This window comes from Phacochoerus africanus, chromosome 11 (genome assembly GCF_016906955.1).
Source record: "Phacochoerus africanus isolate WHEZ1 chromosome 11, ROS_Pafr_v1, whole genome shotgun sequence".
NCBI lineage: Eukaryota > Metazoa > Chordata > Mammalia > Artiodactyla > Suidae > Phacochoerus > Phacochoerus africanus.
Genome location: NC_062554.1, coordinates 132,351,579 through 132,416,366, shown reverse-complemented (window position 1 = coordinate 132,416,366; position 64,788 = coordinate 132,351,579). Strand labels below are relative to the sequence as shown.

The 64,788-nt window shown below is 48.5% G+C and overlaps 1 protein-coding gene and 1 long non-coding RNA gene across 2 annotated transcripts; one reads left to right on the top strand and one right to left on the bottom strand.

Moving 5' to 3' along the window:
- Positions 1-18,990: 18,990 nt before the first annotated feature.
- Positions 18,991-22,708, bottom strand: LOC125110709 (uncharacterized). The gene is made up of 3 exons (XR_007130696.1): positions 21,830-22,708; positions 20,106-20,173; positions 18,991-19,452 (listed from the first exon to the last, which is right to left on the bottom strand). It is a non-coding gene; the product is annotated as an uncharacterized LOC125110709 (long non-coding RNA).
- UTP25 (UTP25 small subunit processome component) lies at positions 22,610-48,972 on the top strand. Its single transcript, XM_047752185.1, has 12 exons — positions 22,610-22,827; positions 23,607-23,646; positions 24,333-24,567; positions 26,357-26,527; positions 28,515-28,603; positions 31,048-31,458; positions 33,247-33,466; positions 36,640-36,842; positions 38,158-38,340; positions 38,473-38,585; positions 39,615-39,860; positions 48,408-48,972. The coding sequence occupies exons 1-12, from the start codon at positions 22,721-22,723 to the stop codon at positions 48,649-48,651; spliced, it is 2,262 nt and encodes a 753-aa protein (XP_047608141.1). The 5' UTR covers positions 22,610-22,720; the 3' UTR covers positions 48,652-48,972.
- The last annotated feature ends 15,816 nt before the right edge of the window (positions 48,973-64,788 follow it).

The following is a 64,788-nucleotide window of genomic DNA, read 5'->3' as shown; positions in this document are numbered from 1 at the left end:
CCCGGCCTTGCCCAGTGGGTTGGAGATCTGACGTTGCCGTGAGCTGTGGGTGTTGCTGTGGCTCTGACGTAGGCCAGTGGCTACAGCGCCCATTCGACCCTAGCCTGGGAACCCCCATATAATGCGAGAGTGGCCCTGGAAATGGTAAAAAGACAAAAAAAAAAAAAAGAGAGAGAGAGAGAGAGAAAGAAAGAAAAAAGAAAAGAAGTAAAGAAAGTTCCCTTACATTTCCCCCTGAAGTGAACCCCAGTCCATATAGAGCAAGATGCTGTTAAGCAGTGACCTGTCGCAGGTGAGAAGGGGTATAGGCGAGGTGCTTAGGTTTTGGAGTTGAAAGCAATGAGTGAGAGGCCGTAAGGGAGTAATGCTATAGACTGAATCGTTCCCTTCTCCCCCATTCAGATGCTGAAGTCCTGTAACCCCCAGTATCTCGAAATGTGATCTTGGAGAGAGAGACTTTTCAGAGGTAATCAAGTTAAAACGAGGTCATTGGGATGGGCCCTATAAGTCCTCAAAAGGAACCAGCCTTACAGATATCTTGATTTTGGACTTCTAGCCTCCAGAACTGTGAGACAGTAAATTTCTATTGTTTAAACCACCCGGTCTGTGTGCTCCTTTGTTCCAGTAGCCCTTGCAAACGAATGTAAATGGGTTGGAAAACTCCGGATTGGTAACCATGTGGATTTGATTCCTCGTCCCAGTTCAGCTTAGGGACATAGCCAGCAAAGACCTGAGCAGGCAGCCAGGCCCAGAGCCTGACCCACCAGCCTCTGTCTCAGCCACTGCTTATGGCCACTCTTCCCTGCAATTCACAGAGGGGAAGGGACAAGCTGTCCCATCAGCACAGCCAGCCTATTGCTGCTGATGAGCTCATCGGACAAGCAGCATCTTCCATCTGGCCCAGGGCTGGGCTCCTGAGACCAAGCGAACCATCCATCCACTGCAGGTGTATATGAGGTGGCGGGGGGCGGGGAGACCATCAGGAGAGTGTCACTGGAGAGGAGCCGAAGACCCAACGGCATTCATGTATGAGCCCCCACACATTCACTTTTGCACTAGCTGAAATCCCCATAACTAAAGTGATTTCTTAAGCATCTTCTTTGGAAGACATATATGTTAGAACCAGAAAATCTGAGATGCAAGAGCCCTTCAAATCCTCTAGTCTGGGGTGAAACTGGCTTAGAGATGTTTGTTTAACCCACACAGTTTTTGACACACCAGTAGATTCCACATAAACATCCAGATTCCCTTGAAGAGTCAAACGCTCTGAACAGTCTGGGTCAGCAGTTCCATCAGGCCACAGCTGCCCATTGAGAGGGGGTCTGCGCTCAACAGGACAACCCCACCCTCTTGGATTCACTCATTCACTTTAACTGCCTGATCCTGTAGGCATATGAGTTTGCAACCTCAAATCCAAATACCTCTTTTTTAAAGGTGAGAAAACTGAAGCTCAGGGAGGTCAAATAATTTGCTCAGGGTCACATAGCAAATTAGCCACAAAGCCAAGGCTAGAACCCAAGCCCAGGGCTCTTGCCACTTTGGACCCCGTTCAGCGCCCCAGCCAGAGTCTCTTCTGACTGTGCCACTCTGGTTGTCATTCTTTTTTTTAAGTCACCCATGTATGGAGACACTTCCGACACTATGGTGAACAAAGTCCCAACTCGCCAGCCACTCTCCTGAAGAATCAACGAGAGAGGATAAAGTGGGAGGAATTAGGGTTAAACAACAAGAGAAACTCCCCGCCTCTTCAAATGAGGAGAGCTGGCACCAGGCCACCCTGATGTTTTGAGACACACCTCATCAGCTTGGTCTGAGAACTAAGAACATCATCCTGTGAGCCCCTGCAGTGGCTCCAAAGGAATTAGTTCTGTGTTCTCAAAAGAGCTGTCTCGGGATGCAGACATCCCCAGTGCGGCTTGAGCCTGCAATAATTCCCAGTGTTTCGCTCAGGTGGGGCATTGCTGACTCACTTGTGAGTCCAAGTTTCAGGCAGTGGGATGTAGGTTTCAGCACAGGAGCCCTGATTCACAACCACGGGGCATCAGGGAATTCCCTCTCTGGTTCTGTGGCCACTGACTTGGTGAGGAGGGGTCCCTCTCACCACCCTGAGGCTTTAGCCTCTAGTATCAGACACATTTGGGTCACATAACAATAAATCCCGCTCTCTTTCTGGCAGAGTAGAGGGCATGGCAGCTGGAACCTTGCCCATGGCTTGATACTGTGGAGAGTTTAGTGCCCCTGTTACCAGTGACAGCACATAACCTCTGAGAAGGGGCTGCATGTCGGAGGGGCTGCTAAAGAAGGGTGGGGACGTCAAGCTAAACAATTCAGTTCTGTGCTTTGTCAGAGGAACTCAGACCCCAGCCAGCCTCTGGAAGACCATTCCGGCGCTCATCAGGGCAACCCCTGGTCCCTCCTGCGCTCTGCTTTATCTCTGGATCCATCAAGTGTTTCAAGGTACTAGGACTGCAGATGAGCCTAACACGCTGCCTTAACCACAGTCTAAATTTTTTTTTTCTTTTTATGGTTGTACCTATGGCATATGGAAGTTCTCAGGCCAGGGGTCCAATCAGAGCCGCAGCTGCAGCCCATGCCACAGCCATGGCAACACCAGATCAGAGTCACATCTGCGACCTACACTGCAGCTTGCAGCAATGCCAGATCCCTAACCCACTGAGGGAGATCAGGGATCGAACCCACATCCTCATAAAGACAATGTTGGGTCCTTAACTGGAGGAACCACGACAGGAACTTGGACAGTCTGAATTGTGATGCATACTGGTTGTTGCCTTTGCTGCTGTGGGGTCATCATCCTGATTTCAAATACATTGCCCTGTTGGGACAGAGCAGTGCCCTGATTTGACTTCATGGTCGGACAGCCTAGCCTGCGACCATCTGCAGCTGTGAAATGAGACCGCGGGCATGAAAGCGCTCTGAAATGGGACGGGGCTGTCCGGATGGGAGGGCTCGTCACTGCTGTCATCTGCCCTTTGTGTCCTCCTGGAAATCATTCTCTTCAGGCCCTAGCCAGTCCTTGAGGGCAGCCAGGCACAGGCCAGAGGGGATCTCTTATAAGCCGGGAGCCCCCGGCACACGGCTGGGTGCAGGGTGAGCTCCACGAGCCCCGCACAATGTGTTGACTTCAGAAAAATGACTTATCTGGGGAAACAGAATCTTTGGGGAGCAGCGTGGGGAGAAACTGGACTTGTGTTCAATGAGAGCGATTGACCAAATGTGTTTTGTCTCTTCTCTCCCCCCAGTAAAATGACAATGAAGGGGAAAAAAGATATTAACACGCAAGGTTAAGAAAGGACAAAAGCATACGGGCAGGGAGATAAGAAGAGATGAGAGATTTCAACAGACAATATGAGGAGATGAAATATTATTTCAACACAAATAAGGAGTGGGGAGGGCTTATGTTTTGATTACAAAGCTTTCAATACTGGAGCTCGTGCTATGGTACAGGGGACTAAGAATCTGGCTGCAGTGGCTCCAGGCTGCTGCGGAGACACAGGTTCGATCCCCAGCCTGATGCAGTGGGTTAAAGGATCCCGTGTTGCTGTAGCTACAGCGCAGGTTGCAGCTGTGGTTTGGATTTGATCCCTGGCCTGGAAACTTCCATATACTGTGCTGCGGCCATAAAATAAATCAAAACGAAACAAAACAAAAAGCCTTTAGTACTATTTGGTTTTCAAAGCAGATATGCATACTATTTAAGAAAAATATTATCATAGGAGTTCCCGTCGTGGCTCAGTGGTTAACGAATCCAACGAGGAATCCATGAGGTTGTGGATTCTATCCCTGCCCTTGCTCAGTGGATTAAGGATCTGGCATTGCTGTGGCTGTGGTGTAGGCCTGCAGCTACAGCTCTGATTAGACCCCTAGCTTGGGAACCTCCATATGCCGCAGGAGTGGCCCTAGAAAAGGCAAAAAGACAAAAAAAGAAAAAAGAAAGAAAGAAAAATATTATCATGACCTGGGGGGGGGGGGGGGGAAACAGGGCCATGCCCTTCGCATGTGGAAGTTCCCAGGCCAGGGATCAAAACCCTTGCCACAGCAGTGACAGCACTGGATCCTTAACCCAATAGGCCATCAGGGAACTCCCTGTTTTTTTTAAAGAAGAGGTGCTGGGGAGTCAGGAGAGAGCTGGGTGTCAGGGTGTTCTTTGGTATTCAGTGATAGCGGAACTTGTCACTGTCACTGTCTGAGCCTGAGCTCGTTCATCTGAAAGAGCTGAACAAATTCCACAATCACCTTCTCATTCTAACAGTTCCGAGTTCTTTGAGCAAATTCTAGAGGCAGCACTGATGTCCTCAGAAAAACAACCCATGCTTTGGAATTAGTCCAAACTTGTCCCAAGTGTCCCCTCTCTGAGTTCCTAGCTCTGTGAGCTGGCTGGGCTTCGCGTGCCCATCTCATGCATGAGGACACTCCCTATTTCTCGGGACTGACCAAAGGATGAAATGAAATACGTAAAGCAAGCGAGTAAAGCTGAAAATGTTCTTTTTTTCTCCACGGCAGCACTCTCCCGGCCCCTTTACACAAAGATCTGGCACAGTTCTGGGCACCGGGCATTCACGTCCTAAAGACCTGAAGGAAACAGAAGTGAGGTGCTGTGTATTTATTCCTGGGGCAGCGAGGATATGACATGCCTCATTTCTCTTGATGGGATCCAGGGCAAGTTCCAAGCAGCGGCCTCAGCGCCTGGTGAAGAATTCCTCTGAGCAGATGTTGCTGACCTAAGGACAGACAAGGGAGGGCACAAACGAGGGATTCTTTGACCAAGCACCAGCCCCACCTCCACCTCCATCCCCCACTGTGGGCCCTTTCTCGTCACCTGGGCCGCACACCAAGCCTCGGCCTGGATTAGGCTCCTATTCAGTAACCGGTGGCTCCGCAGGAGGTAAAGATGGTGTCCACGGGGACGGCCATGCCTCTGAGGGCTCTGGACTGGCCTCTAGTTTCCATGCTGAGTTCTCCACACCCCTTCACCCGCTAGCTGAACAGCATTCAAAAAGCTCATCCAAGCTGGACCCCGTCCCTAGGCATCTATCGCCTGACCCTCACCTCTGTCCCCACGGCCTGAATCCCCATTTGTCTGGGATGCGAGGCCTACAAGCTGACTAAGTGCCATGGAGGGTTAGCCCAGCCCAGGAAGGAAGGGAAGGTGTACGTGCAGATATGAAGGTTCAGGGTTGATGGCCTGAAACCCCTGGCCGGGAGCGCATCAGAATCAAGAGCAGAAAAGGTTCAGATCTTCTCTAAGGAGGAACCAAACCAGAGCCCTGGGTCCACATCCCACACGAGACCCAAGCATCATTCCTTCACTCATCCTTCCAGAAATATTTATTCAGCGCCTCCTATATGCCAGACAAGATCCCTGCCCTCAGGAACTTACTGCCTCCTAGCATGGTCTTCTATTCCTCCTGAAGCCCGCTGTTTAAACTTCCACGTGGGTATCCTTCTGCTCTCGTGATGGTCCTGCCCCCCAGCTTCCACCCCCACCCGAAGCTATCCTATAGCCTTTTGCGAGCCCTGAGAGGTTAACTCTCCTACTGTGATTTCAAAAACATTCTGTGAGAGTTCAGCGGGTTAAGAACCTGACATAGGATCTGTGAGGATGCGAGTTCAATCCCTGGCCTCACTCAGGGGTTAAGGATCCAGCGTTGCCGCAAGCTTCAGTGTAGATCGCAGATGTGGCTCAGCTCTGGTGTTGCCATGGCTGTGGCTGTGGTGTAGGCCGGCAGCTGCAGTTCTGATTTGACCCTTAGCCTGGGAACTTCCATATGCCACAGGTGTAGCCATAAAAAGAAAAAACAAGAAGTATGGCGAGAAGGGGGAAAAGGGCCAAGCAGGGAGACGAGTTGGAAGGCTCCTTGCTGGTCCTCAACTCTCTGTCTAATCACCCCTCTTACTATTCCACTACCCAGCATCCCTAAAAGACTCCTCATCCCTGAACACACGGGGCAGCTGCTAACCTATCATCTTGATGGAGTGCCGCCACTTGAAATAATAACTGGAATAATAGCAGATACTTATCCAGCACCAATAATTCCATTCAAATAGCTTTTTAAAAGTATTGTCTAATTTCACTGCTTTTTTTAGTCGTCTTTTATTTTTCATGATTTTTCAATTTTTTACTAAAGTACAGTTGATTTAGTGTTGTGCCAATTTGTACAGCAAAGTGATTCAGTCATATATATGCATACGTACGCATGTACATACACACATATACACATTCTTTTTTAAAAGTACCATTTTCCATCACGGTCTGTCCCAGGAGATGGGATCTAGTTCCCTGTGCTCTCTAGTCGGACCTTATCGTCCATCCATGCTAAACCTAATTGCTTGCTTCCTCTGACCCCAGAGTCCCAGTCCATCCGCGACATTCCCTCCCTACCCCCTTGGCAAACACAGGTCTGTTCTCCATGCACTTCGACATTATTTCACTTAATGTTGATAGTTTGTCCCCATTTGTAGGGAAAGCTGAGGTTCTTTACAAGTTGTCACTGAGTCACAATAAGATGGAGAACAATCCCAAGTGGTCCCTTTGGTCTCTAGTGAAGCATTTGCCGCTCTGAGGGTCTCCAGCCTATGTGGAGCATAGGCTGGGCATTTCTTTACAGGAAATCTGCACAATGCGGGAGGAAGGTGTTTAAGATGAGCTTTAAAGGTCAATATCAATTATCTGGATAGAAAAACAGAACGAAAAGTCATTTTGGGTAAAGAGACTAGCATTGCAAGTGTTCATAGGTGCCACATGGGGTGGGCGGGAAACTAGTTTCCTGGAGGGTAGAATTTATAGGATGAATTAGGCAGGAGACAGATCCGGAAGGCCCTGAATGTTATATTCAGCTGGACTTTCTTGGAGTTCCCATCCTGGCTCGCGGAAATGAATCTGATTAGCATCCATAAGGACACAGGTTCAATCCCTGGCCTTGCTCAGTGGGTTGAGGGTCTGGAATTGCTGTGGCTGTGGTGTAGGCCAGCAGCTACAGCTCCGATTTAACCCCTAGCCTGGGAACCCCCATATGCCACAGGTGTGGCCCTAAAAAGACAAAAAAAAAAAAAAAAGCTGGACTTTCTCCTATTTGAGGAGGAAGTGAGGGAGCATTGAAGGGTTTTAGGTGAACAAACAAATACACAAAAATACTGTTTAGGTTCGAGCAGGGTAAGAGTGTCTGGGAATGCTGAGGCTACCTGGGGAGCATGCTCTCCTTTGAAAGGAAGCAGTCAGCAGGCTGATGGCTGCTGTGCAGAAACAGGCCCAGTTTTGCCACTAGGAATTCTAGATTTTTATGTAAAAATCTTCCAACTTTTTATATGTTTGCAACAAGTTTGTTTTAGTTTTAGTTGCATGAGCCATATAAAACCTCCCATAGGAATTGCCCTTTGGGGGCTTCTGCCTAGAATGAAAATAAGCTCCAGGAGGACAGCGAATTTCTCTTCTTTCCACTGTGTTCTCAGCACTCGCTACAAGGCCTGGCACACCGTAGACACGTTTGCCAAATGAATATGTGTGGGTTAGTTATTAGCATTCCTATGTTACTCTTGAGGAAACTGAGGTTCACAGAGAATAATAGATGACATTGGGAAATGGCCATACTCAGGTTCAAGTTCAAATCTCTGAACTTGGAAATAGACAAAATGTCTTGCAAGAGAGATGGACTAAGATGGAATAAGAGTAGACAAGTAAAGAAGGGCCTTCATTAGCCCCTCACACGACCTCCTGTCTGCTATCCACACCCTACGGACAGCCCCAAGGCCCTGTGTGGGGCTCACCTACCTGATTTTAACTCCCCTGGGAAGCTTCTGATCCCACACGCCGGGACTGTTTTCTCTTTCTTATCTTGTTCAGACCTAGGAATCAGGGAAGAGGTGCCCCACTCACCACCTGTTCCTCCCCAGCACAGTGACACCTGTAAAACGTTGAGCTGCTAGAAGTGGCGGTTTCTCCTGGAACTTTCAAGTCCAAAGAAGGACCCATCAGATCTTGCAGGCCAGGGGCCTAGCTGATTAAATCCCTAGGGATACCAGGTAGCTTCAAAGCGTTTTCTGCTCTAGTTCACCATTTACAAACATTATCAGCAGAGCAGGGCATGGCTGCCGCATAAGTAGTAGAAATGAAAGGAGGTGGGAAAATAGTAGAGCCAGGGAAAGGGGATTTGGGGAAATAGAATATCAGTGTTTGCCGTTTCTCAGATAAGAGTCAGGGGAGTTCCTGTTGCAGCTCATCAAGTTATGAACCCAACTAGTACCCACGAGGATGCAGGTTTGATCCCTGGCCTTGATCAGTGGGTTAAGGATCTGGTGTTGCCATGGGCTGAGTGCAGGTCACTGATGCAGCTCGGATCCGAGTTGCTGTGGCTGTGATGTAGGCTGGCAGCTGCAACTCCAGTTCGACCCCTAGCCTGGGAAATTCCATATGCCACAGGTGCAGCCCTAAAAAGCAAAATAACATAACATAACATAACACAACATAAATAAAAGTCAGGATTTGTGCTAAGATCTACTGACGACATAAATTCAATGCTTCCTTCCTTCCTCCCTTCCTCAAATCAGACAGTAGGTTTGTTAGTCAGTCAAGAAACATCTATTGTTCAGTGCTCAACACACTCCCAAATGGCAGGTTATGATTTGAATGATGCCCATGAATGGTCATGTTTTATTCATATACTCACATACTTTTAACTTATTAAGAAAGGACTAGAAAGGAAGGAAACACTTGCATGTTTGTACCAACTCCTACGATTCACAGGGGATAGTTGTTCTTCTGCCATACGATTCTAAGAGTAGTTGACCAATTTCTGGACTTTTTCCCGAACCTCGTATTTCAAGGAGCAGTTGTGGCTCAACACTCTGCCTTCTGTACCGGCGCCCCCTGTGCTGGCATCGCAGGTCAGCCAATTCATCCCACACACATCCATTGTCCTTAAATGGATTTATTTTCAAAATCTTCAGGGGATTTTTTTTCAATTTAATTTTTTAGAAAGTCTTATCCAAGGTCACTCAGCTGGTAAATGGTGAGTAGGCAGCTGGCCTGGCTGATCTGCCTGACTCTGTGCCCTTTCCGTCATGCAGGGAACCCAGCCTTGGAATGTTGATCTTGCCCGCAGGCCTGAAGTATGTGAATGTGTGTGACCATCTGTCTGTCCTGGGGGCGTGCAGAAGGCAATGCACTCTGTCCTTGACCCTGACCAACTGAGCCCAGGGGCTGGATCTGGAGCTTTGGGGTCCTGGGAATCTCTGTCTGAGGGCGTCAATGTCTGGAGGCCCTGAGAGTTTCGCTGTTTCGGAGCTGGAGCCGGCATGGCCACCTCCCAGTTGCTATTCTGCGCCTGGCAAGTGGCAGCTTGTCTCCTCTTCCTGCCCAGCCTGGGAAACCGGCGGCATTTCTAGCTCAGGCCCAGACTCGCCCTGGCGGCCTGGATTCCTCTGCCCAGGCAGGGAGCTCCTCTCAGCCCAGTGACCACTTCCCTCTGTTTTTTTGTCACGGAGGAGTTTCTATTCCAGCAGTTCAGGGGGATGGGGGCGGGTGGGTGGCCCGGGCTTCTCCCTGAAGCTCCAGGGTGGTGGGGTGGCTCTCAGGGTGTAAAGAAAGGAAGACAGGAGGGGAAGGAAGGGGAGCTTAAGACATGCCATCCCTGAGGCTGTCACCCTCAAATCCAAGGCAGACATAGGAGTTGGGAAGGCTGGCCTGCCTGCCCAGCAGCCCGGCCGAGTCCCCGCCCTGGAGAGCTGACGGGGGACTCTCTCGCATTCCCACAGGAGGGGGGGAGAGAGGCTGGGTCTGGGCAGGTCTGGAGAGTGCTGGTTCCCTATGGCCCTGGGGGAACACGCCCCAACTTGCTGAGCTCTCAGTAGGAGCCTATTGGTAGGAAGCCCAGCCTCTGATGGCTCATGGGGCTGTGTGTGTGCGCGCACCTGCACACCTGTGTGTAGGCAACAAACAATTGAGTAGTGCATCCACACACTTTCTGCTTATCTGAAATTCAGATTTAACTGTGTGTCCTGTATTTATCGGGCAACCCCAGTACAGGGGGCAGGGCTGGGGAGAACTAGACTGAAGCCAACACTGCATCCCCCTGCCTCTCCAACTGCAGGGAGGCAAGCCCCAGTTTCTGGACACACACACACACCGTTTCCCTGACCTGCTCCCCACTCTGAAGCAGGAGAATTCCTGGGGCATTGCCTTTCCCACATGGTGAGGGGCCCTCTGACTTTGGACTTCAATTCTGAAACTCCCAAGGCTTTCATGTCAACCGGTAAGGCTCTCTCCTGGAGTCCCTTTGAAGATGAAAAGCTCCTGAGAAGCGCTCTGTTGTTGTAATTAACACAATTAAAAGCCATTTTGCTTGTAGCGCCATAGGAAACTGGGAGACTTCCCTTCTTATAGGAAACACCTACCTCCTCCTGCCAGGACATGGGCAGCTTCTCCGAATCTAACACCAGGGTAGACGTCCCTGGCAGCCCAGCCGTGACTTAGATTTGGTGTTTTTTGTTTGTTTGGTTGTTTGTCTTTTTGCATTTCTTGGGCCGCTCCCGTGGCATATGGAGGTTCCCAGGCTAGGGGTCCAATCGGAGCTGCAGCCGCCGGCCTATGTCAGAGCCACAGTAACGTGGGATCTGAGCAGCATCTGCAACCTACACCACAGCTCACGGCAACGCCAGATCCTTAACCCACTGAGCAAGGGCAGGGATCGAACCTGCAACCTCATGGTTCCTAGTCGGATTCGTTAACCACTGCTCCACGACGGGAACTCCCCTTGTTCTGTTTTGTTTTTTTTTTTTCCGCTTGTCCAGATGACTTTCACCACAGCAAGGCTCCCAGCTCTCCGGGCACAGTGGCCACCCTCTGCTGGAAGGTACCTGTCTGTGCCCTTTTTCCTAGGTGGAAAACTCCTGATGAACATTCAAAGCTGGGGCTGGCGACCCGAGCTCCAGCCCAGACGGAAGAGATGCCAGCTGCTGCCCTCTCACCTGTCAACCCAAATGCCCTGACCACTAGCAGCAAACTCGTCCTCGATTCCAAGAATCGGGCTGTCGTGGTGCAGAGCGCCTGGCGGGAGGTGTGTTTGCATTTTCCCCGAAGGAAGCCGGTCCCACGGGTAACAAGGGCAGCTAAAGTTCACGCCCAGAGGCCCCCTCCAGAGGTCTGCTGTCCTCATGATTTCTTTCCAGGAGTGCATCGTTCTGCTTTCCCCAGGGGGTGAGCAGCTCCTGCACAGGAAGATCCACTCTGTTTCCTTCCCTGAAGGTGGCGCACGGCGGGGAGCGTCAGCATTACTCACTGGCTTGTGCCAAGCGAATGTCTGTGACAGGCCAGAGAAGCACGTCTGCCTCCCTCTGGGTCCCCAGGGCACTCAGCAGCCAGCTCTGGGGCTCCTGGCATGCCCACTGTAAGATTTTTATCTGGCCTGTTAACGCGATTGTCAAAACTTACCGAAATGTTCTCTGTAGTTACTGTGGCAGGACAAGACCTCCCAAGCTGGCTGAAGTTTCGAGAGTTTTAGACAGGAGACTCTAATGATGGCACGTCAGCTAGAGGTTATAAAATATCCCTGTCACCCCAATTCTGTCTTCAGTAGCTTTATGTTGGTCCTGCCGTAGACTCTTCGGAAATCATGAGAGAAAAGAAGAGCCTTGGACCTCAGAACCTCGGGGCCTGACCTGTCAGCCTGCTCTTCTCCCTGCAGCGCACCCCCCCCACCACTCATCTGGGAGCAGCAGAGCCTTCTCCTCCCCCCTTGCTGGTTTGTTCAATTTCATAGGAACTTTGGCTTGGACAGCGCCACGGTAACAGCTCCTACTGAGCATCACAGATCTAGTCTCTGAGATTCAGTCACCAGAACCTGTCAGATGAACTAGATGAACGAGAGGCTCAGTGACAGATGGTTGTGACAAGGCCACTGATATGTCCTGCACCATAAGGCATAACCAGGTCTGACCCTTTGGACTGAGTCAGCATCACTGAGGGATTTGGCCAAATCAGAGGAAAGACCAGACTTCTTGCCAATCTACTCACTGGTGTCTTAGTCTGTTTTGGCTGCTAGAACAAAATCCCATAGCCTGGGTAGCTTACAAACAATGGACAATTGGAGTTCCCGTCATGGCTTAGTGGTTAACGAACCTGACTAGGAACCATGAGGTTGCGGGTTTGATCCCTGGCCTTGCTCAGTGGGTTAAGCATCCGGCGTTGCCGTGAGATGTGGTGCAGGTTGCAGACGAGGCTCGGATCCTGAATTGCTATGGCTGTGGTGTAGGCCGGCGGCTACAGCTCTGATTCGACCCCTAGCCTGGGAAGCTCCACATGCAGCAGGTGAAGCCCTAGAAAAGGCAAAGAGACAAAAAAAAAAAAAAAGACATTTATTTCTGAGCTACGGAGGCTGGGAAGTCCATGAAGGTTTGGTGCCTGGTGAAGACTCACTTCTGAGTTCTTAGAAGGCCATTTCTTGCTGTGTCCTCCCATGGTGCAGGAGATGATCTTGCTCCCTGGAGTCCCTTTTATACGGGCACTAATCCGATTTATGAGAGCTCCACTGTCATGATCTAATCCCTTTCCACTGGTGCCAGCTCCAGATACCATCGCCTTGGGGGTCACAGTTTCCACATAGGAATTTGTCAGGAGGGAGGGTGGACACAAATATTCAGTCCATTGTACTCGGTGTCCTTGGGATTCCTACATTAAAGGAGATTCAGTCTTGGACGTTCCTTGGGGAGCAGCAGGTTAAGGATCTGGTGTTGCTGCAGCTGCGGTACAGGCTGCAACTACAACTTGGGTTCAATCCCTGGCCCAGGAAATTCCACATGCTGCAGGAACTGTGCCTGCCCCCTACCCCCAAAAAAGAATCTGTCTTTTTAGTTAAAGGCTGAAGCACAGGGACAGCTTTGAAGAATAATTATTCTTCAAATAACATATATACGCTTCATAGAAAATAAACCTTCATAGAAAATAAAACTTGAAACCTCTTTCTTCCTTCCTTCCTTTCTTTTTCTTTCTTTCCCTTTTTTTTTTTTTTTTTTTTTTTTGGTCATGCCCACAGCATGGAGAATTTCCCAGGGCCAGGGATCAAACCCACACCACAGCAGTGACACAAGCCACATCATTCACAATGCCAGATCCTTAACCTGCTGAGCCACCAGGGAACTCCTTAACTTTCTTTTCTGAAAGAAAGTGTTAGACCTTTTTTGTTTTGTTTTTGTTATTCATTTCTGGCCGTCCCTCGGCATATAGAGTTCCTGGGCCAGGGATCAGATCCTACTAGCCACAGTTGCAACCTATGCTGCCGCTGCAGCCTCACCGGATCCTTTAACCCACTGTGCCAGGCTGGGGATCAAACCTGTGTCCTGGGGCTGCAGAGACGCCCATAATCCGATTATGCCACAGCAGGAACTCAAAGGACTAGAGTTTTCTTCCTTTTAAAATCGGGGCTACATAATCCCCTGCCTTTTTTTTTTTTCTTTGAATGATTTTTAATGTCTTTTTGTTTTCTGAAAAACAGACACCTATTCCCCCGGGGTCTGTTCCTGGGTGGTTGGATAGAAGGTCCTCCTTGTATCCAAGCTGACGAGGCTCAACACTCAGGCCAGCTGCCCTCATCTCCTTTCCTGCCTTGTCCCAAATACCTTCGCTGTCATCCGCCCGCCATCAAGGGGGCCGCGGTTACAGTGACTTTTGGATTGGAGGACACAACGATCCAGACAGTCATCTGGTTCCAAATCCCGTCATGTCTTCAGGCGGAGCTGGAGGTGAGCTGCCGAGTGAGGGTAATTCTCCGCCCTGCCCAACGTCTGCTCACACGTGGCTTTGCCGTCTGCCTCTGTGGGATCAGCGCGAGAGTTCACGGGGACATCTTTAGTTACAAATCTGATTTCCAAAATGTTTGGTTCTAGGAGTTCCCATCATGGCTGGGCAGCTAACGTACCCGACTAGCATCCGTCAGGACACAAGTTCGATCCCTGGCCTCGCTCAGTGGGTTAAGGATCTGGCGTTGCTGTGAGCTGTGGGGTAGGCCGGCAGCCGTAGCGCCGATTGCACCCCTAGCCTGGAACATACACATGCCGCGGGTGTGGCCCTAAAAGCAAAAATAAATAAATAAATAAATAAATAAATAAATAAATACATACATAAATAAAATGTTTGGTTCTAACCAGAATAAATGCACAGAGGGGGAAACAAGGAGAAATAAAAAGCACGGGAAGATGCTAGAAAATCTTCCTGAGAAATGCATGGTTGTTAAATATGAGAAAGGCTGACATTCTTGGGGTTTCACTACATGAAGAAGAAAAGCTCTCCCCCAGATGGAAGGTAAATCATCACCTAAGGAAAAAGATTAAGGTCACAGGCGACTCCCACGCTTGGTGTAACAGGCTCAGTGGTTAAGCCTGTGATGTGATCTGCTAACAGTCAAAGGTGGGAGAACACAGCAGCTGCTGTGGACCTGGGCTGAGGCAACTCTAGATGGAATTTCATTCAAGACGATAATTCTGAACTTCATTTCTTAAAAAGTAGGGCCATGGTCTACATCCTGCGGATTTTTCCCTTTTAGTTAGTTAGTTAGTTAGTTGCATCCATGCCACGGGGAAGTTCCCAGGCCAGGGAGCAAACCCGAGCCACAGCAGTGACCTGAGCCACAGCAGTGATGGGGCTGGGTCCTTAGCCTGCTGAGCCACCAGGGAACCCACCCCCCCCTACTTCTCTTCTCCTAAAGAAAAAGCATTCTCATAAACTGTCACAAAGGTTGATTGGTGGTGCTCAGAAGAGTCATGAATTTATTTCATGGGCAAAATGGCCTGTAAAGATGACTGAGAAAGAAAAACACCGCATTTAAATCAGGACACCGCAGGTGGGACTAACTCCCCCTCCTCTCTGTCCTCTCGGTGTATGGCTCATACTTTCATTCAACAATACATCACCTCGTGATGTCATGGAGAATCATCGGCTTCTAGGACTGCTCCTTCCCTCTGGACTCTGAGCTCCCTGAGGCCTGGGCCTTTATTTCACTCTTTCTCATAAACTCCCTTAGCACTCGACACACGCCCAGTGTGCTGCAGTGCAGTCAGTGACGACTCAACAAATACCCTCCTGGTCTTGTACTAGCCCCACTGGCATATATGAAGTGTCAACCATTTAGTACTTAGTACACGACTGAGATTTAATCCAGACCCAACAGAGTCTAGTACCCTCAGTCTTTTTTTGGGGGGGGGGGCACACCCAAGGCATGTGGAAGTTCCCAGGCCAGGGATCGAACCTCCACCACAGCAGCAACCAGAGCCGCAGCAGTGACATGGCTGGATCCCTAACCTGCAGCACCAGAGGGAGGTCCCAGCACCCTTTCCTGAGAAAGATGGGTCAGTGAATGGGGGACAGCACCAGCTTTCCTACTCCCCAAGTGGCTGTTCCCTCTCCGTCGCCTTGCTGGTTCACCCTCATCCCCGTGGCCTCTGAAATTTACAAAGCCCCAGGGCTCAGGGCTCAGGCTCCGCCGGGATATTTACACGACCGGATCTCATTCAGTCTGAGTCACATGCTGACCACGCCCACCGGGTTTCCCGTGAACCCCGGATGGGCCCACGTGTCTCACCACTTCCCGAGCCTCTCCCCTCAGACGTCTGATAGGAAGCTCAAGCTTAACGTGTGACTTGAAGATGGTGACATTGGCTGGGCAGATGGACACAGGGGCTCTGAGCCACGGGAACAAGGGGAGAGCGGAGCAGTTAACGGCGATGGGGTGCGGGACCCATTAGGCCGGCCCATGTCATCCGCTCAGGTTGCCTCCAGGCCCACACAGGAACCCGCTTGGGTGGCGCTGGTGGTGTGCACTTCATAAACTGTATTCACCTCTGTCTCCACTTGCGATGATTCTATCAGGAGAGACTTGCAATGCTAGTTCCAAGAAATGTTGACAAGTAGGAGGAAGCATTTGATAAAAACATGAAAAAGAGTTCTTGTGGTTCAGCAGGTTTAGAACCCAACTAGTATCCATGAGGACACAGGTTCGATCCCTGGCCTCCCTCAGGGGGTTAAGGATCTGGCATTGCCGTGAGCTGTGGCATAGGTTGCAGATGTGGCTTGGATCCTGCGTTGCTACGGCTGTGGCTGTGACCAGCAGCTGCAGCTCCAATTCGACCCCTAGCCTGGGAACTACCATATGCTGCAGGTGCGGCCCTAAAAAGAAAAAAAACGAGAGAAAGGGAGGAAGGAAGGAAGGAAGAAAGGGAGGAAGAAAGAAAAAGTCTCCAAAGTCTTTGTGGGCAGCATCAATAGCAAACTGACCGTTGCAGAGAGGTGTCCGAAAGGAAGACGTCATATCCTTGTCACCCACACAGACACCACTGTGACTTCTCTAAAGGTGTAATCTGTTCATATGGCCTCCTTGCTGGAAATCCTTTAATGGCTCCTCTCCTGTGGGGGACTGGGCCTCAACTTCCCAGCACGGCAGGACCGACGCCTCACCTGCCTGATTCTCCAAACTTCCCCTCTCCCCCACCCCTCCCCAACCTCAGCAACATGGACCACAGGCACATCTCCAAACACATCTTTCCACACCGCTCTTGCTCCCCCACTCTCCCTGGAAGTTCCCAGAAGACCCTGACTCAGTGCATCCTGCACGTATCTCCCATGACTCCTCATCTCTCTTCCATAGCAGGATGGGTTTATCCTTGCGGTTCCAAAAGCCCTCTGCACATCCTTCCAAGACAGCGTTTATTTAGCCCATGGCAGTGCGCTTATTTGTTCACTGCTTTGTCTCCCCAACTAGACTATGAGGTCTTCAAGGGGAAAGCCTGAGGTCTAAGCTTTTGAGATCCTTAATGCCCAGCGTTATGACCCGAACACAGGTACTGTTTAGAAAATGTTTGATGAATGAATGTTTGCCTGCAGAGACATGGCCAGAACACGTGAAAGACAGTGTGGTTGTACCAACATCCCACTAGAGAGAGTGATGGGGGCGAACTTTATCCCCTCCAGCTCAGCATTTTAGGCTTGTTCTCAGTCAGATGAAGACAGTCTGATAAAATATGGCAGTTTTGGGCCAGGTCTAGTATAAATCAACCTCTGATGAGGAAGCGTACTTATTAAAGGCTCTGGGTACCATGCCAGGCTCTGGGTTGGACTATGAGTAGTTCTTACGGGTACAGATGAATAGAATGGGTAGGACCGTGTGTAATATTTTACCATTTTTAAGTTACAGAGAGGGCACTGAAGTGCATTGCAAAGCTTTTCTTTTCTCAGACACAATCTCTTCCGAAATTACTCTGCCCAGGGGGCTCGTCGCCTCCTCCACAGTAAACACCATGGAATCCAAGGACCACCCAGCTTTCTCCTTCCTGTTGCCCTGTATCCCTCACAGCCCATCTTGAGCACTCACACACGCTGTTCGTGAAGCCAGCTGAAGCAACGCGCGCAGCCCAAGATCTAGACCCAAGATTAATTTTTTTTGAGTTGGGTGCTGATGTTCGATGGACGTGACAGATGCTCAAGGGCAGCAGATCCCCTCTCCCCACCCCCACACACCTCCCTGCTGGTTCCTCAGCATCCAGTGTCTATCGCAGGGCACCGTAAGAGCCTGCATACTTATCTATACCTGGACGAGGCTGAGAATGCCTTGAAGAAGTCGGCATGGATGTGACTCTTTCTCCTAGCCTCAGGTGTTAGTATGTGGGCACGTGGCGTTTAGCACAAAAATTCTTTTAAGTGAATAAACAGGCTCATTTCTTTTTTTAATGATTTTTATTTTTTTCCATTATAGCTGGTTTACAGTGTTCTGTCAATTTTCTACTGTACAGCAAGGTGACCCAGTTGCACATACATATATATTCTTTTTTCTCACATTATCATGCTCCATCATAAGTGACTAGATATACAGGCTCATTTCATGATAAGGATAGCAAGAGACTTATTTCGGCCAGCACTCTCAGGGAGAAGCTGGCTTGCTTTGGGGGTGCAGAGACACATGTGTCTTCATGTGGTGGAGGAGCTAGTCTTACACATAGGAGGCTGGCTGATTTAAGGCCTCTGGGAGGAACCAGATGCACCAGTGCACACATGCCTTCACCAGAACCTTCCCAGTCAGTAGCTGAGGTGGCGAGCTTTCATCATTAGAGAGTCATACCTTTGGATGACTGTATGGCTCCCTGTCAACACATTTTGAACCCACATGCCCTTGTTATCACTTAAGTTTCAAAACGCAAACATCTCCAGTATCTGACCTCTGTCCTCAAACTGTGCTCCCCTCCCCCCACCTTTTCTTACCTGCCCTGCTGAAAATCTTAAGAGTCCTGCTTACTTAATTTCTTTCTTCTTTTCTTGTTCTTCTTCTTCTTTTTTTTTTTTTTTTTTGGTCTTTTTAGGGCCACAGCTGTGGCATACGGAAGTTCCCAGGCTAGGAGTCAAATCAGAGTTGCAGTTGCCAGCCTACACCACAGCCACAGCAACGCCTGATAGGAGCTGCATCTGCGACCTACACCACAGCTCACAGCAACTCAGGATCCTTAACCCACTGAGCGAGGCTAGGGATGGAACTCGAATCCTCATGGATCCTAGTTGGGTTCTTAACCCAATGAAACACAACGGGAACTCTCAGTCCTGCTTACTTTCTGTCTTTTGCATTGGAAAGTAGTTTATCATCTTGAATACATTGCTATATATCAAACAAGCTCTTTCAAACCACATACACCATAATACTTGCAAGGGATGAAAATGTGCATAACTCCATGAATTCACAATGATACTATACTTAAAAAAAAAAAAAAAAAAAACTCTTGGGAGTTCCCATCGTGGCGCAGTGGTTAACGAATCCGACTAGGAACCATGAGGTTGGGGGTTCGGTCCCTGGCCTCCCTCAGTAGGTTAAGGATCTGGTGTTGCCGTGAGCTGTGGTGTAGGTTGAAGACGTGGCTCGGATCCTGTGTTGCTGTGGCTCTAGCGCAGGCCAGCAGCTACAGCTCCAATTTGGGAACCTCCATATGCCGCAGGTGCGGCCCCAGAAAAGACAAAAAAACAAAACAAAACAAACAAACAAAAAAAACCAAAACAAAACGCTTGATCAATCAGCATTAGAAGATCTACTGAATTGACTCCTTATGTTGGAAGTTAGTAACTGAAGGGAGAGAATCAAGCATTTCTTCTGCCTTCCTATACAAACAGTACCATTGGGTAAACAAAATTTAGAGGAAGTCTGTCTTCACAGAAAGAGTCCAGCAAGTAAGTGAAGAAAAAAATGATAGTGTTAGAATATCTTCCCTTATGACAGAATAACAACGTGACCTCTAATGAATGAATAAATTTAGACACTAATTATCAATCACTGGAAATATCACAAAATGAAAGGCAACTAGATGAGCTACACCTCCTGATGGAGGCTAAAACAGCAACTACAGTGAAGTGTGATCGAAGTTCTAGATCCAACGATGTATTCAGGAGAAATGCAGTGAACAGCAGAACACGTTAAACTAACAGTGTAAAAAAAAAAAAGATGGCATTTAAAAGGCAATTAGAAATTTGAACACTGACAGGTTATATGATGATATTAAACAATTAGTATCACCTATTTGGGGTGAAATAGGGCCACTGAGGTTATGTTGAAGAAAATGCTTATCTTTTAGATATTAAAAATTATTTACAGATGAAATAGGATGTCTGGGATTTGCTCCAAAATAATAAAATACAGAAGTGGGTCAGGGGTAAAGGGCAGGAGTACATACGAAGCAAGATGTCCTTGGGGTGATGCTGAGGGATCGGCATGTGGGGGGCCTGGTACCCTTTTGTCTACTTTGGTGTATACTTGAAATTTTCCAAAGAAAAGGTTATTTAACAAAGACATCCTAACACCCTTCCGAATAGTCTGACAATCTCGTCGAAGAGACAGCCGTCCTCCCACCCCTTGAGACCATTATCCCAGGGGGTCTCCCCGAATGGAAAATACCCAGGGGAAAGCAACATCAGCATCTCTTTACAAACTAGTATAAAAGATTATTTCCTGAACTGCTTTTCCCCGTGAAAATACTGAGCGCCTGAAGGTAAGGGAAAAGGAAAAGCTCGGAGGAGGGAAAAGGAAGGGCTGAGTGTGGGCAGAAGAAAGGGAAGAACAATGCTGCCTTCTTACCATCTTCCTAAGGACTCTACTAATTGGCACAGGCATCTTCTTCGCGTGGGTTTTACCAAGAACTTTCCCTGGAGGCGGGAACAAAAAGGTTTACATTCTGAACGCACGCACGGGTTAAAATTGCACAAGCGGCCCCTTTTCCATTGTCAAAGGCTAATAGAAACAGTTTCAGAGGCGGGCTCCTTCTCCATGGCTCAGTGTGCCAAGAAGGAGACCTCGTGGGTGGAGTCAGGGCCCAGTTGTGTCCGAAACCTGGGAACAGTCTAGACCTTTCCACAGGACAACGACGTGCAAACCAGGAGAGAGTAAGGTGTTACCTCGAGCCCTCAAGAGCATAGCTCTTTCATAGAAGATCTCTGGAAGAATACCAAGACGCTGGTTGCCTCTGGGGAGGGAAGCTGGGGCACTTGGAATAGAGGGAGGGCAGAAAAAAAGGATGGCTTTATTATTACCGCCAGGTTATGTTGTGGTGAGTGCCTTCAAATATATGATGACATTTTGCAAACAGCCTTTTGTTGACATAAGTGACTGTACTTTTTATCTTGAAATAGACAGAAGACAGATGTCTGTTTGTTTAAGGGCTCCTTGGCTGGGCCAGCGGCTGGCACTACCTGCTGTTTGCATACTTTCTTGATTCTTCCTCCCTCCCCTCCCTACCCCACCCCGGTCTCCCTGAATCTAATTAGGAGGAGGAGACGGTGACTAAAACCACCAAGAATAGGATTGGAATAGTTCTATCGTAACTTCTAGAGGCATGACGTGGTATTGGACAGAGCTCCAATGCTCCCACAGGCGCTCCTCTAACAGCAAGGGGAGGGAACGCTATCTTTGAAAGCTCTTGTTCTACCTTAAACATTAGAGTGAATTCTGCAGTCTATGAAGAAGCACTTTGTTTTTACAGGACATGACACCGTAAGTTACTCTCAGCAATAGTGTCTCTCTGTGTGGATACTGCGGTCTTTAAGGAGGGCAGCACACTCTCCACCTTTCTGGAGTATTAAGTCCAGTTGGTGTTTGCTTTTTTCTCTTTGTTTCTTGAGGTTATTATTTGCTTACATTAAAATGTACCTGTTTTATTTTATTATTTTATTTTATTTTGCTTTTTAGGCCCAAACCTGCAGCATATGGAGGTTCCCAGGCTAGGTGGAGCTGCAGCCACTGGCCTAGCCACAGCCAAAATGTACCAATTTCAAACGTACTGTTTTCTTAATTTGGTAATTATAGGGAGTTCCCGTCGTGGCACAGTGGTTAACGAATCCGACTAGGAACCATGAGGTTGCGGGTTCGATCCCTGGCCTTGCTCAGTGGGTTAAGGATCCAGCGTTGCCGTGAGCTGTGGTGTGGGTCGCAGACGCGGCTCGGATTGCACGTTGCTGTGGCTGTGGCGTTAGCGGCTACAGCTCGATTTGACCCCTAGCCTGGGAACCTCCATATGCCGCGGGAGCCGCCCAAGAAATGACAAAAAAAAAAAAAATTTGGTAATTGTATACAAGGTGTAACCATCACCATGATCAAGATATAGAACAGTTACTACCCCCCACCCCACCCCTGCCCTTTCTTTTTCTTTTTAAGGGTTGCACCTGCCATGGAAGTTCCCAGGCTAGGGGTCAAATTAGAGCTGTAACTGCCGGCCTCCACCACAGCCACAGACAGACCGGATCAGAGCTGCACCTGTGAACTACATGGCAAATCTTTAACCCACTGAAGGAAGCCAGTGATCAAACCTGCATCCTCACGGAGACCATGTTAGGTCCTTAATCCGCTGGGCCGCAGTGGAAGCTCCAGTTACTTCCCCTTTGAAAGTGCTCCGTCCGGCTTCGAGTTCGGTCTTGAGACACCTGATTGGGCTTTACTGCTTTCTCTAACTCCGTCTCTCTGGGTGACTTAGGAAATCACTTTACCTCTCCGGATGGAGTTCTGCTCTAGTACCATGAAAAATGTCGGAATAGATGAATTACCAGGGACCCTGCGATACTTCAGTAAAATGAGGGGAAGGGGAAGGGCGCGAATCTCAGCCTTGCCTCCCCACACCTGTGGCACATCCTAGGGGAAAAAACCTGTGGTCGTAGCAGACTTAGGTTTCCAGCTCCTTTTTCGCTCGTGTGCACGTAACCCTTTCTAAGCATCCCTTTTCTCATTTAAAATAGCAGGCTTTTGAACAAGACCTATTTGTCAACTGCTGTGAGGAGTCTTGAGATCTCCCGCACCCTTAACGGCTGGTTGCGTTTTTATTGTGGCATAATATAAAGGCACTGCATTCAACCACCTCCACTACTACACGTTTACGCAGGCCGATTCTCACAACCGAAAGTGACGAGCAAAGCACCACGCACCTTTGTACCCACCTGGGGAAGCCGAAGCCTGTCCGCCTTCCTTCTAGGGCTCAGAGAAAAGATGGGCGTGCGTACATGTGCTTCCAAAGAGCGTCGCCAGGGGGCGGAATGGAAACCAGGAAGTTTTAACGCCTGTCGTACAAGCGCGACGTAAAGCGGGCCTGCTTTATGGCACGCTGCTTCTGCCGTAAAGCGCTGCCGGCGAGCCCGCGTGGGTCGGTTGGCAAGATTACTTCCAGGTGAAAAGCGAGCCCCTTGGAAGGGGGCGAACTTGTGATCGCCATGGGCAAACGCGGGAGCCGGAGCCAGAGCCAGCTGATCAACACTCTGACTAAGAAGCAGAAGAAGCATCTTCGCGATTTCGGCGAGGAGCATCCCTTCTACGACAGGTGGGAGGGGCGCGGCTGGGGCCAGGGCAGCCGGCGTCTTCTCCCGCTGGGAACCCGCGTGGTTTTCGGCGCTCGGTCCGCGGGTCCCCGGGACGGGGACGGGGACAGGGCAGCTCCCGCCGCTTCCTGCGCGCCCCGGCGCCGGCCTTGCTCGGCTGGGAAGACTGGCGGCTTCCGCCTGAGATGCGGTTCTTCACGGGTCTAACTTATTTTTTGAGCTGATAACTCTGTGCTAGACCGCACGCCTCCTTATGGGGCTGGTTTTTGTACTCTTAGAGGTTTTCTGAATTTGTGTGTGTGCGTGCTTTCCAAGGATTGCGTGGGACCTTCGTCATCACCGATCAATTCAGTGACAGTGACGAAACTGATGTCTCGGTAGTTGTGGGTTCCTCTGTAAGTGTCCAGACTCTCAGTCATGATCCTAGTTTAGTGCTCATCCCACCACTTTAGGCCGCTTTATCAACAATGAGAGGGACTTGCTAGAAGTGGTGAACCCCGAAGACTTTTATTTGACAGTTTTCCCATTTTTTGGATGAGAGCCAGGTATTGTGTGACTGCTCTTTGTCATGTGACCTTGTTAAACTTTTTTTTTTATCGATTATTTTCCATTTGGCACATTCGTACAATCCCCGTCCCAGTACCTACGGAGTTTTTAGGTGACTGTAGTTATGATGTGTTTATAATGTCTGCCATGTTCACTTAAAGTCTTACCTTTAGACATTTTTATTAATTGCCGAATACTAGTAGTTAAGAGTTTAACATTGCCTGTTTCTTCTCAGGGTTTCCAGAAAGGAAGCAAAACCACAGATTTGTCACCTGGTAATGCTTTATGCCTTCTTTATGATAACTGATTCTGGGTTGTTACTTTTAAGGTTCTATATAATAGTACAGTTTGCCTACACTTGCGTTCTTTTCGATTTTAGATGTAAGCTTTTATTTTGGTAATGTTGCTTAGCTTTGAATGCAGATGTTGGTTAAAATGCCATTGTGATAAGTAATACAGTACCCAAAGTTTGACGTTGTCGTAAGAGATTAGCTTGTTAGGACCTATTAAGCAGAGGGCTCTTGGTGAGTCTTAAGAGGGAATGCCTTGTTTGCTAAACATACAATACTGTGCGAAGTCATCAAAGGCCATATTACCACAAATGCAGAAAAAAACTACTGCATTTTCTTGTTGTGTTGTAATTTTTCCTGTTGCTCCTTTAAATGTGCCAAATATCTGACACATAGGTTAATACAGATAACCTAAGCTCTGTTTTTAGTCTTTCTCCATGTGCAAGATTAGCAATTCAAAGATGAAGAGCTTCTAGAATCATAGCTAGATTAGCTATTTTAAATAAATTTGGTGCTAGGCTTGGTTGAATAGATAAGATTGCATATTTGCAGAGAAGCTAATTTTTATTTAGAAAAGTCTCAGCCTCTTGCACTGTGGGCCTGATGGTCGTCATGGAATAGCAACGAGAACTATATAAATTTTGTTTTTAAAATCCCCACTTTCCTTTTAGTCAGAGAGTTCAGATTCTTCGAGTTCTGAAAGTGAAGCGGAGAGTGAACCAGAACAAGTTTCTGGTTATCACAGACTTCTCGCTACATTAAAGAGTGTTTCCAAGGAGGAGGAGGAGGAGGAAGAGGAGGAAGAGGAGGAAGAGGAAGAAGAGGCAGAAATGGATCTTGAAGATGGTGATGGCGACGTGAGTTCGGAGGAAGACCCGGCAGCAGAGTCTGCAGACACGCGCAAGAGTGAGTGTCTTTGCTGGGCTCCTCTTTGCCGGGACCACAGACAGCTGGCCCCGTGGACGTGGCACCCTGTCCTGCGTGAGCCGGGTGAAAACACACGGACCCAAAGCAGAGATTCTTAACCCTGCTGGGCTCAGTGATACCTTTGAGACTCTGATGAAAACCTAGGGCTCTCTGGCCAGAAAAATGCAGAAATGACGTTTTTGCTTATGATTTCCAGGACGTCATCAATCCTAGTTCAAGTTCCCCTGATTGAGAGGAAAGGGAACATAATTCTGTTTTTGTGATGGTCTCAAATTTTTTAAAGAGATTATTGTTCCTCCCATAGGGAAACCAAGTTTAAGGTAAGAGAGATACAATATACAAAACTTTTTTAAGCAGCAGAGTTGAATGGAATGGCTAGGTCTAAGGTGTTGAAGGGCATGAAGTGATCCCACTATGCTGCTGGGATACCTGAGGGAGACCCCAGGGAAGCGCTGGGACTGAAAAGCTTAAAGGACCATGTCACACCCAGACTTTTAAGTGACTTTTTACCTTTAGATCAACTTTATTGAGGTGTGATTTGCATACAGTAAAGTGTGACCATCTCAAGTATGTAATTTGATGAGTTTTGACAAATGTGTGTATATTACCAGCACCAGAACAAAGCGAAGAACCTTTCCAACACCTACAGAAATCTCTTCTGGTGCTTTTACAGCCGGTTTCCCAGGCCTGGCATCAGGCGAGCACTGACCTGCTTTTTCCACTGTCGATTAGTTTTGCCTGTTCTGTCCAATTCATGTGAGTGGAAGTGTACGGGAAGCACTCTTGTATCTGGCTTCTTGGCTCCTCATCCAGTGTGGTTCCTGTATTAGGGGTTTATTTCTTTTTATTATTGGAGTAGCACTCTGTTGTCTGATTATACCCTGGTGACTTTTTATATTCTATTATCTAAATGCTGCTTTGCCTTTCTGAAATATAGAAAGTATTTTTTTTTTTCTATGCTTTAAGGTGTTATACACCGTTCTTAGTATTTTAATTCATCAGTTGCACTGGGATGAAAAAAAATCATAGCTTTAGACTTCGGGGGTTTTTGGTTTAATTTTGTTGGTTTTCCATTTTTCTTTCGTATTTTAGATTTTTAAAGATGAAAGTTTGTTTTTTAGTTTTAATAGTATATTTTGTAAAAATTTAAGAGGCTAGTGTAGTGTTCCTGTATCTGTCACCCTGAGATGAACACTTTAACATTTGATACAACCTTCTGAAGTACTTTTTATGACTCTGTGATTGACTGTGCGTGTGTGCATGCATTCGTGTGTATGTGTCTAATGGTCTCATACATTCCTGTAACTTACGTTCTCTGTCTTTTTGTTTTTGTTCCCCACCCTCTTTTTTTTTTTTTTTTTGATCACACCCGGGGTATTTGGAAGTTCCTTGGATCGAATCTGAGCCACAGTTGCAATCTCAGCTGCAGCAATGCCAGATCCTTAACCCACTGCCACAGTGGGAACGCCTACTTTTTTGTCTTTAATAATATACGTGGACCTTTTTTCATGTAACTGGATTCACATTAGCTTAATCATGTAATATTCCACTGTAAATGATACATGATAATAATTAATGCTGTTTCGAACATCCTTACATATATTAAATCAACAATCAGGCTTCATTTTGAAATGTAAGCCTTCCACCTGAATTTGCTTAAAAGTAAAGATGGCACTGTGCTAAGGAATTGCATTTTACTTGTCAACAGCAGTGTAATTATATAGAGCGAGTAGTAAATTATTTTATCAAATGTTTCTCGAAATTGCAGGGGGGCCCTTACCTGCTGACCCAGAAGGAAAAGATGGGCACGGGCTACCTAGCACATCACAGGAATCCCCCGAGGAGTTTACAGATGTGAAACACGAGTCACTCTTCAGCTTAGAAACCAATTTTCTTGAAGAGGAAAGTGGAGGCCACACTTCTCTGAAAGCATCACAAGGTCAGAGCACAGTGTGCGTCGTTTGAATTCACCAGGGGCTCCGTGTGGGTGGCTGTGGGCTAGTACACCTTAAATCTCTTGTTACTGGAGTGAGCAGCAACAAAAACAGACAGATGATCAGCTAGATCTAGAGCTGGAAAGAAATATTTCTCCAGGTGTTTTGTGTTTTCCAGTGGCTAGGGTGGGGTTGGGAGTGGCCGACTGTTGAGAACAGAGTTTCTGAGTGACAGCGGGGAAGGCCAGTTCCCCAGGTCTCATGTGTTGACACTTGGGGCCCGGGGAGGACTTCTGGTTTTCCTGCCCAAGCCGGGAAGGAAGGGAAGCGGAGGAGAGGACCGCGCCCTTTTCTCTCCACCCTTCGCTTGTTCTTGCTGAGCGGAGCGGTCATTTCCCATATATGTGGGACCCAGGCCTGGCCGCTCTGATCGATTCTTATTACCAGGGAGCACCTCAGAAGCCACAAAGCTCCACCCTGTCTCCCCCGTCTCTCTCGGCTTCTTGGCCATGCCCCTGGCCCCGTGGCCGTCACTTGGACAAGGCCTGCCCGTGGTAGGCTCAGGCAGGGCTCTGCTCTCTCTCGGGTGCCATTTCTCAGCCTGGGCCTGGGTGGGCAAGTCCCGTTGGTCACATCCTGTGTCCTGACTGCCTTTTGTGGGCTCAGTGCCATTCTTCAACCAGCTCTGCCACTGGAGCTGAAATTTTAATCCACGTGGGGTTCTGTTGGCTATTCTGGAGAAGGAGAGGTGGAATTTGAGCATAAATCCCATTCTGAACCATGAAAACTTAAAAAACTCTGGAGGAATCACTAAGAAGCTTGACTCTCCTAAAGTTTCTCCGGTTGGTTCGCCTGGACCGATATTTTAGCACCCACAGTTCTTGTCTCCTCCGTGCACCCTTATCTTAGGTGTTGGAAGACGCAGTGGAATTTTACTGCTTGGACCCTTGAATGGGTTGTTTAACTTTGCTCTGCTTCTTAATGGGTGGGGCTGGGAGAGAGGATTGGGCGGCCAGCGCAGACCCCGGAGGGTAATCCTGAGTGCGTGTGCTGCTGTTCTGACCATGTGTTCACCTCCGTCCGAGCACGTCTGTGTCTCTCAGTGCAAGTTAAAGTAGACTCGAGAGCGGCCCTCGGGGTCCTCGGTCTGGTTAGATGAGGTAGGACACGCGCATGGACGTGTCGGGGTAGGTGGGGGGGGCGAGTGGGAGGTTGAGAGGACGGTGATGACTGTGTGGAGGGGACCAGGGATGGCCTCTTAGTGGAGCCACCACTGCGTTTGACACAGGCTCCTGGAAAATAATTGTGTATTGTGAGTCAAAGAGTAGCATTCAGCTGATACTGTTTGGACATACAGAAATGAGGTGAAGGAGAGGACAGAATTTTTAAAGGAAACCCCCAGTGGCAGAAGTTCAAAAATTGCATTGGAGAGGTAGGTTAGAGCTGTATGCCGTAGTGCCCTGAATTGCACACTGAGAAGGTTCTCCAGAGGTTTTTTTTTTGTTTTTTTTTCGGTCTTTTTGCTATTTCTTTGGGCCACTCCCACGGTATATGGAGGTTCCCAGGCTAGGGGTCCAATCGGAGCTGTAGCCGCCGGCCTACACCAGAGCCACAGCAATGCGGGATCCGGGATCCGAGCCGCGTCTGCAACCTACACCACAGCTCACGGCAACGCCGGATCGTTAACCCACTGAGCAAGGGCAGGGACCGAACCCGCAACCTCATGGTTCCTAGTCGGGTTCATTAACCACTGCGCCACGACGGGAACTCCTTCCAGAGGTTTTGATCTGGGAAGTCATGTGATTAAAGAATTACGTAGGGAGATGAACCTGTCAGAAACTTGGAAGTGCTGGACTGGGATAAATGGTGGGTAAAATGGATGGGAAGAAGGATAATTTATCATCATGAAGAATAGCATGTCATCCACGGGGAGAGACTGAAAATCTGTGCCATTTGCTCTAAGGGTTATAATAGTCTTTGTTTCTCAATTAGATCCATTTGTACAGCATGTGCACAAAGAACTGAAAGAAAAAGAAATCCAGGCTGTTGCCACAAATCCCAAAACTACCCATGAGCTAAAAGTAAGTGTTGTTTGGTCATCCCAGTCACAAATGGAGAAGAGCGGCGGTCTTGGATTTTAGTGGTCTGCTTGAATGTTTGATGTCCGCCAGTGGCAGATGGCCTGATGGGGAGCAGGACGGAGGGAGGCTGGAAGAGCCTGGGAGGGCGCAGGTGTGGTTAGAAAAGGCACTGAGAAGCCAGAGGGCGGGGCTGATAAGATCCTAGTGCTTTGGAGACGGTGGCACCAGGGTGAGACCCGCGTTGGCAAGGGGCTGTCTCATGACCTAAGGCAAGCCATCTGCCTTTTCGATCTGCGCTGTTCTCATCTGTTCGAGGGGGACGGTAACGCCTACATCAAAGTAATTCAGTTTACTGGTGTTCGCAGAAAGTGTTCAGTGAAACGGGAGCTACTGCTGTTGATTTGTTTGAAATATCTGAGATGGGTTCACAGCTAAGTTACTCGGGTGTGGAGCAGTTTTTGCGGGTGCTTGTTTTGCATCACTACTGATTTTTTTTTTTTTTTTTGGTCTTTTCTGGGGCCACAGCCACGGCATATGGACGTTCCCAGGCTAGGGGTCGAATCGGAGCTGTAGCCGCCGGCCTACACCACAGCTCACGGCAACGCTGGATCCTTAGCCCACTGAGCAAGGCCAGGGACGGAACCCGCACCCTCATGGTTCCTAGTCGGATTTGATAACCACGGCGCCACGACGGGAACTCCGCATCACTGATGTTGTGAAGAGTTGCCATCCTTGTCTCACTGAAATTCTTGAGGTAATTATTACAGATGGAATCGTAGGAAATAATACAGAAATAGCCCATGTGCCCTTTGTCCAGCTGCCTCCAGTGGTAACATCTTGCAAAATATGGTACAGTATTGTAGCTCGGGAATTTCCCTTGATGGAACCCACCTGTCCTATTCAGAGTTCCTCAGGTTTGCTCCTGCTCTTTTGGCTGTGTTATTTCTAGTTGTCCCGTTGTATCATATCTGCAGGTGCCCCTGTCCAGCACAGTCACCACACAGAGCATTCCCAGCGCCGTGGAGGTCCCCGCCGCTCCCTGGCGCTGCTTTATAGCCACACCACCTCTGTCCCTCATGCCAGCCCCTGATACCACTGCTGTCTTCTCCATTTCTGCAACTTTGTTTCAACAATAACGTATAGGAGCTCCCACTGTGGTGCAGTAGATTCAGAATCTGACTGTAGCAGCTTGGGTTGCTGCAGAGGCGTGGGTTCAATCCTGGCCCAGTGCAGTGGCTCTAAGGATCCAGTGTTGCCACAGCTGTGGCTCAGAATTGATTGTTGGCCTGGGAACTTTCATATGCCACAGGTGAGGCTATAAAAAAAGTGTTATATTAAAGGTAGGCTGTAAAAAAAGTGTTATACAAATAAGATCATACAGATTTGACTCTTTTCACTCAGCATGACTCCCTGGAGATTCATCTCAGCTGTCGGCATATATCCAATAGTTAATTCTTTCTTAATGCTGAAGTCATCCTTTCTTTATTGCTGAATTAGGCAGTTTTGTTACAGTACAACAACTCCCAAACTGGTATTTTACAAAATATTACTCTTTAGGAGCCTCATAGGTGTGTCTCAAAAACAAACACCCCCACCAACCAAAAACCCCTCGTTGCATGCCCAAGTAAAGTTTTGGAAGACTCTGGGTTAAGTGGAGTAGAACAGAGTTCTCATTACAGGACTCAGCAGGACCCTTAGGGTCTAATGTGCACGTGACTCTCTCTGAGCAGGACCAGGTTTTGTGGTGTTGACCAAAGTTATTTGACCACTGAGCCCCCTTTCTTTGTCTGGAGTAAATTTGACTCCCTACAGCGTGGTCCACAGCTCACTTGGTGACCCACTGATAGTGAAAAGCACACACGGTTTTTAAAGGCAGAAACCTTGGGCTCTAGCAAGTCCCTGTGTGGCACAGTGGGTGAGGGACCTGGCATTGCTGCAGCTGTAGCCCAGGTCACAACTGAGGCAAGGGTGCAGTCCCTGGCCCGGGAACTTCCACATGCCATGGATGCAGCCAAAACAAGAAACAAGAAACCTTGGGCTCTAGCTTAATTCTCTCCTAATTCGTCTGCATCTCAGCATTTCCTAAACGGCAAGAAAAGCATTACAGAGTTTACCTGGTAAGGTTGTTGTGAGCACTAAGTGGGAGGATGGTGAAAGGCCTTTGGTACAAACCATACAGTAGTTCGTGACTGTGAGGTACTACGATTCTTTTCTTTTCGGGCCGCACCCAAGCCATGTGGAAGTTCGCAGGCTAGGGGTGAAATTGGAGCTGCAGCTGCCAGCCGACACCACAGCCCAGCCACACCGGATCCTTAACCCACTGAGCAAGACCAGGAATTGAACTCACGTCCTCATGGATACTAGTCGGGCTCATTAGCACTGAGCCACAACCGGAACTCTCTGTAATTCGTTTCTAACCTGGCTCTTGATTATCTCTCCCCCAGTGGCCCATCCTGGGCCAGCTTGTCTTTTCATCCAAGTTTCAGAAGTTGGAAACCTTTAAACCTCCAAAGGACATTGACTTAAAGTCGCTCCATCTCCAGAAGCCTCTGGAATCCACCTGGATCAAGACCAACAGCCAGTTCCTCTCAGGTTCCCAAAAATCAGGCAGCCCTTTCACACCCCTCCAGAAAGAGCTCTTCTTAATTATGAATTCTTACCGGGACCTGTTCTACCCCGAAAGGACCGCCCTGAAGAACGGGGAAGAGATCCGCCACGTGTACTGCCTGCATGCGATAAATCACGTCCTCAAAGCCAATGCCCAGGTGCTTGGCAACAACAGCAGACGCCGAAGCCAGAAACTTGGGGTGGGAGACGATGATGACTTCAGGGACCAGGGGCTGACAAGGCCCAAGGTGAGTGGTAGCAAGAGAACTTTGCCCTCAGGGAGGCTCTAAGGTGATACCAGGTAGGTCCTGGCCCTTAGCAGGCACTCAGGGGTTTTAGTGGCTGGAATAATGAATGAGTCCCCAGGAGCATGTTACGTGGGCCAGGTAATATCAGAGCAGGGCCGCCTGCAGTTCAGTGGACTGTTTGTAACAGTGGATCTAACTGGAAACTTGCAGAGGAGATACCCCCAGTGATAGCTCTCCTTAAAGATAAATCCTGACCCTGCATGAGCAACACTCCACTATAACGCTGCCTTCCCCCCAGGGTGAGACCCGAAGGAGCCTTTTACTCAATCCCTACACGTTACACCTGTGGACAGAGACCCAGATGGGTAGAGGGCCTTGCTCAGGAGAACCAGGGAGAGAGTAGCAGAGACAGGCCTAAACCAAGGATTCCCTTCACTAAGCCGCATGAATATATACACCTTGGAAAATAAAAATCCCTGTTTTTCAGTTGTATGATTAAAGTGATGCTTAAAGTGATGATTGCATTTCTGTGGGCTTATAAGCCAAAGCTCCAGTGGACTGGGGGCTTGGATTAAAAATGTCTTTTTCGTGATGTCGCAGGGCTGGATCCTGAGCCTTCCATCCCCACCCCCAGCCTGCAGCCCTTAGCCCGTGTCTTTCTATATTGAAGAAGCCTCTCGTCTTAGATTGTTCTCATGGGGCGTCATAGCATTTGAAGGTTTGGCCTCTGATGTGCCTCTTAGAGGTTTCTAGGTCCAACCCTTTTGTTTGGTAGTTGGGGAAACTGAAGCCTGGACACGTACTCAGTGTCACAGCTGGGACAGTAACTGGCCCGCTTCAGAATCAGTCCATTGCACTGCACTTAGCCGGACTCAGTCACGGCACCCCTCGGCCTCTGCTGGATGCCTTTCTGGAAACTACCTGAGAATCTCGAACGTGAGGATAACGAGCTTAGCCGTTTCCATTTAGAATTGCCAAACAGAGGAAGAGGCACGTTGCCCGCGAAGCACGTTTAGGCTGTGGTGAATTGCCTGATCTGACTCGGGTGATTGCCATTGATTCAGTTCTTTACGAACAGGTAGCCATTAATCATTTACAAAGTAGCTTCGGGGGGGCCTTTTGTTTGTATCTTTCCTCAACAGTTTTACAACATGAAGCATTTTTGGAGATGTTTAGGAAACTGAGTCCTCCATGTCCTATGAAATGACCTTATTTCAGAAGTGCTTTAGCATCATTTCTGAAAAATGTCCTAGAAAAGTAATGATGCATCAGTCCTTGTCCTCTCTGGCTTTATTTGTTCTCTGCTTATCGCATCTAATTCATTTCTTTATTCAGCATATTCCTTGGGTCTTATGGATCAAAATACTGTACTGAGTTCTCTGGGAGACGGAAATGAGTAATATTTTTGGTCCTCAAAGAGCTTTGTGCGTTTATGTCCTTGAGTTCTTGGTAGGGGACGCCTCTGGCAGAGGCATTGGCTTATCTTAAAAGGTATTTCCACCTCTGCATGAGAACTGCCTCCAGAGGAGCCATGAGACTGAGGCCCGTAGGACATGGTGCTGTGGGCGGCATGAAAGGAGCTCAGTCTTCGGTGCTGAGCCACATGCTGTGTAGAAGGGTGAGGTGGACGTGGCCCTGGCCAGGGGCTGCGGAGCAGAGGGCTCCTTCGCCCCACCTCCTTGGCCAGCTCACCTGGAGCTGCCCTTCCTGCCCGCCCTCCCCGGCCGCCCATCTCCCCCCACAGGTGCTGATAGTGGTGCCCCCCCGGCCGCCCATCTCCCCCCGCAGGTGCTGATAGTGGTGCCCTTCCGGGAAGCTGCCCTGCGGGTGGTGCAGCTCTTCGTCAGCCTCCTTGAGGGCGACAGCAAGAAGCAAATAATTGTAAGCAACAAAAAGAGGTTTAATGGAGAGTATGGCTCAGATCCGGAGGAGAGGCCACCCAACCTGAAGAGGCCTGAGGATTATGAAGCTGTGTTTGTTGGCAACATCGACGACCACTTCAGAATCGGTAACTCCTCCTTGTCAGAACGGAGACCCCGAAGCACTGAGGTTGAGGTTCACACAGCTGGAGGCCGGGAATTGGGCGTTCTTTCAGAGGGTCCCTGCCGGAACCAGGGTGCCTTCGAGACGTCTTGTTGCCAGGGGAGAGTTTCGCCTGGCTGACGGGCTGGAGCGTCGCTGAAGGCACGTGGGAAAGGCACGTGCGCATTGGTAGCAAGCGTCTCGGCACACCCGGAGCTGGTGGCTCCTCGTCAGTGCTGCAGGGGTTCTTGGGGAGTTGGAGGTGATAGGGCTGGACGGGCCAGTCTGAGGAAGATGAGTCAACTGGAGCGTCTGTGCCGAGTGGCAGATTTTACTCCCGCCTGCCATGTGAAGTGCCACTCCACCTGACACCTACTGACCCCGCGCAGCTTTTCGCACTTTCGCTTCATTCAGCTCCCATGTGCTTGGTGGGTTGTACGTTGATAAAGTTCTTGGAAAATGGGTATTAGTTACGTATGCTCATTCACCAAACCTTTATTAAGCATTTACTGTGTACCAGGCACTGTTAAGCTGGGGATATAAAATTTGAAGATACGATTCCTACTGTTAAGGAGTCCAGCCTAAAGGCAAATCAGACAGTATGGGATGAGATGTGTTATGATCCGAGGATGCAGTGGGTGTTTTTTTTTTTTTGCTTTTTAGGGCCAAACTGGCAGCATATGGAAATTCCCAGACTAGGGGTTGAATCAGAGCTGCAGCTGCCGGCGTATGCCATAGCCACAGCAACTTGGGATCCGAGCCGTGTCTTTGACCTACACCACAGCTCACTGCAGTGCTGGCTGCTTAACCCACTGAGCGAGGCCAAGAATGGAACCTGCATCCTCATGGATACTAGTCGGGTTCTTAACCCACTGAACCACAGTGGGAACTCCACACAGTGGGTGTTTAAAGCAAATATCCTTGCTCAAAATGGGCACAGAATGGTTAGGGAAAGCCTGCTGATAGGGGTACCATCTTCACTAAATTGAAACCTGGATGGGATTTAGCCAGTTACAAAATGGGGTGACCAGAGCAGGGGAGAGTTCGGACAGGAAACTGCATGTGTAGAGGCCTCAGCGTGAATAAACGGGTGCGACTGAAGACTCGGGGGCTTTAGCGTGGCTGGGGTGTACAGCACAAGGAGATGCTGGCTGGCGTTTAATTTTGAACACCTTTGGGTAGCCAGCAAGCAGCTGATGGCTCAGTCTTTGCTTTGTTTCTGTTTTTATGGCTGCACCCAAAGCGTATGGAAGTTCTCTGGCCAGGGATCAAATCCCAGCCACAGTTGTGACCATTGCCACAGTAGTGGCGACACCAGATCCTTAATCATTGCACTGGGCTAGGGATGGAACCCTTGCCCCTGGCAGTGATCTGAGCCACTGCAGTCAGATTCTTAACCCACTGCGCCATAGCAGGAATTCCCTTTTTGGGGGGTGGTGGGGGGGACTGCACTTGAGGCATATAGAAGTTCCCAGGCTAGGGATTGAATCAGAGCTACAGCTGCTGGCCTACACCACAGCCACAGCAACGCCAGATCCTTAACCCACTGATCGAGGCTAGGGATCGAACTCACAAGCTTATGGTTCCTAGTTGGATTCGCTAACCACTGAGCCGGGGTGGAATTCCCTGTTTACTTTATAACGGGAAGTTTTGTCCTTCCTCATCTTCTCCATCTACTTTGTGCACCCTCCAGCCCCACCTCCCTTCCGGCAATCACCAGGCTGTCAGGTCCCTTAAACTGTCTTCTTTCTTCGTTTATGGCCACACCTGAGGCATGTGGAAGTTCCCAGGCCAGGGATTGAACCTGAGCCACAGCAGTGACAATGCCAAGTCCTTAACCAAGGAACTCCCTGTCCCCATTTTTTTTTAAATGTATTTTTCTCTTTGTCGTTCTGTTAGGGTGATTTCTTCTCCCAGTCACTGATCCATTCTTGTATACCATCTAGTCAGCTGTTGATTCCCTGTAGTGTATTTTTCGGCTCAGTTATTATATACTTCAGGTCTATAAGTTCTACTTATTACTTTCTTATATTCTCTCTCTCTCTTTTTTTGGCCATACCTGTGGCATGTGGAACTTGCCAGGCCAGGGATAGAACCCACGCCACAGTAATGACAACACCAGCCCCTCCACCTGCTGAACCACCAGGGAGCTCCTGTCTCTTTCTTGAGTTCCTCACTGTGTTTATTCGTTCATCTCCCGAGGTTGGTGAGCATCTTTATGACCGTGTCTTTGAAATCTTTAGCAGATAAATTACTTATCTCTGTCTCATTTTTCTTTTCTGGAGTTTTATCTTATTCCTTCTCTTTGGAGCATGATCCCCTGCTTTCTTATTTTGCTTAACTCTCTGTTTCTGTGTTGGGCAAAACAGCTGACTCTCCCTATCTGGAAGGAATGGTCCTGTGTGGGAGACGAACTGTATTGTTTAACCTTTCCCTAGTTCTTGGTTGTCTCTTGAATTGACTCTCTGCTTGTTTCGGTCCCATGACGTCCAGAAAGAAATTCCCCCACCCCACCCCCCTCTGCCCTGAGCCTCGTGCTTGAGGGGTATCCCCTGTCATCGGCTTAAAGTGCCACTGAATTGGTAACTGAGAGCTAAAAGTGACCTTGGCAAGAGTCGTTGCAGTGGCATCCTGAGAATTGGAGGCAGATTGCAGTGCACTGAGGAGTGAGTGGGAGATTTTAAAGCAGAGATAATTTTCTGGAAGGTGTACTGGTGAAGCAGAGGAAGAGTGTGGGAGCTAGGAGGGACCCCAGGTGCAGGGGAGAGTGGTGATGAGTTTTTTAATAATTAAAGCAGTTCGAGGGAGTTCCCATCGTGGTGCAGTGGAAACGAATCCGACTAGGAACCATGAGGTTACGGGTTCGATCCCTGGCCTCGCTCAGTGGGTTAAGGATCCGGCATTGCTGTGAGCTGTGGTTTAGGTCGCCGACGCGGCTTGGATCTGGTGTGGCTGTGACTGGCCGGCAGCAACAGCTCCAATTTCCAATTTGATCCCTAGCCTGGGAACCTCCATATGCCTCTGGTGTGGCCCTAAAGAGACAAAAAAAAAAGTGTGGGCACAGTTGTATGCGAAGGGGGAGGCTGGACGGGTGGGGGGGGCGCCTGGAGAGGTGGAAGCTAATGGCTTGCTGGTGACTGACGACGCGTGTGTGTACAGGAGTGGCCGTACTGCAGAGGAGCGTCCGCCTTTACGCCCCCTTCTACTCTTCCGACATCCTCATCGCCTCCCCTCTGGGCCTGAGGACCATCCTTGGTGGAGAAGGAGAGAAGAAGAGAGATTTTGACTTTCTGTCTTCTATTGAGCTTCTCATCATTGACCAAGCTGACATTTACCTGATGCAGAACTGGGAGCATGTCCTGGTAAAGCCGCTTGTTTACATTTAGAGACAAAAAGCTCAGACGTTTTGAGTCCTAAGGGTGAGGTCCGTATTAAAACTCAGTTAGTTTGAAATCAGGGAAATATTCCACATTTTCCAATTTGAAAAGGGAAGCTTTTGTCCCCTTTTCTACCCACAGATTAGTCAATTTAAGTATCCAAAAAGATAAAAATTCTCGTCAGTGTTTTCAGACCTCCAGAAAAGATTTCTTCATCTTAAAGGTTGCTTCTGCAAATAGACTGCTTTAGTGACGGTTGGTTGGTTGGTTGGTTGGTTGATTGGCTGAAACTCTTCCTCACCAGGAATGTCTTTGAAATAATTCCTCCTACAGTTAACTCTCATTCCCTTCAGTGGAGAGCGGAAAACAAAGCATCAGTCTCTTAATATGTGATGTTTTGCAGAGAAATGTAAGATGTCTTTGTCCCCCTACTATAATTTGAGCTGTAATATTTTTCCCTTCTCCACCTACTCTGCAATGTTTTTGGGTCTAGGATTGAAAACGGTGCTTTGGAACAATCCCTGTTGCAGAACCATAGGTTTGTTTTTTAAGGCGTATGAGAACTTACCTTTCCTACAACTTCAGGGCTTGGAGGAAGCGTGGAACAAATGAAGCAGAGAACTTCTTTATAAACTAGGGGATAAATGGGAGTTCCCTCATGGCCTAAGCGGGTTGGGGTTCTGGTGTTGTCACAGCTGGCTTGGGTTGCTGCTGTGTCGTGAGTTTGATCCCTGGCCCAGGAACTTCTGCATGCTGTTGGCGTGGCCAAAAACAAAGCAGAGAATAAATTTATAGTACTTGTTAGCCTTCAGTACAAGGTAAAAATACAATTAAAATAGAAGAGGTGTGTCACTGGTTGAGTCGGTCTTTGATTTGAGGAAAAGGCATGGTGGTAGCTCTGGGAAAATCCCCTGATGTTTTAGGAGCAGGGTCATGGAAGGACAGCAGGTCTGTTTTCTGTGTCCTTTCGCCTCTTGTCCACGTCTGGAACTGGGGAGCCTGTAGAGTGACCAGGGTGACATTTCAGAAGTTTCTGGAAAAGAAATATTTCTATACCATCTTGATCCTTTTGGAAAGTCCATGAGGTAGCAGCCAGTTTGAACTTTTCTCTTGCGGGGTGTTCGCCTGGTTATAGGCAAGTCACATACTCATCTGAGCGTCAGTTTTCTTGTTGTAATTTGGGAGGCGATGGTACCTACTTCGTGGGATTACATAAGACGATAGACTCAGCAGATACTTAGCAGTGCCTAACAGGTGAATGCTTCACAAATGTTAACAGTAGTGTTATTTCTGCTTGAAGCATTTGATGAACCACATGAACCTCCTGCCCTTGGACTCACACGGGGTGGACTTTTCTCGAGTGCGGATGTGGAGCCTCAATAACTGGTCCAAGTACTATCGCCAGACGCTGCTGTTTGGGGCCCTGCAGGATGCCCAGATCAACTCCGTGTTCAACAAGTACTGCGTCAATGCCCAGGGCCAGGTGGGCGCTCCTTATTCCTCCGAATCTTCGTGAAGCATCAAGTCTCGTGGGTCGTGAGGCAGAAGGAGAGGATAGCCCTGGGGCAGCAACAGGGGTGGCTCACCCCCTCATGTTCTCCTTGCCTCCTGGCAGGTGGCCGTGAGGAACGTCCCGGTGACAGGCTCTATCAGCCACGTCCTGGTGCAGCTCCCCCACGTCTTCCAGAGAATGGAGGCCCAAGACCTCGCTTCCGTGATTGATGCCAGGTACCCGTCCCTCCCTGGTCCCATCGGACCCCTGGGGGCCACAGAGAGGGAGTTGACATCTCTGAAATTGGATTCCATGTTGGCTTTGTTGATTCCATTTATCCAAAATGGCAATAATGGAACCGGTCATGCCATTGACGGAGGAGGACACCGAAGCCCAGAGAAGTGGTGCCCTGTCCCGGTTCTTCCCGCTGGTTCGTGGTGGGATGGGTCAGTCCGGGGTTCTTCCCTAGACGGGGATTTTAAATTACATTATGCGGAGTTCCCATCGTGGTGCAGTGGAAACGAATCCGACTAGGAACCATGAGATTGCGGGTTCGATCCCTGGCCTTGCTCAGTGGGTTAAGGATCCAGTGTTGCTGTGAGCTGTGGTGTAGGTTGCAGATGTGGCTCAGATCCCCACGTTGCTGTGGCTCTGGTGTAGGCCGGTGGCTACATCTCCGATTAGACCCCTAGCCTGGGAACCTCCATATGCTGCAGGAGCGGCCCTAGAAAAGGAAAAAAGACAAAAAAGTAAAAATTAAATAGTGTTTAAAAAAATAAAATAAAACAAATTACATTATACTGCTTAATGCTCAGTCCTCCCATGTCCGCAGCTTAATTGTAAGCACTTCGAGGCAGGAACTGTTCTTCTGATTCCCGGTCTCTTTCCCCTGTCCGCTCACTGTGTTCAGTCAGTGAAGCCAGGGTAGCGGAATGCTGCTCAGCCTGTGGTGGGTGTGCAGGAATTACTTGTGGACTGACCGAGCCCCGAATGAATGAACGGGTGGAGGATGGCACACCCGTGCGAGTGATTCCCTGGGCCCCGTGGGCGCCGCGTGCCTCCTTTGTGACGATCGATCGTGTTCGCGGCGCTGTGCTTCGTGCATGTTACACTCACGGGATCTCCTTGCGGCGGGGCAGGCCACACTGTCCTCCCTGGGAGGGGAGATGGGGCAGGAGGTTGTGACTTGCCCGCGGTCGCGCAGCCAGCGGTGAGCTGCCGGCTCCTGTGAGTCCGCTGACCTGCCCTCTGTCCTCCCCGACCAGGTTTACCTTTTTCGTGAACAAGGTCCTGCCTCAGTACCGGGATGCGGTCATGTCTCACACGCTTCTCTACGTCCCCTCCTACTTCGACTTTGTGCGGCTCCGAAATTACTTCAAGAAGGAGGAGCTGAGCTTCACTCACATCTGCGAGTACACCCAGCGGCCCGCCGTCTCCAGGGCCAGACACTTCTTTCTTCAAGGAGAGAAGCAGTTCCTGCTCCTCACAGAGCGCTTCCACTTCTACAAGAGGTAACGTGGGGCCGCGATCCCGCGTCCCGGCTGGAGGGCCTGCCGAGCGCCCGCTGGGCCGGGCCGGGCCCGTGGCCAAGGCCCTCCCTCCCTCCCTGCGCCTCCTGCAGAGAAGCCCAAGGGTTTGGGGGCTGGACAGACTTTTCTTGATCCGTTGGTTGGTGGTCTCCCCAAATGGGCGTTTAGGCTGGCGAAGGTGGCGGGAAGGAATGAGTGGCTGTGGCGTAATCGTGTGGATTTGGAGTGGGTCCCTACTCGGGGTTCTTCCCGTAGCTGTGGGTGTGGCCTCAAGAAGGACGTTGCAGAGGTGAGCAGCTCTCGGCAGCTTTGGGTATGCCGACACCAGAGCTGAGGGCCTTTGTGAGGTGGAGGGAGACACATCCTTTGGCTAGAAGAGAAATTCAGGAGCGGGGGTTGACTGTAGACATGCAGGGGAAAGGAGCCCTCAAGAGCGGGCCCCACCCCCTTCCCATCTCTCTGGATCAAAAAGGGGAGCGTAGGAGAGGGGGAGCCTGTCGTGGAAGCCCAGAGAAAACGCCGGGGACTGTGCGGTCTGTGGCGAAGCAGTGTTCAGAAAGTTCTCGTCTGTCCTGAGGCCCTGCGCACGGCTTAACTGCCTCACCAGGGAGAACCGGGACTAAGGGGCCTCCCATACAAGAAGCCAAGGGGCTGGAGGCTTAGAGTCGGGTGTGTAAGGGCTTCAGCATCAGCTTCAGCTTTCCTATCGTGTGACTTTGACAAAGTAAGTTGGATTGGCCTTTTTCCTTTTTTTTTTTTTTTTTTCCTAAATTCTAATTAGACTCTTGGTGATATTGAGCCTTCTGTTACTGTCTAGGTTAGTTGCAGCTCTTTTTGCCCCCAGAGCTTGGTTGTTTTATTGTTTGGGTTGCTAATTCTCTCTGCTGTCAAATGGAAAAGCCCCTTTTAAGCCCTTATGCAGAGAGAGATGGAAATTGCATCCTGTAACCTTTTCTGATGCACACTAATGCCCAGTGAATTTAAGTTCTGACTTCACCGTTTTACTAATCCTCCATCATGTACTAATGAGAGGCATGTTTTCTCAGAGAATCCCTAACATCTAAGCCAGAAACTTTTTAAGCTTTGGAGCATATGAGATGATGCACTTTGACAATTGCATTTCATGCATCGCATGCGGGTGTTACGATGGCATCTCCTTCCCAGGGTGGGGAGGGAGGGATCCCCTCCCTCCAGGGCCCAGCAGGCTGGCACGACGTGGCCTCTTCAGGTATTCTGCTCCTAGGGGATCTGCGCTTGGAGAGTCGAGGGGTGACCGCATTTGCGTTTGCTGAGCTTCGTCCTTGGCTACCTAGACGAGGCTCTTTGGCCCAAGAGCATGAATGAATGCCTGCTTGCTGGTGTCATTATTTGCCTTGTCCCAGTGAGCTGTTGTTTGCATTCACAGTGGAGAGTGGGATTTGGGGGAGTTGCGCTCAGCGGCTCTTAAGAGCCCTTAGTTTGCCAAAAGCTTGACATATCAAAGCAAGTCCTTTAAATGAAGTGGGTGGTTGGAAAGTGTCCCAGTGGCATTGTCTGTGGCAAGTGTGGATTAAGCCGGGATGAGGACTGCTCGTGCGCAGCAGCTTCTTAAGGAGCGGGCGTGAGGTCGGAGAGCCTTTCCCTTAAGTAGCACCGTGGTCTCCCGTCTTACACTGTTCATTTAGTCACTGTTTTGCCCCCAGAGGCACTGTAAGAACAAACCTAACACGTGCCATTTACACCCCGGACCAGGTTAGGGGTGTTTAAGGTGAATGGAAATAATCTGCAACTGCCAGTTATCTCAGACTTCCCAACTGTTACTTTTTTTTTTTTTTTGAGAAGTCATCATGGCATTGATGGGTGTTTTGATCTGTGATGCCTTTGTGGTTTCATTTTCACTTGACCTTGGGAAAAGTACATGTATTTTATTTTATTTTTTTAATGATTTTTGTTTTTTTCCATTATAGCTGGTTTACAATGTTCTGTCAGTTTTCGTGTATTTTATTTTATTTTATTTTTTGTCTTTTTGCTATTTCTTGGGCCGCTCCTGCGGCATGTGGAGGTTCCCAGGCTAGGGGTCGAATCGGAGCTGTAGCCACTGGCCTAGGCCAGAGCCACAGCAACGCAGGATCCGAGCCGCGTCTGCAACCTACACCACAGCTCACGGCAACGCCGGATCCTTAACCCACTGAGCAAGGGCAGGGACCGAACCCGCAACTTCATGGTTCCTAGTCGGATTCGTTAACCACTGCGCCTCGACGGAAACTCCCAGTTTTCGTGTATTTTAAACTTCAGTGTCCAACTCTAAAATTCTGTATTTATATTCTCTGCGCAAGTAGTCAGTGTTAGAAATATTACAGTTCATTTGTGAACTAACAGAATTTTCACCTTGAAGATTTGTTTTCTTTGGGGGAGGTGAAACCAGTAAAATCTTCGGCTGGGCTGAGCCTTTGGTCTGGATGGCCCTCCCCTGAGCGCTGCCATTGGGTTAGCACAGCAAGGAGGATTCGCAGCCAGGGGTAAGCGGAAACTCCCGGGCTGGGATGTCTGGAGTTGGGAAAAGCCGAGGCATGTGTCTGAGGGTCCCTGCTCCCGTGAGCACCCCCGTTATAGCAGCAGCAGACGTTTAAAGTAGACATTTGGAGTGGCCTCAGTGAAGAGTCCTGTCAGGGTGTTAGGCCACCTCTGTAGGGGTCCCTGAAGACGCAAAGCACAAGCAAGAGAGGAGGACGGCGGGGGAAGGGTGCTGAAGGTGCTGGGGAGTCGGTACTAACGGCCCCTCCATAGAGGCGCTGGTCCCACTCCCTTTGCACGAGATGCCTCGTCTCCACTGTGGACAGATTGGTACTAAGAGAGATTTTCTTGGTTTTGAAATACAGTTTGTACTGGAGTTGGTTTTGTTGTTTTGCTTTATAAATACTCTGATTATAAGAGCACTAGACCATTACAGAGAACTTGGAAAATCTAGGTAAAAATAACGGACCCACCCATAATCTCACAACAATATTTTGTCGTTATTCACATTTCCCCCAAATAATCATTATAGCTGTTTTCTCCCACTAATCCAGGAGTTAGTCAAGAATTATACATTGCATGTGATTAGTATGTTTCTTTAGTCTATTTTAATAATAACAGTTCCCAAGCAGAGGTACTTTTGCTCCCCAAGGGGCATTTTGAAATATCTAGAAGACATTTTTGGTTGTCAGAGCTGGAAGGTTATTCTAGTAGTTTAGTGGTTCAAGTGGGTCAAGGCCAGGATGCTGCCGACCGTCCTACAGTGCACGGGATGGCTCCTACAAAAAAGAATTGCCTGGCCTAAAATGTTAGCAGTGCCAAGCTTGAGAAACCCTGATCTAGACTCTTCCTTTTGTTCTTTTTCATGATACTGACATTTTTTGAAGAGTCCCATCTGGTTTTCTGTAGAATGTCCCATAGTCTAGATTTGTCTGTTTTCTTATTATTTAGACCAGTGTTCCCAAACTTTGCTCTGTCATTAGAATCCCCTTGGGGGTTTTTAAAAATCCAAATGTCCGGGTCATACCCCAGCCTCAATTAAATCATGGTGTCTGGGAATGGAGACCAATTGTAGGTATTTTTAAAAACAAGTTGTATTTCCCGTTGTGGTTCCGCAGATTAAGAACCTGACCAGTATCCATGAGGATTCAGGTTTGATCCCTGGTTTTGCACAGTAGGGTAAGAATCCGGAGTTGCTGCAAGCTGCAGTGTAGGCCCAAGCAGGTGAGGCTCAGGTCCCAGGTTGCTCTGGTGTAGGCCACAGCCACAGCTCCAGCTCCAGCTCCAGCTCCACCCCTAGACCCGGAACTCATATGCTGCATGTGTGCCCTACCCACTTCCTCCCCCCCAAAAAATAGGTGATTCATTCAGAAACAAAGTGTGGGGACCACAGATTTGAACTTTTCAAAAAAAATTTTTTATTACTCAGTGAATTTATTACATTTCTAGTTCTACAATGATCATCACAATCCAGTTTCACAGGATTTCCATCCCATGACCCAAACACATCCCCCCACCCCCCAAACTCTCTCCTCCAGAGACCATAAGTTTTTCAATGTCTGTGAGTCAGCATCTGTTCTGCAAAGAAGTTCAGTCTGTCCTTTTTTCAGATTCCACATGTCAGTGAAAGCATTGGATGTCAGTGTCTCATTGTATGGCTGACTTCACTTAACATGATAATTTCTAAGTCCATCCATGTTACTAAAAATGCCGGTATCTCATTCCTTTTAATGGCTGAGTAATATTCCATTGTGTATATGTACCACCTCTTCTTGATCCACTCCTCTGTCGATGGACATTTAGGTTGTTTCCATGTCTTGGCTATTGCAAATAGTGCTGCAATGAACATTGGAGTGCGTGTGTCTTTGCGAGTCGTGGTTTTCTCTGGATAGATGCCCAGGAGTGGGATTGCTGGATCAAATGGTAGTTCTGTTTTTAGTTTTCTGAGGAATCTCCATACTGTTCCACAGTGGTTGTACCAATTTACAATCCTACCAACAGTGTAATAGGGTTCCTTTTTCTCCACACCCTCTCCAGCACTTATTGTTTGTAGACTTTTTGATGATGGCCATTCTGGCTGGTGTAAGGTGGTACCTCATTCTGCGTTTTGATTTGCATTTCTCTAGTAATGAGTGATGTTGAGCATCTTTTCATGTGTTTTTTGGCCATCTGTATGTCTGTCTAGATCTTCTGCCCATTTTTGGATGGGGTTGTTTGTTTTTTTGGTATTGAGCTACAGAAAGTGTTTATAAATTTTGGAGATGAATCCCTTGTCAGTCGATTCATTTGCAAAGATTTTCTCCCTTCTGTGGGTTGTCTTTTCGTTTTGTTTAGGGTTTCCTTTGCCATGCAGAAACTTTTAAGTTTAATTAAGTCCCATTTGTTTATTTTTGTTGTTATTGTCATTCCTCTAAGAGGTGGATCTGAGAAATTGTTGTCATTTACGTCAGAGTGTGTTTGGCCTGTGTTTTCCTCTAAAAGTTTTATAGTGTCTGGCCTTATATCTAGGTCTTTAATCTATTTTGAGTTTATTTTTGTGTATGGTGTTAGGGAGTGTTCTAATTTCATTCTTTTACATGTGGCTGTCCAGTTTTCCCACCATGACTTACTGAAGAAGCTGTCTTTTCTCCATTGTATATTCTTGCCTCCTTTGTCATAGATTAGTTGACTGTAGGTGTGTGGGTTGAATTCTGGGCTTTCTATCCTGTTCCACTGATCTATATTTCTGTCTTTGTGCCAGTACCATATGGTTTTGATGACTGTTGCTTTGTAGTATGGTCTGAAGTCCGGGAGTCTGATGCGTCTAGCTCCATTTTTCTTTTTCAGGACATCTTTGGCTATTCTGGGTCTTTTGTGCTTCCAAACAAACTTTACAATATTTTGTTTGAGTTCTCTGGAAAATGTCCTTGGTAATTCAATAGGGATTGCATTGACTCTGTAGATTGCCTTGGGTAATATAGTCATTTTGATAATATTAACTCTTCCAATCCAAAAACAAGGTATGTCTTTCCATCTATTTGTGTCATCTTTGATTTCTTTCATCAGTGTCTTATAGTTTTCAGAGCACAGGTCTTTTGTGTCTTTAGGTAGGTTTACTCCTAGGTATTTGATTCTTTTGGATGCAATGGTAAACGGAATTGTTTCCCTAATTTTTCTTTCTGATCTTTCATTGTTAGTATATAGACATGCTGTTGATTTCTGTGTATTGATTTTGTATCCTGCGACTTTGCCAAATTCACTAATGAGCTCTTTAACAGTTTTCTCGTAGAGTCTTTAGGATTCTCTAGGTGTAGTATCATGTCATCTGCAAATACTGATAGTTTTCCTTCTTCCTTTCCAATTTAAACTTTTTTTTTTTAATAAGAATTCTACATAGAGGATATGGTGTACTTCCCACGGCATCGCCTTGAGGGGCACAGGGTGTCATTTTGTCCCATATTTGATGATGCTAAATGTAATCACGTGGTCAGGTGGGTCTGCTAAATCTCCACATTGTAAAGATACTGTTTCTGTAGAGTTAATAAGTGATCTATGAGGTATATATATATATATGTATCCTTTTTTTAATGGTTACGTCATGTTACAGTGTATGGTTGTATCATTGACCCAGTTTCCTTTTAATGGGCATAGATGTTAGTTGTTGTTTTCTGCTGGTATATGCAGTAATGCCAAGAGATCCATAGGTGTAACCGCTGGCGTAGTTGCCTGGGTATTTCCTTAGGATAAATTTGGAAAGGAAAACTTGTTGGTTCAGAAGCTGTACACAATTTAAAATTTACTCTGTGTTGCCACTGTCTGATCCCTTGCATCTCCTCTCCCCCCGCCTAATACGCACAGTAATGTATACTGCGTTGGCCCATTTCTGTAAAACCCTTGTTGCCGCCAGTGACTGGATAGTCAAAATGATACCTCAGGGTTTTAATGTCTTTTTCTTGCTTTTCTGTGTTTTTTTGTAATTGTCAGTTGAATGTAGCGCCCGAATAAATAGTGGCCTGGGCACACCTCTCTTGTCAGGCCACTAGATTTCTGAATCTAGCCTGGATTTGGTTGTTACCATAGTTACCCTCTGTGCACCACAGACTGCCAGCTCCTCTAGCAGACAGTGGCTCAGGGTGGAGCCCTGTGCCGGAGGGTCTTGTCTCAGGGTCCTCTCTCAGCTTCCACCCAGCCCAACCCCGTGCTGGGGGAGGGCTGCCCTTGCCCATTCCTCCCTGCAGGGCTGGAGGTGGTGCAAGGTTCTCCCACTTCAGTGCGGTCGTGGGCAGGTTCTGTCCCTTCTGGGCTTTGGAGCTGGGGCTGTCATGGGCTTCCTGCACCACTTCCCCATGCAGCCACCTCTGCTTGTTTGGTGAGGGGTCTTGGTGGTGCCACCTTCCTTCCAAAGGAAGAGGGGCTCATCACTTGTTAGATTCGGTTGGCGATGGGCTGACGCTCATCCTGGCTCCCGAGAGCTGGTTGCACATCTCTTCCAACTCCAGTTTCAGCAGCGTGGCCTTGGTAGCGTGGAATTGGCAGTGGCGAAGTATTTTCACCACAGAAATCGGCAGAGGCTTGGAGTCAGCACCTTCCCTTCCCCACTGAGAGCCAATTGTTAAACACAGCTGCGCACCTTTGGATCGGTTCAGCTGGTCGCCTTGTGACACCAGCTGTCTAAGCTCAAGAAAAGGAATGCCACTGTCGATTAGCTTTGTCTTGGTGGTGTGGGAGCAGGATTCTCTTGAGTTTTCTATTTACTAAGCAGAAGTGGAACTCAGTGTTGGGTTTTGTTTTGTTTTGATAACTGCTGAGGCAGAACTGAGTTTCTACAACTTCGTTAGCTGTTTGAATTCCTCCTTCACGGAAAGGGGATGTGGAAAAAGCTGAAGCAAGTAATGGATTGCAGTTACATTTCGGAAGAGGAGGCTCTCCAGAGCGATCAGGATGAGCCATGGGATAATCCTCGTGAATAAAATAGAATTCCCAAGGGAATCTAACATCAAGCAGTACATGAGAAAGTCCAACAGGGAAAACCTGGGAGTTCCCGTCGTGGCGCAGTGGTTAACGAATCCGACTAGGAACCATGAGGTTGCGGGTTCGGTCCCTGCCCTTGCTCAGTGGGTTAACGATCCGGCGTTGCCGTGAGCTGTGGTGTAGGTTGCAGACGCGGCTCGGATCCTGCGTTGCTGTGGCTCTGGCGTAGGCCGGTGGCTACAGCTCCGATTCGACCCCTAGCCTGGGAACCTCCATATGCCACGGGAGCGGCCCAAAGAAATAGCAAGAAAAAGACAAAAAAAAAAAAACAAAAACAAAAAACAAAACCAAAACAAACAAAAAAAGAAAATCTGAGCCTTGTCAATGTATAAAATCTGTTCCGGCTGGAGTCCCAGAGGGAATGGTTGACCTCAATCTGAACCATGAGGCAAGTCCCTAGGGTCTGTAACCCTCACCCCACCCCCACTGTGCCCCCCAGTGCAGCAGGGGAAGAAGCGGGAAAGCTGTTGAAACTAATTGCTTTGCCATGATGCCTAATGGATCCTCAGGCAGGATTTTGTAAATGAATGAACTTGGGACATCTGCCACGAAGTTAACATGTCTCCAAAATGACAAGAGAAGACTGCTCGGAGTACATTTACAGTTTATGCAGTTTATTTTCTGCACTGGGTCTGACCTCATCTCCATTATGAGAACATTGTTATGTCTGATTATTATAAGGAAAATGTGAAATCGGAAGAGCCTGCTTTTAAAGTGTTCTGCAACAGATTTTCAATCTCAGTCTGCTGTTCTTCCCCCCTCTACTTCAGTCTGCTCAGAGTAGACGCAAGAAACGCAGATTCATTTTATCATCCTCTTAAGCCAGACACGAGGAATTCAAACATGTCCCAAAAGTGAGTCTTTGCGGCTGGAATCAGAGTTACCTTTTGGTCTGTCTGTCATTTGTACGTTAGCGTCCTCCTCAAGCATGAGGCAGCAAAAGTGATTGGGTCCCCGTAAAACTCATGAGTGACTTTTCTGTGAATTTTTTCATGTGGACATAGCCTCTCTTTCTCCTTCTGACAGATACACAATCAAAGGCATCAGGAACCTGATTTTCTATGAACTGCCAACATATCCGCACTTCTACAGTGAGGTCTGTAACATGCTCAGAGCCACCGCCAGCGGGGAGGAAGCCGCCTGGACCTGCACCGTCCTCTACTCCAAGTACGACGCCCAGAGGCTGGCTGCTGTGGTTGGCGTGGAGCGGGCTGCGCAGATGCTGCGGTCCCAGAAGAGCACCCACCTCTTCATTACTGGGGAGAGATGAGAGCCGGGCAGCCGGGCAGCCGGGATGCTGGATTCTGTGCCCCTCGGACCCGGTTCTGGTCACTTATCCCAAGGGCTGCTCTGAGGAAGGAGCAGCAGGCAGCGTCCTACAGACACTTCTTTCCTTTCAGATGATAGAGCCCTGAAACGTTCAGTGTCAGCCACATTTTGGTTAAAGCGCATCTTTCAGAGATCAGGAAAGAGCTAATGGGACTCTGAGAAGTTAGTAGAGGAATCTTCCACTTGTGAATCATTTTGTAAGCCATACATTCTTGTACCGTGATTTCACTTCTAATTTATTACACTTGGTGAATTCTTCAGATTTGCCTGTTTCCGTTTGACACTTTCTCATGGCGAGGCATGCATTTCTTTGCTGTGAGAAGCAGTTCTGAGAAAGTGGAAGACTTCTTGCTGCTGAATATCATGTTCATTTTGGATCACACAGGTTTTGGATCGCACAGGTTTTGTAATTTTTTCCCCGGCCAAACTTCAAAACCTTAAATATTCTATTTTAATTCAACCTAGAAAAGTACATTTAATCACTGATCTTTTTAAAACTCATAATGAATGTTTTAGTTAAAGTATATACTTAAAAATCACATTATTGAAAGTAACATTAGGAGTTCCCATTGCGTGGCTCAGTGGTTAACGAATCTGACTGGGAACCATGAGCTTGTGGGTTCAATCCCTGGCCTTGCTCAGTGGGTTAGGGATCTGGCGTTGCCATGAGCCGTGGTGTAGGTTGCAGACGCGGTTCAACCCCCAGCCTGGGAACCTCCGTATGCCGCAGGAGCGGCCCTAGAAAAGGCAAAAAAAAAAGCCATTAATTTTGCCTTTATTTCAAGACATAATTTTATGAAACTCTTTTTCTTTCTTTCTTTTTTTTTTTTTTTTGCTATTTTAGGGCCACTCCCACAGCACATGGAGGTTCCCAGCAGGCTAAGGGTGGAATTGGAGCTGTAGCTGCCGGCCTACACCACAGTCACAGCAACGCGGAATCTAAGCCATGTCTGCGACCCACACCACAGCTCATGGCAATACGGATTCCCCAACCTACTGAGCGAGGCCAGCAGTCGAACCCACATCTTCGTGGATCCTAGTCGGGTTAGTTAGCCGCTGAGCCACAAAGGAAACTCCTAGTTTTATGAAACTCTAAATGTCGCAAGTTCATCTTCAGCATTACTGTCTTATACCATAGTCATTGTTTAAGGCATATACATAAAATGAAAAGTTGCACTTTTAAAAACATTTTTATTCTGAAATATTCTCAGACAGAAAAATTATAAGTATAGAACCTAAATCATTTGAGAATAAATCACCAACTTGATGGCCTGTGGCTTCTAAAAATCACCCCTGCATTTGGTTATGTATTTCCTTTAAAGAGGGAGATTTTTCTGTGTAGCCTCAACATAATCACAAATCAGGAAATTGCTAGTAATCCTCCGACCCCATTCGGATTTTGCCGCATGTCCCAATAATGTCCTTGAGAGCAAGAGGCAGGTCAGCGTTAGGTACCCGGGTTGCCTTGTCTGTGTAGTGGCCTTTATTCTTAATGGTGCCTCCTCTTTTCCTTGCTTTCGACCTTGACACTGTAAAAGATGACAGGCTGGTTACTGTGCATGTGTTTCCCGTTGGGTGGGGTTCGTTTATGCATCTCTGGCTGGAGCAGCACAGAAGCCCTGTCCTCTTCGCCGCATCCCTTCAGGCGGCATGTGACTTCCTCTTGTTCCAGCACCATGACACTCACTGGCCTCTTGCTTAAGGGAGCACTTGCTAGACGCTTACTCTCTAGAATCCCTCTTTCTCCCTTTATTAATTTATAGTAATTCCATGAGTATGGACTCATTCTTTCATTTTTTTATTCAGTGGGTTGTAATTGTTTACTGTGGTTTCTTTGGATGTTTAAATGGCCTTTAAGCTGGCTCCTGTGTCATTTTGCTATGTCCGCCTGACACTTGGGCATGTCTTTATTTTCTGACACTGTAAGACATTCCAAGTTTGTCTTATCCTTTCCCTACTCCAGCACTGCTTTCTTTAGGGGAAAGGTATTTTAAAGCAAACAGTTGAGTGCTAGGTGCGCTCAAGACTGTCGTGGAGCCGCTGGTCCCAGGCCATCCTGTGGTCAGAGCTTGGGAGCATTTGCCTGTGTACATATATGCACATACCTGTGTGACCACAACGTCTAGATTTATTTCTCTATCCGTATATTGAAAACTGAGGTTACCCGTGACGCCACAGGGGTCCTTTTGTTTTCTCCCTTCCCACATTTGTAAACTCCTTTCTCAGAAATGTGGCCCCCGTTATCCTCACAGAACCACCCATGATTGATACAGATTGTCTTCTACTTGGGCAAGCTTAAAATTGTTTATCAAAAAACAGAAAGTGGGAGTGCCCATAGTGGCTCATGGGAAACGAATCTGACTAGCATCCATGAGGACGAAGGTTCAATCCCTGACCTTGCTCAGTGGGTTAAGAATCCTGTGTGGCTGTGAGCTGTGGTGCATATAGGTCACAGACGAGGCTCGGATCCCACGTTGCTGGGGCTGTGATGTAGGCTGGCAGCTACGGCCCTGATGCGACCCCTAGCGTGGGAACCTCCAAATGCTGCAGGTATGGCCCTAAAAAGACCCCCCCCCCAAAAAAAGTGAAATCACTTTTGAGATACTCTTCCTGCTAAATATTTAAATAGGCTTTTTTTTTTTTCCCCTTTCAACATGGGAAGTAAAACTTTTCATGCTGTATATACATGGGTTGCTAAAATTTTGCAAATTTACAGTCTTAAGCCAGCCAAACTCATGCTACAAAGGACTGTTTCATCCATAGAGTGCCCTGTGGTTACTGGCATATTCGTGCTGCTGTTTACCATAGAGCCCATATATTATGAGAAAAGAAATGAGCTTAATTGTCTCGTTGGGAGAGAGGAGGAAGAAGGGGCCCTGATTACTCCGTCTTCTGTTTCCATACTCCTTTCCCTGTGAAATTGTAGCTCATCTCTTGGCTTTCATTTTCACTATTCACAAGACTCAGATCTCCACCTCCTCTGAATCACCACTCACGGGTGAGCCGGGATTTCAAGTCTTCGATGGAGCCCCAGGAATACGCATTTTATCAAGCATTCCTGCTGATTTTAACGCTGGCTTGTAGCCAGCTACCTGCTTCTTGCCCACCGAGAACCCTGAGGGTTTCCGGTGGAGCAACGCGGTATTGCTTCTGTTCCTGGCTGCGCACCTGGGAAAGAAGGTAAGCCTTGGCAGTGGCCCTGGCTCCTGAGCTGATTGCGCAGTCGACTCTGGAGTGCTTTCCTGTAAAGGAAGCTCTCACTTCAGGTCTGTCACTCACACAAAATAAGGGCGAGAAGAGAGTCTACTGGACTCTAGATAATGACACCTGCGCTGGAATTAGATGCCCCCTTGATGTTTCTCCATCAGGCTTAGCGTCAGCAAGCAAGCGCCTGTACGGTCCTGGTAGAAAATAGACAAAGGAGCGGGATCAGTCCAGGGAAGAGGTGGGATTTTAAGGTAGGAAGAGAACTTAGCCAGGAAGTAAGAGTTTTAAACTTCTTTTTCCTCCCATAGTAAGAACAACTAGCTTGGCACTTTTTTTGTTTTTGAAGGGGGAAAAAAGCTTTGAATCATGAACGCTTTCTACAGCTGGCTGCACCATATGCAATATTCAAAAGACAAGAACTAGCTAATCATAGGGAGCCAGCGGCAGCTAAACAGCCCTCTGCTGGCTTCCAAAGGGCTTATAATTGAGTGCAGATGGCCCCGGCAGGATGGGTGTGCATCCCCGCTGACTCCCCACGCTCCAGAGGGCCAGGGGGGGCTCGTGACGCCTCCAGCCCTGATTGCGCCCTCGTGGGGGCTGCTGAGGAAGGAGGAGAGGCAGGTGGTGCGAGAGCCCGCTGGCTGCCTTCTGCCCGGCCTTCCCGTGACCACGTGAGCAGATCTTCAGGCTGCGGCGTGTAGTTTTGATGCGTCTAGGGTCTCGAGGTACAGAGGGCCTGGGGTAAGGGAACAGGGTTGGGAGGTCTTTATAGTCATCAGAAGAGCCTCATTGTGCAGCCTGCAGGTGGCTGCCATGTGCCCGAGCCTCGCAGGAGGAACGGGAGGGAAACGCACAGACTGCTCCTTTCAGGGAGCATCCTCTGGGGTGGGGCCCTCGCAGCTGGGTGGCCCCCCCATCCCTTCCCCATCTTCGCTCTTTGAAAGTTAGGGTAGAGTCATCTTTGTACCAAGTTTCTACTCCAGGCCTCGTTTGAAAAGCTTTTCTGGCTTTGCTCGCTACATAGAATTTTAAACAGATTTCAGTCCATTTTTATTGCCAGTCGGTGAACTGGGAGCAGGCGCACAGATGATTCAAAACTGATGCAGGAGAGAAGAGAGCTCCCTTGCTTTTCCTCAGGGCCTGGCCATCCCTCCCAGCTAACCCCTCCCATCCAACTGGCAGCAGAAAGTGCATCTTCTGAAAACTTGTATTTCTTCCTCCTGTGCCGCATGCCCTAGCCAGAGCTGCAGTAAAACCCTCTGCATTTTATGCCGTGTTTCTGAAGCCGAGCACCCGTTCCTGTCCCCTCATCAGATGTGCCTGGTCTCGGGAGGACCTTCCTTTCTTCGGATGCGGGAAGGGATTCCCTCTGCGGGGCTTGCATTTCAGTGTAAGTCCTGATTCCCTTTACACCTTTAGCCATAATGCCGTCACTCCTGCGGGAGATGAGGCCACGAGGAAGAACGGAGCTCCCGGCGTGCATCGAACGAACGAGCTGCTCTCTCAGCAGAGTCCCGTGCTCCAGAGGGGTCAGGATCGCCCCAAGCCTGGCTCGCCCTGCTCAGAGAAATCGGAACTTGGTTGGCAGCTCCGCCCAGGTGTCCCCCTTACTGCTGGGAGGGACCCCTGCACGCACTTGTCCTCCTCCTCCCCCTCACAGTGGGCAAGGATGGCACCTTCCTGCCCAAGCTGTTCTGGGCTCCAGTTCGGGGCCTCTGCAGCTGGTTGTGACCCAGTGGGAACTGTAGCCTCAGCTGACAGAGGGAAGGAAGGCAGTTTTTGCTGCTTGACTGATTTGGAAGCTGTGCTGTATTTCTGCCCATCTGTTCGAACTGAGCCAAGGCCAAAGCTGTCCAGCTCTTGCCAACCCAGGGAATGACATGGAGCCTGGTGTCCTACAGGCCCCCCGCCCCCTGCCGCCGTCCTCACTGCCCTCTGCAGCCCCTCTTGTCTGCCAGTTTGGCTCCCCACAGAGAGATGGCCCTGGGCTCACAGCTGCCGTTTGCCCACAGATGTTCGTGGGTTTCTACCTTTTGTGCTCAAAGCCATCCCTGAGCCACCGACCCACTGTGGCTCTGCACAGGTCGTCCTGGCCGCCTCAGCTTTCTCGTCTTTAAGACATGGGGGCTCATCCCTGCTGCCTCAACAGGGACATGAGAGCAGGTGGAAGACTGCTGTTGTTTGCACTGTAATCACCTCCTACTTGCGTAGTCACAGGACCCTGGATTCCATTGGGTGACAGGTGCCCAGTCCCCCTTGCATTAAGGTGTGGCCAAAGGTGCGAGCACACTAACTTGGGGTGCACCCTTAGGAGAACTCGGAGACTCAGAGGAACACCCTTTGCTCTCATGCTTCCCTGTTTTTCTGCCTGGAGTGCAGAGTGGTGGCTGGTGCTACCGAGGACGAAGCTGTGTGCAGAGATGGTGGAGCCGAGAGACAAGGAGGCTGGCCCTCTGCTCATATCCTGAAGCTGCTGTTCCCAGCCCTGCGTGGTCTCCCTTTGCTCTCTTCCGTGAAAACCTAAAATGGCTCATTTGTTTCAGCCACCGCGGCCAGGCTCTATCGTCAGCAACTCTTAACTGATAGGACAAAAATGGGATCATGAGTCCTGAAGTCCAGAGGTTCGGCCTCTTCTCTCCTCTTCTCTCTGCAGGAACCAGCATAGGGACTCTGCTTCAGGGCTGACGCTTAGCCACTTGGTGGCAGTGGGAATTTAGCGCTAAGGTGTCTCTAGGCTTGTGCTGTCACCTCCTTCATCTCTAATCCAGCTGGAGCCTTAAGGAAGAGGGAGGAGGCGTGTCTTCTCATAGGATTTATGGAAACTGATGGTAGCAGAAAACAATTGGCAAGGAGTCAGACTTCAACGCTCTGAAAGTCGGTGACCACCTGTTTTTCATCTCTGGTGTCTTTTTTTTTGTCTTTTTTTTTTTGTTGTTGTTGTTGTTGTTGTTGTTGCTATTTCTTGGGCCGCTCCTGCGGCATATGGAGGTTCCCAGGCTAGGGGTTGAATCGGAGCTGTAGCCACCGGCCTACGCCAGAGCCACAGCAACGCAGGATCCGAGCCGCGTCTGCAACCTACACCACAGCTCACGGCAACGCCGGATCGTCAACCCACTGAGCAAGGGCAGGGACCGAACCCGCAACCTCATGGTTCCTAGTCGGATTCGTTAACCACTGCGCCATGACGGGAACTCCTCTGGTGTCTTTTAAAGCAAAATCAGGAAGTGGGTCTTGAGCCCCAGTTTGGGAGGAACTTGGGGGTCTTGTGATCCAGTCCGTCATTTGACCCATGGGCCTCCGGCAGCTCGGCTCAGAGGCCATCTCCAGCCTTGCTAGAATGCTTCCAAGGATGAGCTAGCTACTCCCTTGTGAGTTTTCCGTCTGCCGCGTGCCCGGGAAACGACCGTCCGTCCATCCCGACTCTGTCCGAAGTTCCGCAGTCCAGGTCTTTCTCTTCACTCGTCAGCACTCAGCCACTCGAGGACATCCGCCCTGTCGGTGAAACTCTTCCGGATGGTTCCGCCCATGATTTTTTTCCTGAAAAGCTTATCTTTCCTTTTGGTCTCCTTCCAGAAAGCAACCCGTGCTTATTAAGCAGGCAAGTCAAACTGTGAAAAACAATAAAAAACCAAAGTACACCTACTCGGTGATAATGATTATTAATCTCTTGGTATGTTTTTCCCCATTAGCGATAATAATAATAATAGACAACAGTTAATACGGAGAAACCCTTGCTTTGAAAGGTGGTCTTGGGAATTCCCGTTGTGGCTCAGTGGTAACGAACCCAACTATTTATTATCTGTGAGGACGCGGGTTTGATCCCTGGCCTCACTCAGTGGGTGAAGGATCCGGCGTTGCCATGAGCTGTGGTGTAGGTCGCAGATGCGGCTCAGATCATCTGGCTTTGCTGTGCCTGTGGTGTAGGCTGGTGGCTGTAGCTCTGATTCGACCCCTAGCCTGGGAACCTCCATATGCCGAGGACGTGGCCCTAAAAAGACAAAAAAAAAAAAAAAGTGGTTTTGTCAGTAATCTGCTCTGCACAGTGCCTGGTGTATTACCCTGTGAGGTAATGTTTTTGGAAGCACTTAGTACACATGCTGGAGATTCTTCTCAACTCTTTACGGAAATGAAACTAGTTAATCCTCATCTACTCCTCTGAAGTCGGCACCGTCACGTGCTGTCCTCTGTTGCGAAGTCGGAGGCTTGGAGAGGTGAAGGAACTGGCTTGGTGACACAGATAGGATTCGAATTCAGGTGGTATGATCCCCGAGCCTACATGATTTTTCACTAGATAATTACTTCTCTAAAGCCAAAAAAGCACTCAAGAGATTGTAGCTATGATTACTACCCTTTAAAAAGGAGAGGTCTCCTGAAATTGTCGAACTCTTAAAAAGACTGAGGGGATTATGATATTTTCTTTGGGGAGGGGGGATCGTTATAGACCAACACTAATTAAGCTGTTTTCCATGCCATCCTTCTGGATTGTGTGACATTCTAAAGGGCAGTCTATGTTCTGAGAGGCTTAATGTCTCATATAGCAGAGGATTATTGAAGGCATATTTTTAACTTGTTTGCTGCTCTGTTTATCCTTGGTCCATTGAGCTTTACGCAGAGAAATTAAAATTTTAATATCAGGCCAAATAAAAATTAAGAAGATATCTTTTCTTGAAACCCCTACCTCCACGGAAAAGCAGCAAAACCATGGTTAAAATCGTGGGCACTGAAGCCAGGCTGCTGGGGTTCAAATCGGGTTTGCTGCTTTCTAGTGTGTGATTTGGGGCAAATTCCTTAAACTCTGTGTCTCAGTGGCCACATCTGTAAAATGAGCATAGTAGTAATAATACCTACCTCTAGCGTTGTTATAATAATTAAGTTACTTGCTCCATGCAAAGCACTTTGAAACAATGCTTGGCAGTAGTCACCGCTTAGTCAATCATAGCTTGTATGACGTACAGACCTTCCCTCCCACGTTACAAAACCAAAAACAAAGGAAAGTCACGGGGCATCAGCTGTTACTTTGAGGTAGTCTTGCTTATAAGCCTTAATCTTTTTAAGTGAATGAAAAAATATCTGAGAGAGAGTGCTTTAGAAAACCGTTGCGGGGATTTTACTCGGCCGCCTTCAGGGCTTAAGGACAAGGAAGCCTAACCCTTTTATGAGTTTTAAACACCAGGTGGCGCTGTAAACAAGTTCAGTGACAGGCTCTTCCCTCTGGCTGCCTCTGAGCTGCTGCTGTCCTGTGCTCTCTGGAGCTGAGGACACCCAGAAACCAAGCCTCTTTAAAAAAAAAAGAAAGAAAGAAAAGAATTCAACACATAAGAAATATGGAAATTCAAAGACAGTTACAAAAACTTGTTTGTTTATAAATTAATACCTTTTAAAAATCGATTTTACAGATCATGTTCATATCAGGAAACCATTTCTGCAGAGCAGTGTACATTATGTTTTAAGAAATGGAAAATCCCGGAGTTCCCATTGTGGCGCAGTGGTTAACGAATCTGACTAGGAACCATGAGGTTGCAGGTTCCACCCCTGGCCTCGCTCAGTGGGTTAAGGATCTGGCGTTGCCGTGAGCTGTGGTGTGGGTCACAGATGTGGCTCGGATCCCGAGTTGCTGTGGCTGTGGTGTAGGCCGGTGGAAACAGCTCCGATTCGACCCCTGGCCTGGGAACCTCCATATGCTGTGGGTGAGGCCTTAGAAAAGGCAAAAAGACCAAAAAAAAAAAAAAAAGAAGAAGAAAAAAGGAAATGGAAAATCTACCAGGTGCGATCCATAATTGAATTCACAAGTAACTTTTAAATTTTGCATTTTCAGTACAAGGCCCAAATCATATTGATTTGATAACTTCCTTTGGAGATACAACCAAATCTGTATAGATGAGCCCCAGGTCAGATGGTCCCCTGCTTCCCCTTCACGAAGCTCCGGCAACCCCTTTTGTGCAGAGAATAGATCGGGCACATGATTTAGAATTCTGATTGCTTATCCAAACCTTCATTCTAGAGGGTCAGAGTTTTCCTCTTAGAGAAAACCGCTGCGTGCTTTCCTATCCTCTTACCCATCCGACTCTTCCAGGTCTGGCTTGTCACTCATGTCCTTCTTGAGACCTTCTACTCTACACTTGCCCCAGAGCAAATGTCCTCCTGACATTCCTTTTCTCTTTGGTCTTCCTCCCGGAAATGGTATTTCCTAGACCAAAAGAGCAGGAGGCCGTGGGGAGAGGCGAGTTCGTATTTATTGAACACCTGCTACAGGCCAGGAACTGTCCTGGGTGCTTTACCTGCATCTTCTCACAGCAACCCTAAACCTAGTATCTGTCACCATCTCGCAGGGGAAGCAGATGCTTGGGGAAGTTAGAAGAGTCTTCCAAAGTGGCCCATGCCACATGTTTTGTTCTGTCATCCCCATGTGATTGACTCCAGCAGGGAGAGGGGGCAGGACCAAAGGCTCAGATGGAGATGAATTTGCAGGCGAGTTCTCCCTCTCAATCTGTGGCCACGTCTGGCCCTCTGTTTCGTCAGCACAGCACCTCTTAAGCATGAGTTCTCCTCTCTGACTCCTTCCTCGGCTTTACTCGGTTCAGCCTTTTTAGCCTCTTCCTGGTGTAGTCCAGACTTTGGAAGCTGCAGGCCTAAGCTTCCATCCCAGCTTTACCTTTTACTGGATATGTGACCTGCGGCAAGTTTCCTGCCTTTGTCTTTCCTCAGTTTGCTTGTCTGTGTGATGGAGAGAATGGCGTCTTTCTTGAGGGTGGGTGGAAGTTGTGAGGATGATAGGAAACCACACATGAGCTTGTCTTCCTTTCTGCCGTTTGCTTGGACTGCCTGCTGCTTCATCCATGCTGCAAAGATTTACTAATGCGCTAGGAGTTCTTTGGGGCACTTTGGACAGACATGCTTCCTGCACTTGGAGAATCAGAGTGCATGGGGGAGAAAGAAAATAAACAACTTGAAGCTGATAAAAACATAATTTCAGATGGTGCTAAGTGCTGGAAGAAAATAAAGCAGGGTCAATGGAAAGCGATCTTTGGCCCTCCTGTTTCTTTTGCACAGGACGCCCAGTTGCCACTGTTGAACTCTTGCCTTTGAAAGCCTCCTTCAGATGACCATCTCCGCAGAATCATTACAGCTCACTGTCAGATTTCATCACGACTCCTCTAGGCTTTCCCGTTGGTTGTCCAAATCTATCTGCGAGGCAGAGGACAGCCCCTCTCTCTCGCTCCTGTTGCATTTTCCAAACCATTGTCCACCCTCGAGAAAGGCTTCTTGGATGTACTGTGAAGGACAGCTGACACTGCCCACCCAAGGAACTATCTGGTGTGCCAGTTTGCAAGGGGCACATCCTCAGGGTGGGCATGGAGAGAGGGAAGAAAAAGGGAGCAGACATTCTGGAACCTCTACAGGGGGCCAGAGGAACAAACTTCCAGATAAATGGCAAAATGAAACATGCACTCTGTGTGTGTGTGTGTGTGTGTCTGTCTATCTGTGTCTGTCTGTCTGTCTGTCTTCTCAGCATCAGGGATGAATGCTGACAGGAGGGGGAAATCTAGGCCACCTCATTAGTTCCTCTAACCCTTCCTGCACTTTATGAATAGACCTTTTCATTAATCTCTTTTCTAACTCACCTAAGTGTGCCATTGTTTCCTCTCAGGACCCAGAACTTTTCCTGTGTGCTAGGCACTGCTCTAACTGGAAATATACATCTTCTCTCTTTTTTTAAAAAAAGGCTTTATTGAGATATAATTTATACATCATATAATTCAGTCACTTAAAGTACAGAATTCAGTTGTTTTTAGAATATTCACAGATACATACAAACGTCCCCTTGGTCATTTTTTTTTTTAAATTTTTTGTCTTTTTGCTATTTCTTGGGCTGTTCCTGCGGCATATGGAGGTTCCCAGGCTAGGGGTCCAATCGGAGCTGTAGCCACCGGCCTACGCCAGAGCCACAGCAACGCGGGATCCGAGCCGTGTCTGCAACCTACACCACAGCTCACGGCAACGCCGGATCCTTAACCCAATGAGCAAGGGCAGGGACCGAACCCACAACCTCATGGTTCCTAGTCGGATTCGTCAACCACTGCGCCACGATGGGAACTCCAGCCCTTGGTCATTTTTAGCACATTTCATCAGCTTCACAAAGAAACCTCATGTCCTTTAGCTGTCAACTCCTTCAGCAACCCCTGCCCACCTCTCAGCCCTGAGCAACCACTATGGATTTCCCTGTTCTGGACATTTCATATGAGAAGACTCATACAGCAAGAGGTCTTCTGTGACTGACTTCTTTCATGCACTGTAATGATTTCAAGATTCTTCCACATTATAGCATGTGTCAGTACTTCATTTCTTTTGGGGGCTGAATAATATTCCATTATCTCCTTATGTCACCTTTTATTTATCTATTTGTTGGCTGATAGACATTTAGATAGTTTCCGCCTTTCTGCTGTTACGGGTACACGTTTTTGTGTGGACGTCTGTTTTCATTTCTCTTGGAGTGGAATTGCTGAGTCATGCAGTTATAGTTCTGTTTAACCATCTGAAGAACTGCCAGACTATTTTCCAGAGGAGCTGCCCCATTTCACAATTCTCACTTTTCTACATCCTCACCAACATTTATTAACTTTTCATTCTAGCCATCCTAATGGGTATGAAATGGCATCTCATTGGGGTGTTTTGTTTTTTTTTTTGTCTTTTTTTTGCTATTTCTTTGGGCCGTTCCCGTGGCATATGGAGGTTCCCAGGCTAGGGGTCTAATCGGAGCTGTAGCCACCGGCCTACGCCAGAGCCACAGCAACGCAGGATCCGAGCCGCGTCTGCGACCTACACCACAGCTCACGGCAACGCTGGATCCTTAACCCACTGAGCAAGGGCAGGGACCGAACCCGCAACCTCATGGTTCCTAGTCGGATTCGTTAACCACTGCGCCACGACGGGAACTCCTGCGGTGTTTTTTTTAAATAGATTTTATTGGAGGGTAGTTGACTTAACAAAGCTGTGTTAGCTTCAGGTGTACAGCAAAGTAAATCAGTTGAGTCATTGTGAGTTTGATTTGCATTTTCCTTATAGCTAATGATGCTAAACATCTTTCAGTGTGCCTGCTGGCACCTGTATCTTCTTTTTCGCTTCCAACTACTTTATGAGGGAGGTAATCCGTTTTACAGACGAGAAGAATGAGGCACAGAGAGGTGAAGTAACTCACCTGAGGTGTTTAGCCGGTGAGGGTATGAACTCTAGCAGGTGGCTTTCGTGTCCCTGAGCATGGCAACACACTGCATTTGCATAAAAGAACAAGAAGATGGGGGGAGAGCAGAGCAACAAGGCAGAGGAGCCAAAGGACTCTTAAGAAGAGGAATATCTACTACTCAATTTTGTTTTATTTTTTTGCCTTTTTAGAGCCACACCCGAGGCATATGGAGTTTCCCAGGCTAGGGGTCTAATCGGAGCTACAGCTGCTGGCCTGCACCACAGCCACATCTTCGACCTACACCGCAGCTCACGGCAACGTCGGATCCTTAACCCACTGAGCAAGGCCAGGGATCGAGCCCACAACCTCGTGGTTCCTAGTTGGATTTGTTAACCACTGAGCCACGACGGGAACTCCTCTACTACTCAGTTTTAAATAGTTTATATTGCTGCATCTCGGTTTCCTTCTTCTCCCCAAGTGAATGGTTATTTCATGGAAAGGGGGTCAAGTTCTCTCATGTTTGGGTTAAAGCCAGGGTGACAAGAAAGGAACAGCCATAAGATTTAGGACAGAGAATTTAACGGGCAGAATGTTAGAGCCAGAGCTGAACACGATCATATAGAGCCCCTACTAATTCACGGGAATCTGGGAATAATCCAGATAGTTCAGACCAGCCTTCGCTGACTCCGAAGGGACTGGAGGACCCCAGCTGGGTTTCCTTGATAAAATGCGTTAATGGAAGTGTGGCGAGATGTGTCTCCACCTTCTCCAGGCTCTACTGCCGCAGCTCCGAGCCCCTCCTGCAAACAGACTTGTGGGTGCCCAAACCCACTCTCTGCTCCTTTGCTCTTCGTATCAACAATGAACACGCTGGCCTTTGTTGCCAACCTTGAAGAGACTGTACAATCAGCATCATTCTCTGAAATATTTCTCAGAGACGGGCCTATAAAAATTCAGAGCGCTTAGAGGACATCCCTTTCTTCCTTCAAATTCATCCCAGGAATCCTCTCCCCTGTAGTCCAAGTGCCTGCCCACCCCCGGTTCACTGCCAGACTGCCTGGTGCATCCCTCTGATGTGAGAAGCCAAGCAAGGTAACGCAAAGGAAGGGATGAGTCTGTGACTCAGGTCTGCTGTCTGCATTTCCATTCTGTGTCCCCAGCATCTGCTGATTTATCAAGAGGACCAGCCATGGTTAGGAATGATGGACAGTCCTCGGAGGAAGCAGTGCCAGAAGCATGATGAGCAGAAATGCTGAACAAGATGCTGGCTGGAGGGGAAATCAATCTCCCAGGCTGATTAGTTTGGGTCAGAGCCAACAGAGGCAGAAACTTGTTACAGCTACGCTCATCTTTCTTGCTTTCTCTCTCTCTCTTTTTTTTTCTAGATCCTAGAATAAAATTAGATTAGCCTCAGAGCTCAAGGTAGCTAACCGGCCTTAGCATATCACAGCAATGTCTCAACGCAGACGACTATTAAAAAATACATACAGTTCCTCTCCCCAGTTGGTCTGTACAATACGTAAGGACGGGGCTCTGATCTTTCTTCCATAATTCACAGAGCAACCAGTACAGTACTGGACCCAAAAGGTCGCCAAGCAACTTGCTGCAGTAAATTGACCTCAAAGTAGAAATAAAAGGAGTTTTCATATTTTTTTAGTACTGTCAGCTGAGAAATGAAAGCCAGATGAGTCTAATTCATTATGATGTGTAGAGAATAAGATAGATAATTATGAACAGGGAAGCCTACCATGAATTTTGGAGGATAGGGCTTCTATAAAATGCTTAAAAGATGATTCTCATACTGACGTATAGTCAAAGATTTATCTAATTCATTAGTGAGGAAAGCAGCAGGATGACAAAGTCCAATCAAAGGAGAACAGAAGCGGCTACTTCATATGATCCTGAGAATAAAGAATGTGGAAGTTGGTTTGCAAAGTAGATAAAACTAGTTAATAGTCTACGTGGCAATAAGATCGGACCCTGTAGGGTTATGTTTTCAGTCTGACAGATTTCACTTGCAGCCTAGCAGTAGGCGCAAGTTAACATCTAACTTTACGGAGTCTGGGCCCGAATCCTTAGTGATTAGTAAGTCTAACTAAGTTATCTCTCCCGAAGCATTTCCTTAGGTGGGTTTGTTCGACAAAGTAATGGCATGACATAAATGGCACGCTTAAGACTTCTTGTCTTATTTCCAAGTTTTGGATAATTTTTCTTAGCACACAGGCTTCACTCTTTGTAAGATACTGTTTGCCTACAAATAAAGCCACTGCCCATGGTCACCTGTAAGCCTAGCGAACGGCTCTCAGAAGTTATCTGACCCGCTGCAGACCCTGCCCGTGTCCCTGCCCCTCTCGTGCCATTTGCACAGCTCCCTCTGTGATCTTTTAGCTCCATGGTAACAACCACCTATGTGGAATGAATACCTCTCCTGCCTGACTTATTTTTTGTTTTGTTTTGTTGTTTGCTTTTGAGGGCCGCACCCTCGGCATAGGGAAGTTCCCAGGCTAGGGTTGGAATTGGAGCTACCGCTGCCGGCCTACACCACAGCCACAGCAACGGGGGATCCGAGCCGCATCTGTGACCTACACCAGAGCTCACGGCAATGCCAGATCCCGACCCACTGAGTGAGGCCCCGTGGATACTAGTTGGATTCGTTTCCGCTGTGCCACAGTGGGAACTCTTGTCTGACTTATTTTAAGCCCTATGTATGAGCCCGTATTTCTTACCATGGATGGGACTTAACAGTTACAAAACACGGGTTTTTTTGCTTTTTCCCTCACAGGCCAAACGCCATCCTTTTGGATCCCACTTCAGCTCAGGTGGCCTGTGGCAGTAGCATCCACTGCGCTGACTGTATCGTAGCAAGCGGTGTCTGACAGCGAGTGAACTGCTGGTGGCCTGACTTGGAGTTCATCCCTGCCCTGTTGAACCAGGGTTCATAAGCTCGGCAGCAGAGCTTTGGAGGCCTCCCTGTCCGCACCCAAGGGCGTGGCTTGGGAAGAGCCGAACTAGCCCTCTGTGGCGCGAACGTCAGCTGAGGCAGCTGAGGGGTAGCACTTAGGACTGTCAGTGCCGCCTGCTCCAGCAGCTGGACAGAAACAAGAGCACTTCACTGATTCAGTCCCATTTGCTACCACGAACCCTTCAGCCTCCTCAGAGTCTCCCCGCTGCTGCTTGGGGCCCCGTGGGGTGTTTCACACCCACACGTAGAGTGGTCCTCTGGGTAGCACTAGCGTCCGTTGTTTTTCTCCAGTCCTGCCCCAGCCTGCTGGCCTGAGTGCTCTGAGCGTGCTCGCATATGGCTGTGAAGCCCCCTGGAGGCCACCCCAGACCACCCCTCATTGTGCCAAAGCCCTTGCCGCAGGGCCTCCATGCCCTGCCCAGCGCTGTGGAACCACTCCCTTAGTTTTCATCCTTTCCTCTTTGCAGCCTTTCTCCCCAGGACTCGGGCAGGTGTCCTGAGTCGTGGGGGAGAAGCAGGAGGGGTTTCGCTGCTCCTCCCACATGGACCTGGATCTGTGCACCTCTCCCCTTTGCTCCTGAGGATGAAGTCTTTCCTGGGAGGCTCATGGCAAAGCCGTCTTAGGAGGCCCGGAGCCGCGATTCTTCAGATGCACCCAAACCTGTCCGAATCCGGGGTAGACAAAGTCCAGGTCTAGGCTGGGACCCCGCCACTCCTTCCAGTGGACA

Coding starts and splice junctions, on each gene's coding strand:
- UTP25 (XM_047752185.1), top strand. CDS start 22,721: ATGGGCAAACGCGGGAGCCGGAGCCAGAGCCAGCTGATCAACACTCTG. Junction 22,828..23,606: donor GAGCATCCCTTCTACGACAG/GTGGGAGGGGCG, acceptor GTTTCTTCTCAG/GGTTTCCAGAAAGGAAGCAA. Junction 24,568..26,356: donor GTCTGCAGACACGCGCAAGA/GTGAGTGTCTTT, acceptor TCGAAATTGCAG/GGGGGCCCTTACCTGCTGAC.